A 72,089-nucleotide genomic window follows, 5' to 3' on the forward strand; every position below is an offset into this window, starting at 1 on the left:
GGACTGTGAAACATCAGTCTGCTTTTTTGTGTCAGGCTCACAACGTATACTGTGCCCACTTGCCCAGTGCCACCACTCATATCTTGTTTAATAGTAGTGTAAGTGTACATTAAAAAAACAACAACATTTTGGACTGTGAAACATCAGTCTGCTTTTTTGTGTCAGGCTCACAGCGTATACTGTGCCCACTTGCCCAGTGCCACTGCTCATATCTTGTTTAATAGTAGTGTAAGTGTACATTTAAAAAAAAATAAAACTTTTTTGACTGTGAAACATCAGTCTGCTTTTTTGTGTCAGGCTCACAGCGTATACTGTGCCCACTTGCCCAGTGCCACCACTCATATCTTGTTTAATAGTAGTGTAAGTGTACATTTAAAAAAAACAAAAAACTTTTTGGACTGTGAAACATCAGTCTGCTTTTTTGTGTCAGGCTCACAGCATATACTGTGCCCACTTGCCCAGTGGCACCACTCATATCTTGTTTAATAGTAGTGTAAGTGTACATTTAAAAAAAAAAAAACTTTTTGGACTGTTAAACACCAGTCTGCTTTTTTGTGTCAGGCTCACAGCGTATACTGTGCCCACTTGCCCAGTGCCACCACTCATATCTTGTTTAATAGTAGTGTAAGTGTACATTTAAAAAAAAAAAACTTTTTGACTTTGAAACATCAGTCTGCTTTTTTGTGTCAGGCTCACAGTGTATACTGTGCCCACTTGCCCAGTGCCACCACTCATATCTTGTTTAATAGCAGTGTAAGTGTACATTTTAAAAAAAACAACTTTTTGGACTGTGAAACATCAGTCTGCTTTTTTGTGTCAGGCTCACAGCGTATACTGTGCCCACTTGCCCAGTGGCACCACTAATATCTTGTTTAATAGTAGTGTAAGTGTACATTTAAAAAAAAAAAAACTTTTTGGACTGTGAAACATCAGTCTGCTTTTTTGTGTCAGGCTCACAGCGTATACTGTGCCCACTTGCCCAGTGCCACCACTCATATCTTGTTTAATAGTAGTGTAAGTGTACATTTAAAAAAAAAAAAAACTTTTTGGACTGTGAAACATCAGTCTGCTTTTTTGTGTCAGGCTCACAGCGTATACTGTGCCCACTTGCCCAGTGCCCCCACTCATATCTTGTTTAATAGTAGTGTAAGTGTACATTTAAAAAAAAAAAACTTTTTGGACTGTGAAACATCAGTCTTCTTTTTTGTGTCAGGCTCACAGCGTATACTGTGCCCACTTGCCTTGTGCCACCACTCATATCTTGTTTAATAGTAATGTAAGTGTACATTTAAAAAAAAAAAACTTTTTGGACTGTGAAACATCAGTCTGCTTTTTTGTGTCAGGCTCACAGCGTATACTGTGCCCACTTGCCCAGTGCCACCACTCATATCTTGTTTAATAGTAGTGTAAGTGTACATTTAAAATAAAAAACTTTTTGGACTGTGAAACATCAGTCTGCTTTTTTGTGTCAGGCTCACAGCGTATACTGTGCCCACTTGCCCAGTGCCACCACTCATATCTTGTTTAATAGTAGTGTAAGTGTACATTTTAAAAAAAAACTTTTTGGACTGTGAAACATCAGTCTGCTTTTTTTTGTGTCAGGCTCACAGCGTATAGTGTGCCCACTTGCCCAGTGGCACCATTCATATCTTGTTAAATAGTAGTGTAAGTGTACATTTAAAAACAGAAACCTTTTTGGACTGTGAAACATCAGTCTGCTTTTTTGTGTCAGGCTCACAGCGTATACTGTGCCCACTTGCCCACTGCCACCACTCATATCTTGTTTAATAGTAGTGTAAGTGTACATTTAACACAAAAAAAAACTTTTTGGACTGTGAAACATCAGTCTGCTTTTTTGTGTCAGGCTCACAGCGTATACTGTTCCCACTTGCCCAGTGCCACCACTCATTTCTTGTTTAATAGTAGTGTAAGTGTACATTTAAAAAAAAATAAACTTTTTGGACTGTGAAACATCAGTCTGCTTTTTTGTGTCAGGCTCACAGCGTATACTGTGCCCACTTGCCCAGTGCCACCACTCATATCTTGTTTAATAGCAGTGTAAGTGTACATTTTAAAAAAAAAAACTTTTTGGACTGTGAAACATCAGTCTGCTTTTTTGTGTCAGGCTCACAGCGTATACTGTGCCCACTTGCCCAGTGGCACCACTAATATCTTGTTTAATAGTAGTGTAAGTGTACATTTAAAAAAAAAAAAAAACTTTTTGGACTGTGAAACATCAGTCTGCTTTTTTGTGTCAGGCTCACAGCGTATACTGTGCCCACTTGCCCAGTGCCACCACTCATATCTTGTTTAATAGTAGTGTAAGTGTACATTTAAAAAAAAAAAACTTTTTGGACTGTGAAACATCAGTCTGCTTTTTTGTGTCAGGCTCACAGCGTATACTGTGCCCACTTGCCCAGTGGCACCACTCATATCTTGTTTAATAGTAGTGTAAGTGTACATTTAAAAAAACAAAAAACATTTTGGACTGTGAAACATCAGTCTGCTTTTTTGTGTCAGGCTCACAGCGTATAATGTGCCCACTTGCCCAGTGCCACCGCTCATATCTTGTTTAATAGTAGTGTAAGTGTACATTTAAAAAAAAATAAAAACTTTTTTGACTGTGAAACATCAGTCTGCTTTTTTGTGTCAGGCTCACAGCGTATACTGTGCCCACTTGCCCAGTTCCACCACTTATATCTTGTTTAATAGTAGTGTAAGTGTACATTTAAAAAAAACAAAAAACTTTTTGACTGTGAAACATCAGTCTGCTTTTTTGTGTCAGGCTCACAGCATATACTGTGCCCACTTGCCCAGTGGCACCACTCATATCTTGTTTAATAGTAGTGTAAGTGTACATTTAAAAAAAAAAAAAAACTTTTTGGACTGTTAAACATCAGTCTACTTTTTTGTGTCAGGCTCACAGCGTATACTGTGCCCACTTGCCCAGTGCCACCACTCATATCTTGTTTAATAGTAGTGTAAGTGTACATTAAAAAAAAAAAGTATTTGACTGTGAAACATCAGTCTGCTTTTTTGTGTCAGGCTCACAGCGTATACTGTGCCCACTTGCCCAGTGCCACCACTCATATCTTGTTTAATAGCAGTGTAAGTGTACATTTAAAAAAAAAAAACTTTTTGGACTGTGAAACACCAGTCTGCTTTTTTGTGTCAGGCTCACAGCGTATACTGTGCCCACTTGCCCAGTGGCACCACTAATATCTTGTTTAATAGTAGTGTAAGTGTACATTTAAAAAAAAAAAAAAAAAAACTTTTTGGACTGTGAAACATCAGTCTGCTTTTTTGTGTCAGGCTCACAGCGTATACTGTGCCCACTTGCCCAGTGCCACCACTCATATCTTGTTTAATAGTAGTGTAAGTGTACATTTAAAAAAAAAAAACTTTTTGGACTGTGAAACATCAGTCTGCTTTTTTGTGTCAGGCTCACAGCGTATACTGTGCCCACTTGCCCAGTGCCCCCACTCATATCTTGTTTAATAGCAGTGTAAGTGTACATTTAAAAAAAAAAAAACTTTTTGGACTGTGAAACATCAGTCTTCTTTTTTGTGTCAGGCTCACAGCGTATACTGTGCCCACTTGCCTTGTGCCACCACTCATATCTTGTTTAATAGTAGTGTAAGTGTACATTTAAAAAAAAAAATCTTTTTGGACTGTGAAACATCAGTCTGCTTTTTTGTGTCAGGCTCACAGCGTATACTGTGCCCACTTGCCCAGTGGCACCACTCATATCTTGTTTAATAGTAGTGTAAGTGTACATTTAAAAAAAAAAAAACTTTTTGACTGTGAAACATCAGTCTGCTTTTTTGTGTCAGGCTCACAGCGTATACTGTGCCCACTTGCCCAGTGCCACCACTCATATCTTGTTTAATAGCAGTGTAAGTGTACATTTAAAAAAAAAAAAACTTTTTGGACTGTGAAACATCAGTCTGCTTTTTTGTGTCAGGCTCACAGCGTATACTGTGCCCATTTGCCCAGTGGCACCACTAATATCTTGTTTAATAGTAGTGTAAGTGTACATTTAAAAAAAAAAAAAACTTTTTGGACTGTGAAACATCAGTCTGCTTTTTTGTGTCAGGCTCACAGCGTATACTGTGCCCACTTGCCCAGTGCCACCACTCATATCTTGTTTAATAGTAGTGTAAGTGTACATTAAAAAAAAAAAAACATTTTGGACTGTGAAAAATCAGTCTGCTTTTTTGTGTCAGGCTCACAGCGTATACTGTGCCCACTTGCCCAGTGCCACTGCTCATATCTTGTTTAATAGTAGTGTAAGTGTACATTTAAAAAAAAATAAAAACTTTTTTGACTGTGAAACATCAGTCTGCTTTTTTGTGTCAGGCTCACAGCGTATACTGTGCCCACTTGCCCAGTGCCACCACTCATATCTTGTTTAATAGTAGTGTAAGTGTACATTTAAAAAAAACAAAAAACTTTTTGGACTGTGAAACATCAGTCTGCTTTTTTGTGTCAGGCTCACAGCATATACTGTGCCCACTTGCCCAGTGGCACCACTCATATCTTGTTTAATAGTAGTGTAAGTGTACATTTAAAAAAAAAAAAACTTTTTGGACTGTTAAACACCAGTCTGCTTTTTTGTGTCAGGCTCACAGCGTATACTGTGCCCACTTGCCCAGTGCCACCACTCATATCTTGTTTAATAGTAGTGTAAGTGTACATTTAAAAAAAAAAAACTTTTTGACTTTGAAACATCAGTCTGCTTTTTTGTGTCAGGCTCACAGTGTATACTGTGCCCACTTGCCCAGTGCCACCACTCATATCTTGTTTAATAGCAGTGTAAGTGTACATTTTAAAAAAAACAACTTTTTGGACTGTGAAACATCAGTCTGCTTTTTTGTGTCAGGCTCACAGCGTATACTGTGCCCACTTGCCCAGTGGCACCACTAATATCTTGTTTAATAGTAGTGTAAGTGTACATTTAAAAAAAACAAAAACTTTTTGGACTGTGAAACATCAGTCTGCTTTTTTGTGTCAGGCTCACAGCGTATACTGTGCCCACTTGCCCAGTGCCACCACTCATATCTTGTTTAATAGTAGTGTAAGTGTACATTTAAAAAAAAAAAAACTTTTTGGTCTGTGAAACATCAGTCTGCTTTTTTGTGTCAGGCTCACAGCGTATACTGTGCCCACTTGCCCAGTGCCCCCACTCATATCTTGTTTAATAGTAGTGTAAGTGTACATTTAAAAAAAAAAAACTTTTTGGACTGTGAAACATCAGTCTTCTTTTTTGTGTCAGGCTCACAGCGTATACTGTGCCCACTTGCCTTGTGCCACCACTCATATCTTGTTTAATAGTAATGTAAGTGTACATTTAAAAAAAAAAAACTTTTTGGACTGTGAAACATCAGTCTGCTTTTTTGTGTCAGGCTCACAGCGTATACTGTGCCCACTTGCCCAGTGCCACCACTCATATCTTGTTTAATAGTAGTGTAAGTGTACATTTAAAATAAAAAACTTTTTGGACTGTGAAACATCAGTCTGCTTTTTTGTGTCAGGCTCACAGCGTATACTGTGCCCACTTGCCCAGTGCCACCACTCATATCTTGTTTAATAGTAGTGTAAGTGTACATTTAAAAAAAAAACTTTTTGGACTGTGAAACATCAGTCTGCTTTTTTTTGTGCCAGGCTCACAGCGTATAGTGTGCCCACTTGCCCAGTGGCACCATTCATATCTTGTTAAATAGTAGTGTAAGTGTACATTTAAAAACAGAAACCTTTTTGGACTGTGAAACATCAGTCTGCTTTTTTGTGTCAGGCTCACAGCGTATACTGTGCCCACTTGCCCACTGCCACCACTCATATCTTGTTTAATAGTAGTGTAAGTGTACATTTAACACAAAAAAAAAACTTTTTGGACTGTGAAACATCAGTCTGCTTTTTTGTGTCAGGCTCACAGCGTATACTGTGCCCACTTGCCCAGTGCCACCACTCATTTCTTGTTTAATAGTAGTGTAAGTGTACATTTAAAAAAACAAAAACTTTTTTGACTGTGAAACATCAGTCTGCTTTTTTGTGTCAGGCTCACAGCGTATACTGTGCCCACTTGCCCAGTGCCACCACTCATATCTTGTTTAATAGTAGTGTAAGTGTACATTTAAAAAAAAAAAACTTTTTAGACTGTGAAACATCAGTCTGCTTTTTTGTGTCAGGCTCACAGCATATACTGTGCCCACTTGCCCAGTGCCACCACTCATATCTTGTTTAATAGTAGTGTAAGTGTACATTTAAAAAAAAAAAAAACTTTTTGGACTGTTAAACATCAGTCTGTTTTTTTGTGTCAGGCTCACAATGTATACTGTGCCCACTTGCCCAGTGCCACCACTCATATCTTGTTTAATAGTAGTGTACGTGTACATTTAAAAAAAAAAACTTTTTGACTGTGAAACATCAGTCTGCTTTTTTGTGTCAGGCTCACAGCGTATACTGTGCCCACTTGCCCAGTGCCACCACTCATATCTTGTTTAATAGCAGTGTAAGTGTACATTTAAAAAAAAAAAAAACTTTTTGGACTGTGAAACATCAGTCTGCTTTTTTGTGTCAGGCTCACAGCGTATACTGTGCCCACTTGCCTTGTGCCACCACTCATATCTTGTTTAATAGTAGTGTAAGTGTACATTTAAAAAAAAAAAAACTTTTTAGACTGTGAAACATCAGTCTGCTTTTTTGTGTCAGGCTCACAGCGTATACTGTGCCCACTTGCCCAGTGGCACCACTCATATCTTGTTTAATAGTAGTGTAAGTGTACATTTAAAAAAACAAAAAACATTTTGGACTGTGAAACATCAGTCTGCTTTTTTGTGTCAGGCTCACAGCGTATAATGTGCCCACTTGCCCAGTGCCACCGCTCATATCTTGTTTAATAGTAGTGTAAGTGTACATTTAAAAAAAAAAAAAAAACTTTTTTGACTGTGAAACATCAGTCTGCTTTTTTGTGTCAGGCTCACAGCGTATACTGTGCCCACTTGCCCAGTGCCACCACTCATATCTTGTTTAATAGTAGTGTAAGTGTACATTTAAAAAAAACAAAAAACTTTTTGGACTGTGAAACATCAGTCTGCTTTTTTGTGTCAGGCTCACAGCATATACTGTGCCCACTTGCCCAGTGGCACCACTCATATCTTGTTTAATAGTAGTGTAAGTGTACATTTAAAAAAAAAAAAAACTTTTTGGACTGTTAAACATCAGTCTGCTTTTTTGTGTCAGGCTCACAGCGTATACTGTGCCCACTTGCCCAGTGCCACCACTCATATCTTGTTTAATAGTAGTGTAAGTGTACATTTAAAAAAAAAAACTTTTTGACTGTGAAACATCAGTCTGCTTTTTTGTGTCAGGCTCACAGCGTATACTGTGCCCACTTGCCCAGTGCCACCACTCATATCTTGTTTAATAGCAGTGTAAGTGTACATTTTAAAAAAAACAACTTTTTGGACTGTGAAACATCAGTCTGCTTTTTTGTGTCAGGCTCACAGCGTATACTGTGCCCACTTGCCCAGTGGCACCACTAATATCTTGTTTAATAGTAGTGTAAGTGTACATTTAAAAAAAAAAAAAACTTTTTGGACTGTGAAACATCAGTCTGCTTTTTTGTGTCAGGCTCACAGCGTATACTGTGCCCACTTGCCCAGTGCCACCACTCATATCTTGTTTAATAGTAGTGTAAGTGTACATTTAAAAAAAAAAAACTTTTTGGACTGTGAAACATCAGTCTGCTTTTTTGTGTCAGGCTCACAGCGTATACTGTGCCCACTTGCCCATTGCCCCCACTCATATCTTGTTTAATAGTAGTGTAAGTGTACATTTAAAAAAAAAAAAACTTTTTGGACTGTGAGACATCAGTCTTCTTTTTTGTGTCAGGCTCACAGCGTATACTGTGCCCACTTGCCTTGTGCCACCACTCATATCTTGTTTAATAGTAGTGTAAGTGTACATTTAAAAAAAAAAAAACTTTTTGGACTGTGAAACATCAGTCTGCTTTTTTGTGTCAGGCTCACAGCGTATACTGTGCCCACTTGCCCAGTGCCACCACTCATATCTTGTTTAATTGTAGTGTAAGTGTACATTTAAAAAAAAAAAAACTTTTTGGACTGTGAAACATCAGTCTGCTTTTTGTGTCAGGCTCACAGCGTATACTGTGCCCACTTGCCCAGTGCCACCACTCATATCTTGTTTAATAGTAGTGTAAGTGTACATTTAAAAAAAAAAAATTTTTGACTGTGAAACATCAGTCTGCTTTTTTGTGTCAGGCTCACAGCGTATACTGTGCCCACTTGCCCAGTGCCACCACTCATATCTTGTTTAATAGCAGTGTAAGTGTACATTTTAAAAAAAACAACTTTTTGGACTGTGAAACATCAGTCTGCTTTTTTGTGTCAGGCTCACAGCGTATACTGTGCCCATTTGCCCAGTGGCACCACTAATATCTTGTTTAATAGTAGTGTAAGTGTACATTTAAAAAAAAAAAAAACTTTTTGGACTGTGAAACATCAGTCTGCTTTTTTGTGTCAGGCTCACAGCGTATACTGTGCCCACTTGCCCAGTGCCACCACTCATATCTTGTTTAATAGTAGTGTAAGTGTACATTTTAAAAAAAAAAACTTTTTGGACTGTGAAACATCAGTCTGCTTTTTTGTGTCAGGCTCACAGCGTATACTGTGCCCACTTGCCCAGTGCCACCGCTCATATCTTGTTTAATAGTAGTGTAAGTGTACATTTAAAAAAAAATAAAAACTTTTTTGACTGTGAAACATCAGTCTGCTTTTTGTGTCAGGCTCACAGCGTATACTGTGCCCACTTGCCCAGTGCCACCACTCATATCTTGTTTAATAGTAGTGTAAGTGTACATTTAAAAAAAAAAAACTTTTTGACTTTGAAACATCAGTCTGCTTTTTGTGTCAGGCTCACAGCGTATACTGTGCCCACTTGCCCAGTGCCACCACTCATATCTTGTTTAATAGCAGTGTAAGTGTACATTTTAAAAAAAACAACTTTTTGGACTGTGAAACATCAGTCTGCTTTTTTGTGTCAGGCTCACAGCGTATACTGTGCCCACTTGCCCAGTGGCACCACTAATATCTTGTTTTACAGTAGTGTAAGTGTACATTTAAAAAAAAAAAAAAAACTTTTTGGACTTTGGACTTTGGACTTTATGATTAATCTCTGCTTTTATGTCTGCCTGGAGTTTCAGATATCAGTGAACTACGAATGAATTAACCCCTTAATGACCACAGCACTTTTCCATTTTCTGGCCGTTTGGGACCAAGGCTATTTTTACATTTTTGCGGTGTTTGTGTTTAGCTGTAATTTTCCTCTTACTCATTTACTGTACCCACATATATTATATACCGTTTTTCTCGCCATTAAATGGACTTTCCAAAGATACCATTATTTTCATCATATCTTATAATTTACTTTAAAAAAAATTATAAAATATGAGAAAAAAATGGAAAAAAACACACTTTTTCTAACTTTGACCCCCAAAATCTGTTATACATCTGCAACCACCAAAAAACACCCATGCTAAATAGTTTCTAAATTTTGTCCTGAGTTTAGAAATACCCAATGTTTACACGTTCTTTGCTTTTTTTGTAAGTTATAGGGCCATAAATACAAGTAGCACTTTGCTATTTCCAAACCATTTTTTTTTCAAGATTAGCGCTAGTTACATTAGAACACTAATATCTTTCAGGAATCCCTGAATATCTATTGACATGTATATATTTTTTTTTAGTAAACATCCCAAAGTATTGATCTAGGCCAATTTTGGTATATTTCATGCCACCATTTCACCGCCAAATGCGATCAAATACAAAAAATCGTTCACTTTTTCACAAATTTTTTCACAAACTTTTGGTTTCTCACTGAAATTATTTACAAACAGCTTGTGCAATTATGGCATAAATGATTGTAAATTTTTCTTTGGGATCCCCTTTGTTCAGAAATAGCAGACATATATGGCTTTGGTGTTGCTTTTTGGTAATTAGAAGGATGCTAAATGCCACTGTGCACCACACGGGTATTATGCCCAGCAGTAAAGGGGTTAATTAGGGAGCATGTAGGGAGCTTTTTGGGGTAATTTTAGCTTTAGTGTAGTGTAGTAGACAACCCCAAGTAATGATCTAGGCCCATTTTGGTATATTTCATGCCACCATTTCACCGCCAATTGCGATCAAATTAAAAAAAAAGTTAAATTTTTCACAATTTTAGGTTTCTCACTGAAATCATTTACAAACAGCTTGTGCAATTATGGCACAAATTGTTGTAAATGCTTCTCTGGGATACCCTTTGTTCAGAAATAGCAGACATATATGGCTTTGGCGTTGCTTTTTGGTACTTAGAAGGCCGCTAAATGCCGCTGCGCATCACACGTGTATTATAGCTAGCAGTGAAGGGGTTAATTAGGAAGTTTGTAGGGAGCTTGCAGGGTTAATTTTAGCTTTAGTGTAGAGATCAGCCTCCCACCTGACACATCAGACCCCCTGATCCCTCCCAAACAGCTCCCTTCCCTCCCCCACCCCACAATTGTCCCCGCCATCTTAAGTACTGGCAGCAACTCTGCCAGTACTAAAATAAAATATATATTTAGGCTTTTTGGGGGGGTTTTTAAGCATATTTACAAATGCTGCTGTGTAGGAGCCCCCCTTAGCCCCCAACCTGGCTGATCCCCCACCAAACAGCTGTCTAACCCTCCCCCTCTGCCTTAATGGCCGCCATCTTGGGTACTGGCAGCTGTCTGCCAGTACCCAGTTTATAAAAAAAAATAGTTGCTTTATTATTTATTATTATTATTATCCCCCATTTTCTGTAGTGTAGCTCCCCTACCCACCAAAGAACAAACCCCCACCCCCTCCTAGATACCTTTGACTGGGTTTGTTTTAAAAATAAAAAGCTTTACACAAACTTTTACCACAGTCTTTTCTGTAGTGTAGCGGTTCCCACCCGCTCCCGCCCCGTGCACGCGCCCGCCTGCCGCCCGACGTGCACACGCGCGCGCCTGTGCGCGCCCCCATCGCCCCCGCCCCCGATCCCGCCCCCCTCTACATTACGCGGCCCATCGATGGCCGCCCACCCGCCTCCCAAGTCAGCTCCCACCCACCAACGTTACCGGCCACCGATGTCCGGTGCAGAGAGGGCCACAGAGTGGCTCTCTCTGCACCGGATGGCCATTTAAGGTTATTGCAGGATGCCTCCATATCAAGGCATCACTGCAATAACCGGAAAGCAGCTGGAAGCAAGCAGGATCGCTTCCAGCTGCTTTCCACACCGAGGACGTGCAGGGTACGTTCTCAGGCATTAACTGCCTTTTTTCTGAGGACGTACCCTGCACGTCCTCGGTCGTTAAGGGGTTAATATACATGAAAATAGAAAGAGTTTTAGAGGCTTGATAAAAGTACAATAATCTTAAATATGACTATCAGAAAGTCTGGTCAAACGACATTGTATTAATGTTAATTTTTATCAATGTTTTTGTCTTCTTAATGTATTAATAGAAACCTGGATCTATATTTTCTATTTTGTAATGTATGTTATCTTACAGGTATCGAATTTAGTCAGTAAAACTAATTTTTGGAATAATAACTTGGAAAAAAGTTAATGAATGCATTTATGATTAATGTCTGCTTTTGATATTTGACTGGAGTTTCAGATATCACTAAACTGTATAAAGTGATAAAAAATGAACATGTGAAGATTTTTATAGGTTTGATAAAAGTACAATCAACTTAAATATGGCTATCAAAAAGTCTTGTCAAACTAACTTGTATTAATATTAATTTTTTAACCATGTTTTGGTCTTCTTAATGTTTTTTTAATTTAAGGATATTATTCTAACCTTATCAGGCTTTCATGAAAGTTTCCTCAAAAGGTTATTTTTTCATAATCATATTTCAGGAAAACACACGGGGCTTGCAGTTTATATCTTCCTTTACAAAGTGTAGTATGTACTCTTAAATGTTTAAGAGATAGCGTTGGCTAATTTTACAAATTGACATGAGTAATAGCTATCAATTATTAGACTTTTGAAAAGCCACACATTTTTATAAGTCCCATTTGAATGGCGTTTCCTACATTTTAAGGTATAAACAAAGGGGACACCCGGATTTGAACCAGGGACCTCTCGATCTGCAGTCGAATGCTCTACCACTGAGCTATATCCCCACAGAAACCTATGCCATAGTTTTCTTTTTGTGATGTTGGTTATATCAAAGGTACAGAATTTAATCAGAAAAACTAATTTATGTAATAATGATAATTTGGGAAATTGTTTTTGAATGTATTTATGATTAATCTCTGCTTTTATGTCTGACTGGAGTTTCAGATATCAGTGAACTACGTATGAATTAATATACATGAAAATAGAAAGAGTTTTAGAGGCTTGATAAAAGTACAATAATCTTAAATATGACTATCAGAAAGTCTGGTCAAACGACATTGTATTAATGTTAATTTTTTGTCAATGTTTTTGTCTTCTTAATGTATTAATAGAAACCTGGATCTATGTTTTCTATTTTGTAATGTATGTTATCTTAAAGGTATCGAATTTAGTCAGTAAAACTAATTTTTGGAATAATAACTTGGAAAAAAGTTAATGAATGCATTTATGATTAATGTCTGCTTTTGATATTTGACTGGAGTTTCAGATATCAATAAACTGTATAAAGTGATAAAAAATGAACATGTGAAGATTTTTATTGGTTTGATAAAAGTACAATCAACTTAAATATGGCTATCAAAAAGTCTTGTCAAACTAACTTGTATTAATATAAGAGGCTGCAGATTAACAGAGGCTGAGTCTAGAATTTCGAATTTAGAAGATCAGGGCCACATTTCAGCAGAGATTATTAAAAAACAAGATTCTAAAATCAGAAATATGCAGCTTCGCCTGGAGGATCTTGAGGATCGCTCCCGGCGTAATAATATTAGATTAGTTGGCCTACCAGAAGTCGCAGAATTTGATGACCTCTTAAAATTTACGTCTACTACACTACCCCTGGCGCTAGGGATGCCCCCCCAATCAGTTCCACTTATAATTGAACGGGCGCATAGACTGGGCCCTTAGAAAGACCTCGTAGATGGAGCTTTAAAAAATAGAGTTTGTTTATTTAAACTCCTAAAATATCAAGACAAGATTGAGCTTATGAGACTGTTTAAAACAGCAGAACCCCTTTTTTTTGGTAATAGCAGAATACTAATGTTTCAAGATTTTTCCTCTGAGACTTCGGCGAGGAGGAGAACTATGGCCCCGCATTGTACACAACTTATAAATAAAGGGATAAAAGCACGGATGATCTATCCTGCTCGAATCATAGTTGAAAATCGAGGTACTAGACGCTCATTTGACGAGGTCTCAGAGGTAAAAAAATACATAGAATCCCTGTGAGCAGAGGCTAGATGCGGTTTGGTACTCAAATAAGATGTTAGATGAATAATATTTTTGAAGGTGTGATAATGTTCAAGCTAAACTTAATGTCAATTTTTATGATTAGCTCATTTGTTATTTGTTATATGTATTTGGTGTTTTGTTGCTTCTTTTCTCTTTTTTCCTTTTTTTTTTTTTTTTTTTTTTCTCTCCCTCTCTCCTTCTCCTCTCCCTTCCTCCTGGCCCCCCCCCTTTTGTCTCATTGCATTTTTTTTTTAAAGGTATTTTATATGGCCATTCCGGTCAGCTCTCTTTTTCTTGATAGATTGATGCTGAATGGGTGAGGGACTCAAAGTACTCTCTTGGAATATAGGAGGAATAACTTCCCCTATTAAGCGTAAATTAGTTATTAAAAAATTAGCTACCCATAAACCGGATATAGTTCTCCTACAGGAGACACATCTCAGTCAACAAGAAGCAGCGAAACTGAAAATAAAGTGGGTAGGGGAAGTTATTTCAACAGCAAGCCGAGCTAGAAAATGTGGGTTAGCTATCCTTCTTCATAAGGATCTCGATTATAAAATAATTAAAGTAGAAGTGGACGAAGCGGCTAGGTATATCCTTCTTCAAATTCATCTAAAAAACGTCAAACTGGTGATTTTTAATGTATACGCCCCAAATAATTTTTCCAGAGAATTCTGGGAAAATATAAAGCTAAAACTATTTCCTTATGTCTCTGAGAACGTAATTCTTGGGGGAGATTTTAATGCAACTCTTTGTCCTACTCTAGATAGATTCTCAAAAAAAAATATTGCAGTCCATAATAGATATGCGAAATTTTTAAAACAATGGTGCTCAAGGTTAAAATTAGTAGATGTTTGGCGGCTAAAAAATCCTGACAAGCTGCTATATTCTTGTGAGTCTTTAGCACATGGAACATTTTCAAGAATAGACTTCTTTTTAATTTCAGAAACATTAGCCTTACAAGAAATAGAGGCCGAAATAGGAGAAATTAGTATATCAGATCATGCCATCATCTCATTATCTTTTATAGCAGGTAACAAAGAAAGGATCAAAACACTTAGATTTATCTTTCCTCGCTATTTATGTAATAACCCTAAATTTGTTAATTTTATGAAAGCCTCTTGGCAGCGCTATTATGCTGAAAACTCAAGTTACTCTCACAAGATTGAAATCTGTTGGGAAGCTTTTAAAGCTGTATTACGAGGTGAAATCCAGGTTTTTGTAAGTATAGGTAAGAAGAAGAGCAGAATAAGAGAAACTCAAATTTTAAATCAGGTTAGGAATGCTTTCACAATGTATTGTGCAAATCCTACAGTGGGGAATTGGGGGAAATATAGAGATAAGAGAAAGGAAAGAGATCTCTTCTTGAAACAAAAATTAGTAGAGGAAGAAACTAAAATAAATCTTCACTTTAAAGGTATTCATGGGTACTCGGCCAAATTTTTGGCCAAACTTACTAAAAGTAGAAAAAAGAAAAATCTTATATTGGCAATCCAAACGGATAAAGGTAGAGTTACAGAAACTAAGGAGATCTTAGAAATTTTCTATACTTATTACCAACAGCTCTACTCCGATACTGCAATAAACAATGTCAATCATAACAATTTTTGGGATATGATAAAGGCCCCTAAAATATCTAATGAGGATTTGTTAGTGATAAATGCCCCGATTTCAATACAAGAAATCAGAAAAGCTATAGATAATTTAAAAATGAACAAAGCAGCGGGTCCTGATGGATTCCCCGCTGAATTCTATAAATGTATGAGTGAAGAGGTATCAGTGATACTAGAAAAACTTTTCAATTCTTATTTTTGTACAATGAATCCTATATCCAATTATTTCTCTGCGGCGAATATTTCTCTCATTCTAAAGAAAGGTAAAAACCCGGAAGATCTGGCTTCCTACAGACCAATTTCTGTCTTAAATATAGATTATAAAATATTAATGGCAATTATTGCGGGAAGAATCTCTAAATGTTTACATAATATTATCCATCCAGATCAAACTGGATTTATGATAGACAGAAATCCAACAAAAAATATACGTAAAGTAATTAATCTGTTGGATTACGCGTGGAATGTAGATCAGGGTAGGAAGAAACCGGTCTGGCAAGATGCGGCTATTCTTTCCCTGGATGCCATTAAAGCCTTTGATTCAATTATTTGGGAATATTTATTCAGAACATTAGAGCAATTTGGGTTTAAGGGAGAATTTTTACACTTCATTCATAGAATTTATTATAATCCAATATCTTTTTTACTTATTAATGGGACCTTGTCATCCAAAATAACTTTACAAAGGGGCACTAGGCAGGGGTGTCCGTTGTCCCCCTTGCTTTTTAATATTGCATTAGAACCTCTAGCAATTCGGTTCAGGGAAGTGTTAATGGGATGCCAGTTTGGTATACATTCCCTGAAAATCTTGTTGTATGCGGATGACGTGTTATTATTTTTAGCCAATGTTCAGCAGTCTATCTTATTAGTGTTACAAACTCTGAAACTTTTCAGTTCATTCTCTGGGTATAAGATAAACTTAGAGAAGAGTGAATTATTGTGCCTTAATGATAGAATGATAGTAACTCCTAGTATTCCCTTTAAACAGGTCGATGCTATTAAATATCTAGGCCTGGTTCTGCACAGGAATCCTAGTTGCTGGTATAAAGCTAATTTTGAACCACTGTTCCAAAAGATTGCTGATGACTTACAACTATGGGTTGCATTCCCACTGTCTTTGACAGCACGCGTTAGGCTAATTAAATCTATCATTTTCCCACGTTTGTTATACCCGCTTCAGAATTTACCGTTGCTTATCTTAAATAAGGATCTTAAGCGAATTAACTCCTTATTTACTAAATTTATTTGGAATAATAAAAAATCACGATTGGCCTTAGGGAGACTTATGCAAACTCCTGGAGGGGCTGGTTTAGCGTTACCTGATCTTAAACTCTACAATCTGGCGGCGCTGGTTAAGATAGCAATGGATTGGATTGCTGGCTCCAATATCGTTTCTTCTGAAGAGATAGAATCATTTGTAATTGCACCATTTTCATTAAAAGCGATCTTGCACTGCAAAGTACAGAAATTGCCGCAGAATATTAGCTGCCTTATCTCTATAAAGAATGTAGTATATGCATGGCAAAAAACCTGTGCAATTTTAGATCTGGATTATTCTTTTTCTGATTTCTTACCTATTGTAAGTAACCCGAGTTTTCTTCCAGGGATACATCAAAAAGTATTTAGAGACTGGGCAGAAAAAGGTTTACTTTATGTGAAACAATTTCTTGACGAAAATTATCATATAGTACCTGCTGAAGATATTTTCAGTAATTACAATATACCTAGATCCAATTTATTCGCGTATTTTCAAATCCGTCATTTTATTTTAGATCAGAAGTGGCGGCCTACATCCACAATAGTTTGGCCCGATATTAAACTTTGTATACAAAAATTCACTACAGGTGATGCCTCGATCTCTCTGTTGTATGATATCATGCTGAATAAGCAGAGTCTGCCCATTAGGGATAATCTAGGTAAATTTTGGTCTGCAAAAATTCCCGTGATAGATTTTGAAAATATTTCTCAAAGCTTTAATTTGCTGCAGAAATGCAAAGTACCAATGGCCTGGAAAGAATCACATATGAAGCTGATTAATGACTTCTATATTTCACCATGGAAGATGAAAAAGTTTTACCCTTTATCAGTCAATATCTGCCCACGTTGCGCATATTATAAGGCAGATATACTCCATATGTTTTGGTCTTGCCCTATGGTCAGACAATTATGGCTGAAGATAATTTATTGGTTTAATAAATTATACAAAGTTACAATATTGCTAGCAGTAGAGGATATTTTCTTTCTATACCCTTTCAATGATGATTTTAATAGGAACACCATAGAAAGCTTAAATACAGTTATATTAGCAGTTAGATTCTGTATACTTAAAAATTGGAAAAGTAAGCGTTTATTAGGACTAGCTGAGGTCTTTAAAATATTTCAGGAGCAGATTGTCTTTGAATCTTTCCATCTCCATGATGCCTCTGAGAAAAGAATTAAGAAGTTCTTATGGAAATGGTCACCGGTTATATTAACCTATCCAAGTGTAATTCAAAAAATGATTCTCTCCCCCTTTCTAGCATCAGTAAGTTTTGCAGAATTGACTCTATTAAATGTTTTTCCACATAATTGGATTAAGTAGCCTGGATGGGTCAATATGGAGATATGGAGGGACAGTTGGAGGGGGGGAGAGGAGGAGAGGATTGTCCCTTTTTTTCCCCTCTTTTTTTTTTTTTTTTTTTTCCTCGCTCTCTCTTTCTTTTCTGTCTATATTTATGTGTATATTTATATGATTTGGTTATGTGTTGAATCTGTAAACAAGGTGATGTAAAAACCCTTTAAAAGTTCAGCAGTGTATATTAATAATGACAAATCTTGAGCAGGGTATTAGGTATTGATGATCATTTTATATATTGAAGTAATTATTTCCTCATGTGATCATTTTCTTTTTTGTCTTTCTGTATGCAGCGCTGCTTTGTTTTGTTTTGTTATGTTATTTTTCTTGATCTATGCCCTGCGTGGTATAAAGATTTGTAATGTGATTTGCTTTTGTTTGATATACGCTGTTGGTTATCTATAAATAAAAGTTTAAAAAAAAAAAAAAAAAAAGTACAATCAACTTAAATATGGCTATCAAAAAGTCTTGTCAAACTAACTTGTATTAATATTAATTTTTTAACCATGTTTTGGTCTTCTTAATGTTTTTTTTAATTTAAGGATATTATTCTAACCTTATCAGGCTTTAATGAAAGTTTCCTCAAAAGGTTATTTTTTCATAATCATATTTCAGGAAAACACACGGGGCTTGCATTTTATATCTTCCTTTACAAAGTGTAGTATGTACTCTTAATTGTTTAAGAGATAGCGTTGGCTAATTTTACAAATTGACGTAAGTAATAGCTATAAATTATTAGACTTTTAAAAAACCACACATTTTTATGTCCCATTTGAATAGCGTTCCCTACATTTTAAGGTATAAACAAAGGGGACACACGGATTTGAACCAGGGACCTCTCGATCTGCAGTCGAATGCTCTACCACTGAGCTATATCCCCACAGAAACCTATGCCATAGTTTTCTTTTTGTGATGTTGGTTATCTCAAAGGTACAGAATTTAGTCAGAAAAACTAATTTATGTAATAATGATAACTTGGGAAATTGTTTTTGAATGTATTTATGATTAATCTCTGCTTTTATGTCTGCCTGGAGTTTCAGATATCAGTGAACTACGTATGAATTAATATACATGAAAATAGAAAGAGTTTTAGAGGCTTGATAAAAGTACAATAATCTTAAATATGACTATCAGAAAGTCTGGTCAAACGACATTGTATTAATGTTAATTTTTTGTCAATGTTTTTGTCTTCTTAATGTATTAATAGAAACCTGGATCTATATTTTCTATTTTGTAATGTATGTTATCTTAAAGGTATCGAATTTAGTCAGTAAAACTAATTTTTGGAATAATAACTTTGAAAAAAGTTAATGAATGCATTTATGATTAATGTCTGCTTTTATATTTGACTGGAGTTTCAGATATCAATAAACTGTATAAAGTGATAAAAAATGAACGTGTGAAGATTTTTATAGGTTTGATAAAAGTACAATCAACTTAAATATGGCTATCAAAAAGTCTTGTCAAACTAACTTGTATTAATATTAATTTTTTAACCATGTTTTGGTCTTCTTAATGTTTTTTTAATTTAAGGATATTATTCTAACCTTATCAGGCTTTCATGAAAGTTTCCTCAAAAGGTTATTTTTTCATAATCATATTTCAGGAAAACACACGGGGCTTGCAGTTTATATCTTCCTTTACAAAGTGTAGTATGTACTCTTAAATGTTTAAGAGATAGCGTTGGCTAATTTTACAAATTACAAATTGACTTTTGAAAAGCCACACATTTTTATGTCCCATTTGAATGGCGTTCCCTACATTTTAAGGTATAAAAAAAGGGGACACCCAGACTGAGCTATATGCCCACAGAAACCTATGCCATAGTTTTCTTTTTGTGATGTTGGTTATCTCAAAGGTACAGAATTTAGTCAGAAAAACTAATTTATGTAATAATGATAATTTGGAAAATTGTTTTTGAATGTATTTATGATTAATCTCTGCTTTTATGTCTGACTGGAGTTTCAGATATCAGTGAACTACGTATGAATTAATATACATGAAAATAGAAAGAGTTTTAGAGGCTTGATAAAAGCCTTTTTGTGATGTTGGTTATCTCAAAGGTACAGAATTTAGTCAGAAAAACTAATTTATGTAATAATGATAATTTGGGAAATTGTTTTTGAATGTATTTATGATTAATCTCTGCTTTTATGTCTGACTGGAGTTTCAAGTATCAGTGAACTACGTATGAATTAATATACATGAAAATAGAAAGAGTTTTAGAGGCTTGATAAAAGTACAATAATCTTAAATATGACTATCAGAAAGTCTGGTCAAACGACATTGTATTATGTTCTTAATGTATTAATAGAAACCTGGTTCTATATTTTCTATTTTGTAATGTATGTTATCTTAAAGGTATCGAATTTAGTCAGTAAAACTAATTTTGGAATAATAACTTGGAAAAAAGTTAATGAATGCATTTATGATTAATGTCTGCTTTTGATATTTGACTGGAGTTTCAGATATCAATAAACTGTATAAAGTGATAAAAAATGAACATGTGAAGATTTTTATTGATTTCATAAAAGAACAATCAACTTAAATATGGCTATCAAAAAGTCTTGTCAAACTAACTTGTATTAATATAAATTTTTTAACCATGTTTTGGTCTTCTTAATGTTTTTTTAATTTAAGGATATTATTCTAACCTTATCAGGCTTTCATGAAAGTTTCCTCAAAAGGTTATTTTTTCATAATCATATTTCAGGAAAACACACAGGGCTTGCAGTTTATATATTCCTTTACAAAGTGTAGTGTGTACTCTTAATTGTTTAAGAGATAGCGTTGGCTAATTTTACAAATTGACATGAGTAATAGCTATCAATTATTAGACTTTTGAAAAGCCACACATTTTTATGTCCCATTTGAATGGCGTTCCCTACATTTTAAGGTATAAACAAAGGGGACATCTGGATTTAAACCAGGGACCTCTCGATCTGCAGTTGAATGCTCTACCACTGAGCTATATCCCCACAGAAACCTATGCCATAGTTTTCTTTTTGTGATGTTGGTTATCTCAAAGGTACAGAATTTAGTCAGAAAAACTAATTTATGTAATAATGATAATTTGGGAAATTGTTTTTGAATGTATTTATGATTAATCTCTGCTTTTATGTCTGCCTGGAGTTTCAGATATCAGTGAACTACGTATGAATTATATCTTCCTTTACAAAGTGTAGTATGTACTCTTAATTGTTTAAGAGAGAGCGTTGGCTAATTTTACAAATTGACATGAGTAATAGCTATCAATTATTAGACTTTTGAAAAGCCACACATTTTTATGTCCCATTTGAATGGCGTTCCCTACATTTTAAGAAATAAACCAAGAGGACACCCGGATTTGAACCGGGGACCTCTCGATCTGCAGTCGAATGCTCTACCACTGAGCTATATCCCCAAAGACACCTATGCCATAGTTTTCTTTTTGTGATGTTGGTTATCTCAAAGGTACAGAATTTAATCAGAAAAACTAATTTATGTAATAATGATAATTTGGGAAATTGTTTTTGAATGTATTTATGATTAATCTCTGCTTTTATGTCTGCCTGGAGTTTCAGATATCAGTGAACTACGTATGAATTAATATACATGAAAATAGAAAGAGTTTTAGAGGCTTGATAAAAGTGCAATAATCTTAAATATGACTATCAGAAAGTCTGGTCAAACGACATTGTATTAATGTTAATTTTTTGTCAATGTTTTTGTCTTCTTAATGTATTAATAGAAACGTGGATCTATATTTTCTATTTTGTAATGTATGTTATCTTAAAGGTATAGAATTTAGTCAGTGAAACTAATTTTTGGAATAATAACTTGGAAAAAAGTTAATGAATGCATTTATGATTAATGTCTGCTTTTGATATTTGACTGGAGTTTCAGATATCAATAAACTGTATAAAGTGATAAAAAATGAACATGTGAAGATTTTTATAGGTTTGATAAAAGTACAATCAACTTAAATATGGCTATCAAAAAGTCTTGTCAAACTAACTTGTATTAATATTAATTTTTTAACCATGTTTTGGTCTTCTTAATGTTTTTTTAATTTAAGGATATTATTCTAACCTTATCAGGCTTTCTTGAAAGTTTCCTCAAAAGGTTATTTTTTCATAATCATATTTCAGGAAAACACACGGGGCTTGCAGTTTATATCTTCCTTTACAAAGTGTAGTATGTACTCTTAATTGTTTAAGAGATAGCGTTGGCTGATTTTACAAATTGACATGAGTAATAGCTATCAATTAATAGACATTTGAAAAGCCACACATTTTTATGTCCCATATGAATGGCGTTCCCTACATTTTAAGGTATAAACAAAGGGGACACACGGATTTGAACCAGGGACCTCTCGATCTGCAGTCGAATGCTCTACCACTGAGCTATATCCCCACATAAACCTATGCCATAGTTTTCTTTTTGTGATGTTGGTTATCTCAAAGGTACAGAATTTAGTCAGAAAAACTAATTTATGTAATAATGATAATTTGGGAAATTGTTTTTGAATGTATTTATGATTAATCTCTGCTTTTATGTCTGCCTGGAGTTTCAGATATCAGTGAACTACGTATGAATTAATATACATGAAAATAGAAAGAGTTTTAGAGGCTTGATAAAAGTGCAATAATCTTAAATATGACTATCAGAAAGTCTGGTCAAACGACATTGTATTAATGTTAATTTTTTGTCAATGTTTTTGTCTTCTTAATGTATTAATAGAAACGTGGATCTATATTTTCTATTTTGTAATGTATGTTATCTTAAAGGTATCGAATTTAGTCAGTGAAACTAATTTTTGGAATAATAACTTGGAAAAAAGTTAATGAATGCATTTATGATTAATGTCTGCTTTTGATATTTGACTGGAGTTTCAGATATCAATAAACTGTATAAAGTGATAAAAAATGAACATGTGAAGATTTTTATAGGTTTGATAAAAGTACAATCAACTTAAATATGGCTATCAAAAAGTCTTGTCAAACTAACTTGTATTAATATTAATTTTTTAACCATGTTTTGGTCTTCTTAATGTTTTTTTAATTTAAGGATATTATTCTAACCTTATCAGGCTTTCTTGAAAGTTTCCTCAAAAGGTTATTTTTTCATAATCATATTTCAGGAAAACACACGGGGCTTGCAGTTTATATCTTCCTTTACAAAGTGTAGTATGTACTCTTAATTGTTTAAGAGATAGCGTTGGCTGATTTTACAAATTGACATGAGTAATAGCTATCAATTATTAGACTTTTGAAAAGCCACACATTTTTATGTCCCATTTGAATGGCGTTCCCTACATTTTAAGGTATAAACAAAGGGGACACACGGATTTGAACCAGGGACCTCTCGATCTGCAGTCGAATGCTCTACCACTGAGCTATATCCCCACATAAACCTATGCCATAGTTTTCTTTTTGTGATGTTGGTTATCTCAAAGGTACAGAATTTAGTCAGAAAAACTAATTTATGTAATAATGATAATTTGGGAAATTGTTTTTGAATGTATTTATGATTAATCTCTGCTTTTATGGTCTGCCTGGAGTTTCAGATATCAGTGAACTACGTATGAATTAATATACATGAAAATAGAAAGAGTTTTAGAGGCTTGATAAAAGTACAATAATCTTAAATATGACTATCAGAAAGTCTGGTCAAACGACATTGTATTAATGTTAATTTTTTTGTCAATGTTTTTGTCTTCTTAATGTATTAATAGAAACCTGGATCTATATTTTCTATTTTGTAATGTATGTTATCTTAAAGGTATCGAATTTAGTCAGTAAAACTAACTTTTGGAATAATAACTTGGAAAAAAGTTAATGAATGCATTTATGATTAATGTCTGCTTTTGATATTTGACTGGAGTTTCAGATATCAATAAACTGTATAAAGTGATAAAAAATGAACATGTGAAGATTTTTATAGGTTTGATAAAAGTACAATCAACTTAAATATGGCTATCAAAAAGTCTTGTCAAACTAACTTGTATTAATATTAATTTTTTAACCATGTTTTGGTCTTCTTAATGTTTTTTTAATTTAAGGATATTATTCTAACCTTATCAGGCTTTCTTGAAAGTTTCCTCAAAAGGTTATTTTTTCATAATCATATTTCAGGAAAACACACGGGGCTTGCAGTTTATATCTTCCTTTACAAAGTGTAGTATGTACTCTTAATTGTTTAAGAGATAGCGTTGGCTAATTTTAAAAATTGACATGAGTAATAGCTATCAATTATTAGACTTTTGAAAAGCCACACATTTTTATGTCCCATTTGAATGGCGTTCCCTACATTTTAAGGTATAAACAAAGGGGACACCCGGATTTGAACCAGGGACCTCTCGATCTGCAGTCGAATGCTCTACCACTGAGCTATATCCCCACAGAAACCTATGCCATAGTTTTCTTTTTGTGATGTTGGTTATCTCAAAGGTACAGAATTTAGTCAGAAAAACTAATTTATGTAATAATGATAATTTGGGAAATTGTTTTTGAATGTATTTATGATTAATCTCTGCTTTTATGTCTGCCTGGAGTTTCAGATATCAGTGAACTACATATGAATTAATATACATGAAAATAGAAAGAGTTTTAGAGGCTTGATAAAAGTACAATAATCTTAAATATGACTATCAGAAAGTCTGGTCAAACGACATTGTATTAATGTTAATTTTTTGTCAATGTTTTTGTCTTCTTAATGTATTAATAGAAACCTGGATCTATATTTTCTATTTTGTAATGTATGTTATCTTAAAGGTATCGAATTTAGTCAGTAAAACTAATTTTTGGAATAATAACTTGGAAAAAAGTTAATGAATGCATTTATGATTAATGTCTGCTTTTGATATTTGACTGGAGTTTCAGATATCACTAAACTGTATAAAGTGATAAAAAATGAACATGTGAAGATTTTTATATGTTTGATAAAAGTACAATCAACTTAAATATGGCTATCAAAAAGTCTTGTCAAACTAACTTGTATTAATATTAATTTTTTAACCATGTTTTGGTCTTCTTAATGTTTTTTTAATTTAAGGATATTATTCTAACCTTATCAGGCTTTCTTGAAAGTTTCCTCAAAAGGTTATTTTTTCATAATCATATTTCAGGAAAACACATGGGGCTTGCAGTTTATATCTTCCTTTACAAAGTGTAGTATGTACTCTTAATTGTTTAAGAGATAGAGTTGGCTAATTTTACAAATTGACATGAGTAATAGCTATCAATTATTAGACTTTTGAAAAGCCACACATTTTTATGTCCCATTTGAATGGCGTTCCCTACATTTTAAGGTATAAACAAAGGGGACACCCGAATTTGAACCAGGGACCTCTCGATCTGCAGTCGAATGCTCTACCACTGAGCTATATCCCCACAGAAACCTATGCCATAGTTTTCTTTTTGTGATGTTGGTTATCTCAAAGGTACAGAATTTAGTCAGAAAAACTAATTTATGTAATAATGATAATTTGGGAAATTGTTTTTGAATGTATTTATGATTAATCTCTGCTTTTATGTCTGCCTGGAGTTTCAGATATCAGTGAACTACGTATGAATTAATATACATGAAAATAGAAAGAGTTTTAGAGGCTTGATAAAAGTACAATAATCTTAAATATGACTATCAGAAAGTCTGGTCAAACGACATTGTATTAATGTTAATTTTTTGTCAATGTTTTTGTCTTCTTAATGTATTAATAGAAACCTGGATCTATATTTTCTATTTTGTAATGTATGTTATCTTACAGGTATCGAATTTAGTCAGTAAAACTAATTTTTGGAATAATAACTTGGAAAAAAGTTAATGAATGCATTTATGATTAATGTCTGCTTTTGATATTTGACTGGAGTTTCAGATATCAATAAACTGTATAAAGTGATAAAAAATGAACATGTGAAGATTTTTATAGGTTTGATAAAAGTACAATCAACTTAAATATGGCTATCAAAAAGTCTTGTCAAACTAACTTGTATTAATATTAATTTTTTAACCATGTTTTGGTCTTCTTAATGTTTTTTTAATTTAAGGATATTATTCTAACCTTATCAGGCTTTCTTGAAAGTTTCCTCAAAAGGTTATTTTTTCATAATCATATTTCAGGAAAACACACGGGGCTTGCAGTTTATATCTTCCTTTACAAAGTGTAGTATGTACTCTTAATTGTTTAAGAGATAGCGTTGGCTAATTTTACAAATTGACATGAGTAATAGCTATCAATTATTAGACTTTTGAAAAGCCACACATTTTTATGTCCCATTTGAATGGCGTTCCCTACATTTTAAGGTATAAACAAAGGGGACACCCGGATTTGAACCAGGGACCTCTCGATCTGCAGTCGAATGCTCTACCACTGAGCTATATCCCCACAGAAACCTATGCCATAGTTTTCTTTTTGTGATGTTGGTTATCTCAAAGGTACAGAATTTAGTCAGAAAAACTAATTTATGTAATAATGATAATTTGGGAAATTGTTTTTGAATGTATTTATGATTAATCTCTGCTTTTATGTCTGCCTGGAGTTTCAGATATCAGTGAACTACGTATGAATTAATATACATGAAAATAGAAAGAGTTTTAGAGGCTTGATAAAAGTACAATAATCTTAAATATGACTATCAGAAAGTCTGGTCAAACGACATTGTATTAATGTTAATTTTTTGTCAATGTTTTTGTCTTCTTAATGTATTAATAGAAACCTGGATCTATATTTTCTATTTTGTAATGTATGTTATCTTAAAGGTATCGAATTTAGTCAGTAAAACTAATTTTTGGAATAATAACTTGGAAAAAAGTTAATGAATGCATTTATGATTAATGTCTGCTTTTGATATTTGACTGGAGTTTCAGATATCAATAAACTGTATAAAGTGATAAAAAATGAACATGTGAAGATTTTTATAGGTTTGATAAAAGTACAATCAACTTAAATATGGCTATCAAAAAGTCTTGTCAAACTAACTTGTATTAATATTAATTTTTTAACCATGTTTTGGTCTTCTTAATGTTTTTTTAATTTAAGGATATTATTCTAACCTTATCAGGCTTTCTTGAAAGTTTCCTCAAAAGGTTATTTTTTCATAATCATATTTCAGGAAAACACACGGGGCTTGCAGTTTATATCTTCCTTTACAAAGTGTAGTATGTACTCTTAATTGTTTAAGAGATAGCGTTGGCTAATTTTACAAATTGACATGAGTAATAGCTATCAATTATTAGACTTTTGAAAAGCCACACATTTTTATGTCCCATTTGAATGGCGTTCCCTACATTTTAAGGTATAAACAAAGGGGACACCCGGATTTGAACCAGGGACCTCTCGATCTGCAGTCGAATGCTCTACCACTGAGCTATATCCCCACAGAAACCTATGCCATAGTTTTCTTTTTGTGATGTTGGTTATCTCAAAGTTACAGAATTTAGTCAGAAAAACTAATTTATGTAATAATGATAATTTGGGAAATTGTTTTTGAATGTATTTATGATTAATCTCTGCTTTTATGTCTGCCTGGAGTTTCAGATATCAGTGAACTACGTATGAATTAATATACATGAAAATAGAAAGAGTTTTAGAGGCTTGATAAAAGTACAATAATCTTAAATATGACTATCAGAAAGTCTGGTCAAACGACATTGTATTAATGTTAATTTTTTGTCAATGTTTTTGTCTTCTTAATGTATTAATAGAAACCTGGATCTATATTTTCTATTTTGTAATGTATGTTATCTTAAAGGTATCGAATTTAGTCAGTAAAACTAATTTTTGGAATAATAACTTGGAAAAAAGTTAATGAATGCATTTATGATTAATGTCTGCTTTTGATATTTGACTGGAGTTTCAGATATCAATAAACTGTATAAAGTGATAAAAAATGAACATGTGAAGATTTTTATAGGTTTGATAAAAGTACAATCAACTTAAATATGGCTATCAAAAAGTCTTGTCAAACTAACTTGTATTAATATTAATTTTTTAACCATGTTTTGGTCTTCTTAATGTTTTTTTAATTTAAGGATATTATTCTAACCTTATCAGGCTTTCTTGAAAGTTTCCTCAAAAGGTTATTTTTTCATAATCATATTTCAGGAAAACACACGGGGCTTGCAGTTTATATCTTCCTTTACAAAGTGTAGTATGTACTCTTAATTGTTTAAGAGATAGCGTTGGCTAATTTTACAAATTGACATGAGTAATAGCTATCAATTATTAGACTTTTGAAAAGCCACACATTTTTATGTCCCATTTGAATGGCGTTCCCTACATTTTAAGGTATAAACAAAGGGGACACCCGGATTTGAACCAGGGACCTCTCGATCTGCAGTCGAATGCTCTACCACTGAGCTATATCCCCACAGAAACCTATGCCATAGTTTTCTTTTTGTGATGTTGGTTATCTCAAAGGTACAGAATTTAGTCAGAAAAACTAATTTATGTAATAATGATAATTTGGGAAATTGTTTTTGAATGTATTTATGATTAATCTCTGCTTTTATGTCTGCCTGGAGTTTCAGATATCAGTGAACTACGTATGAATTAATATACATGAAAATAGAAAGAGTTTTAGAGGCTTGATAAAAGTACAATAATCTTAAATATGACTATCAGAAAGTCTGGTCAAACGACATTGTATTAATGTTAATTTTTTGTCAATGTTTTTGTCTTCTTAATGTATTAATAGAAACCTGGATCTATATTTTCTATTTTGTAATGTATGTTATCTTAAAGGTATTGAATTTAGTCAGTAAAACTAATTTTTGGAATAATAACTTGGAAAAAAGTTAATGAATGCATTTATGATTAATGTCTGCTTTTGATATTTGACTGGAGTTTCAGATATCAATAAACTGTATAAAGTGATAAAAAATGAACATGTGAAGATTTTTATAGGTTTGATAAAAGTACAATCAACTTAAATATGGCTATCAAAAAGTCTTGTCAAACTAACTTGTATTAATATTAATTTTTTAACCATGTTTTGGTCTTCTTAATGTTTTTTTAATTTAAGGATATTATTCTAACCTTATCAGGCTTTCTTGAAAGTTTTGACAAAAGGTTATTTTTTCATAATCATATTTCAGGAAAACACACGGGGCTTGCAGTTTATATCTTCCTTTACAAAGTGTAGTATGTACTCTTAATTGTTTAAGAGATAGCGTTGGCTAATTTTACAAATTGACATGAGTAATAGCTATCAATTATTAGACTTTTGAAAAGCCACACATTTTTATGTCCCATTTGAATGGCGTTCCCTACATTTTAAGGTATAAACAAAGGGGACACCCGGATTTGAACCAGGGACCTCTCGATCTGCAGTCGAATGCTCTACCACTGAGCTATATCCCCACAGAAACCTATGCCATCGTTTTCTTTTTGTGATGTTGGTTATCTCAAAGGTACAGAATTTAATCAGAAAAACTAATTTATGTAATAATGATAATTTGGGAAATTGTTTTTGAATGTATTTATGATTAATCTCTGCTTTTATGTCTGCCTGGAGTTTCAGATATCAGTGAACTACGTATGAATTAATATACATGAAAATAGAAAGAGTTTTAGAGGCTTGATAAAAGTACAATAATCTTAAATATGACTATCAGAAAGTCTGGTCAAACGACATTGTATTAATGTTAATTTTTTGTCAATGTTTTTGTCTTCTTAATGTATTAATAGAAACCTGTATCTATATTTTCTATTTTGTAATGTATGTTATCTTAAAGGTATCGAATTTAGTCAGTAAAACTAATTTTTGGAATAATAACTTGGAAAAAAGTTAATGAATGCATTTATGATTAATGTCTGCTTTTGATATTTGATTGGAGTTTCAGATATCAATAAACTGTATAAAGTGATAAAAAATGAACATGTGAAGATTTTTATAGGTTTGATAAAAGTACAATCAACTTAAATATGGCTATCAAAAAGTCTTGTCAAACTAACTTGTATTAATATAAATTTTTTAACCATGTTTTGGTCTTCTTAATGTTTTTTTAATTTAAGGATATTATTCTAACCTTATCAGGCTTTCTTGAAAGTTTCGACAAAAGGTTATTTTTTCATAATCATATTTCAGGAAAACACACGGGGCTTGCAGTTTATATCTTCCTTTACAAAGTGTAGTATGTACTCTTAATTGTTTAAGAGATAGCGTTGGCTAATTTTACAAATTGACATGAGTAATAGCTATCAATTATTAGACTTTTGAAAAGCCACACATTTTTATGTCCCATTTGAATGGCGTTCCCTACATTTTAAGGTATAAACAAAGGGGACACCCGGATTTGAACCAGGGACCTCTCGATCTGCAGTCGAATGCTCTACCACTGAGCTATATCCCCACAGAAACCTATGCCATAGTTTTCTTTTTGTGATGTTGGTTATCTCAAAGGTACAGAATTTAATCAGAAAAACTAATTTATGTAATAATGATAATTTGGGAAATTGTTTTTGAATGTATTTATGATTAATCTCTGCTTTTATGTCTGCCTGGAGTTTCAGATATCAGTGAACTACGTATGAATTAATATACATGAAAATAGAAAGAGTTTTAGAGGCTTGATAAAAGTACAATAATCTTAAATATGACTATCAGAAAGTCTGGTCAAACGACATTGTATTAATGTTAATTTTTTGTCAATGTTTTTGTCTTCTTAATGTATTAATAGAAACCTGGATCTATATTTTCTATTTTGTAATGTATGTTATCTTAAAGGTATCGAATTTAGTCAGTAAAACTAATTTTTGGAATAATAACTTGGAAAAAAGTTAATGAATGCATTTATGATTAATGTCTGCTTTTGATATTTGACTGGAGTTTCAGATATCAATAAACTGTATAAAGTGATAAAAAATGAACATGTGAAGATTTTTATAGGTTTGATAAAAGTACAATCAACTTAAATATGGCTATCAAAAAGTCTTGTCAAACTAACTTGTATTAATATTAATTTTTTAACCATGTTTTGGTCTTCTTAATGTTTTTTTAATTTAAGGATATTATTCTAACCTTATCAGGCTTTCTTGAAAGTTTCCTCAAAAGGTTATTTTTTCATAATCATATTTCAGGAAAACACACGGGGCTTGCAGTTTATATCTTCCTTTACAAAGTGTAGTATGTACTCTTAATTGTTTAAGAGATAGCGTTGGCTAATTTTACAAATTGACATGAGTAATAGCTATCAATTATTAGACTTTTGAAAAGCCACACATTTTTATGTCCCATTTGAATGGCGTTCACTACATTTTAAGGTATAAACAAAGGGGACACCCGGATTTGAACCAGGGACCTCTCGATCTGCAGTCGAATGCTCTACCACTGAGCTATATCCCCACAGAAACCTATGCCATAGTTTTCTTTTTGTGATGTTGGTTATCTCAAAGGTACAGAATTTAGTCAGAAAAACTAATTTATGTAATAATGATAATTTGGGAAATTGTTTTTGAATGTATTTATGATTAATCTCTGCTTTTATGTCTGCCTGGAGTTTCAGATATCAGTGAACTACGTATGAATTAATATACATGAAAATAGAAAGAGTTTTAGAGGCTTGATAAAAGTACAATAATCTTAAATATGACTATCAGAAAGTCTGGTCAAACGACATTGTATTAATGTTAATTTTTTGTCAATGTTTTTGTCTTCTTAATGTATTAATAGAAACCTGGATCTATATTTTCTATTTTGTAATGTATGTTATCTTAAAGGTATCGAATTTAGTCAGTAAAACTAATTTTTGGAATAATAACTTGGAAAAAAGTTAATGAATGCATTTATGATTAATGTCTGCTTTTGATATTTGACTGGAGTTTCAGATATCAATAAACTGTATAAAGTGATAAAAAATGAACATGTGAAGATTTTTATAGGTTTGATAAAAGTACAATCAACTTAAATATGGCTATCAAAAAGTCTTGTCAAACTAACTTGTATTAATATTAATTTTTTAACCATGTTTTGGTCTTCTTAATGTTTTTTTAATTTAAGGATATTATTCTAACCTTATCAGGCTTTCTTGAAAGTTTCCTCAAAAGGTTATTTTTTCATAATCATATTTCAGGAAAACACACGGGGCTTGCAGTTTATATCTTCCTTTACAAAGTGTAGTATGTACTCTTAATTGTTTAAGAGATAGCGTTGGCTAATTTTACAAATTGACATGAGTAATAGCTATCAATTATTAGACTTTTGAAAAGCCACACATTTTTATGTCCCATTTGAATGGCGTTCCCTACATTTTAAGGTATAAACAAAGGGGACACCCGGATTTGAACCAGGGACCTCTCGATCTGCAGTCGAATGCTCTACCACTGAGCTATATCCCCACAGAAACCTATGCCATAGTTTTCTTTTTGTGATGTTGGTTATCTCAAAGGTACAGAATTTAATCAGAAAAACTAATTTATGTAATAATGATAATTTGGTAAATTGTTTTTGAATGTATTTATGATTAATCTCTGCTTTTATGTCTGCCTGGAGTTTCAGATATCAGTGAACTACGTATGAATTAATATACATGAAAATAGAAAGAGTTTTAGAGGCTTGATAAAAGTACAATAATCTTAAATATGACTATCAGAAAGTCTGGTCAAACGACATTGTATTAATGTTAATTTTTTGTCAATGTTTTTGTCTTCTTAATGTATTAATAGAAACCTGGATCTATATTTTCTATTTTGTAATGTATGTTATCTTAAAGGTATCGAATTTAGTCAGTAAAACTAATTTTTGGAATAATAACTTGGAAAAAAGTTAATGAATGCATTTATGATTAATGTCTGCTTTTGATATTTGATTGGAGTTTCAGATATCAATAAACTGTATAAAGTGATAAAAAATGAACATGTGAAGATTTTTATAGGTTTGATAAAAGTACAATCAACTTAAATATGGCTATCAAAAAGTCTTGTCAAACTAACTTGTATTAATATTAATTTTTTAACCATGTTTTGGTCTTCTTAATGTTTTTTTAATTTAAGGATATTATTCTAACCTTATCAGGCTTTCTTGAAAGTTTCCTCAAAAGGTTATTTTTTCATAATCATATTTCAGGAAAACACACGGGGCTTGCAGTTTATATCTTCCTTTACAAAGTGTAGTATGTACTCTTAATTGTTTAAGAGATAGCGTTGGCTAATTTTACAAATTGACATGAGTAATAGCTATCAATTATTAGACTTTTGAAAAGCCACACATTTTTATGTCCCATTTGAATGGCGTTCCCTACATTTTAAGGTATAAACAAAGGGGACACCCGGATTTGAACCAGGGATCTCTCGATCTGAAGTCAAATGCTCTACCACTGAGCTATATCCCCACAGAAAGAGTTGTAAACAAAGGGGACACCCGGATTTGAACCAGGGACCTCTCGATCTGCAGTCGAATGCTCTACCACTGAGCTATATCCCCACAGAAACCTATGCCATAGTTTTCTTTTTGTGATGTTGGTTATCTCAAAGGTACAGAATTTAGTCAGAAAAACTAATTTATGTAATAATGATAATTTGGGAAATTGTTTTTGAATGTATTTATGATTAATCTCTGCTTTTATGTCTGCCTGGAGTTTCAGATATCAGTGAACTACGTATGAATTAATATACATGAAAATAGAAAGAGTTTTAGAGGCTTGATAAAAGTACAATAATCTTAAATATGACTATCAGAAAGTCTGGTCAAACGACATTGTATTAATGTTAATTTTTTGTCAATGTTTTTGTCTTCTTAATGTATTAATAGAAACCTGGATCTATATTTTCTATTTTGTAATGTATGTTATCTTAAAGGTATCGAATTTAGTCAGTAAAACTAATTTTTGGAATAATAACTTGGAAAAAAGTTAATGAATGCATTTATGATTAATGTCTGCTTTTGATATTTGACTGGAGTTTCAGATATCAATAAACTGTATAAAGTGATAAAAAATGAACATGTGAAGATTTTTATAGGTTTGATAAAAGTACAATCAACTTAAATATGGCTATCAAAAAGTCTTGTCAAACTAACTTGTATTAATATTAATTTTTTAACCATGTTTTGGTCTTCTTAATGTTTTTTTAATTTAAGGATATTATTCTAACCTTATCAGGCTTTCTTGAAAGTTTCCTCAAAAGGTTATTTTTTCATAATCATATTTCAGGAAAACACACGGGGCTTGCAGTTTATATCTTCCTTTACAAAGTGTAGTATGTACTCTTAATTGTTTAAGAGATAGCGTTGGCTAATTTTACAAATTGACATGAGTAATAGCTATCAATTATTAGACTTTTGAAAAGCCACACATTTTTATGTCCCATTTGAATGGCGTTCCCTACATTTTAAGGTATAAACAAAGGGGACACCCGGATTTGAACCAGGGACCTCTCGATCTGCAGTCGAATGCTCTACCACTGAGCTATATCCCCACAGAAACCTATGCCATAGTTTTCTTTTTGTGATGTTGGTTATCTCAAAGGTACAGAATTTAATCAGAAAAACTAATTTATGTAATAATGATAATTTGGGAAATTGTTTTTGAATGTATTTATGATTAATCTCTGCTTTTATGTCTGCCTGGAGTTTCAGATATCAGTGAACTACGTATGAATTAATATACATGAAAATAGAAAGAGTTTTAGAGGCTTGATAAAAGTACAATAATCTTAAATATGACTATCAGAAAGTCTGGTCAAACGACATTGTATTAATGTTAATTTTTTGTCAATGTTTTTGTCTTCTTAATGTATTAATAGAAACCTGGATCTATATTTTCTATTTTGTAATGTATGTTATCTTAAAGGTATCGAATTTAGTCAGTAAAACTAATTTTTGGAATAATATCTTGGAAAAAAGTTAATGAATGCATTTATGATTAATGTCTGTTTTTGATATTTGACTGGAGTTTCAGATATCAATAAACTGTATAAAGTGATAAAAAATGAACATGTGAAGATTTTTATAGGTTTGATAAAAGTACAATCAACTTAAATATGGCTATCAAAAAGTCTTGTCAAACTAACTTGTATTAATATTAATTTTTTAACTATGTTTTGGTCTTCTTAATGTTTTTTTAATTTAAGGATATTATTCTAACCTTATCAGGCTTTCTTGAAAGTTTCCTCAAAAGGTTATTTTTTCATAATCATATTTCAGGAAAACACACGGGGCTTGCAGTTTATATCTTCCTTTACAAAGTGTAGTATGTACTCTTAATTGTTTAAGAGATAGCGTTGGCTAATTTTACAAATTGACATGAGTAATAGCTATCAATTATTAGACTTTTGAAAAGCCACACATTTTTATGTCCCATTTGAATGGCGTTCCCTACATTTTAAGGTATAAACAAAGGGGACACCAGGATTTGAACCAGGGACCTCTCGATCTGCAGTCGAATGCTCTACCACTGAGCTATATCCCCACAGAAACCTATGCCATAGTTTTCTTTTTGTGATGTTGGTTATCTCAAAGGTACAGAATTTAGTCAGAAAAACTAATTTATGTAATAATGATAATTTGGGAAATTGTTTTTGAATGTATTTATGATTAATCTCTGCTTTTATGTCTGCCTGGAGTTTCAGATATCAGTGAACTACGTATGAATTAATATACATGAAAATAGAAAGAGTTTTAGAGGCTTGATAAAAGTACAATAATCTTAAATATGACTATCAGAAAGTCTGGTCAAACGACATTGTATTAATGTTAATTTTTTGTCAATGTTTTTGTCTTCTTAATGTATTAATAGAAACCTGGATCTATATTTTCTATTTTGTAATGTATGTTATCTTAAAGGTATCGAATTTAGTCAGTAAAACTAATTTTTGGAATAATAACTTGGAAAAAAGTTAATGAATGCATTTATGATTAATGTCTGCTTTTGATATTTGATTGGAGTTTCAGATATCAATAAACTGTATAAAGTGATAAAAAATGAACATGTGAAGATTTTTATAGGTTTGATAAAAGTACAATCAACTTAAATATGGCTATCAAAAAGTCTTGTCAAACTAACTTGTATTAATATTAATTTTTTAACCATGTTTTGGTCTTCTTAATGTTTTTTTAATTTAAGGATATTATTCTAACCTTATCAGGCTTTCTTGAAAGTTTCCTCAAAAGGTTATTTTTTCATAATCATATTTCAGGAAAACACACGGGGCTTGCAGTTTATATCTTCCTTTACAAAGTGTAGTATGTACTCTTAATTGTTTAAGAGATAGCGTTGGCTAATTTTACAAATTGACATGAGTAATAGCTATCAATTATTAGACTTTTGAAAAGCCACACATTTTTATGTCCCATTTGAATGGCGTTCCCTACATTTTAAGGTATAAACAAAGGGGACACCCGGATTTGAACCAGGGACCTCTCGATCTGCAGTCGAATGCTCTACCACTGAGCTATATCCCCACAGAAACCTATGCCATAGTTTTCTTTTTGTGATGTTGGTTATCTCAAAGGTACAGAATTTAGTCAGAAAAACTAATTTATGTAATAATGATAATTTGGGAAATTGTTTTTGAATGTATTTATGATTAATCTCTGCTTTTATGTCTGCCTGGAGTTTCAGATATCAGTGAACTACGTATGAATTAATATACATGAAAATAGAAAGAGTTTTAGAGGCTTGATAAAAGTACAATAATCTTAAATATGACTATCAGAAAGTCTGGTCAAACGACATTGTATTAATGTTAATTTTTTGTCAATGTTTTTGTCTTCTTAATGTATTAATAGAAACCTGGATCTATATTTTCTATTTTGTAATGTATGTTATCTTAAAGGTATCGAATTTAGTCAGTAAAACTAATTTTTGGAATAATAACTTGGAAAAAAGTTAATGAATGCATTTATGATTAATGTCTGCTTTTGATATTTGACTGGAGTTTCAGATATCAATAAACTGTATAAAGTGATAAAAAATGAACATGTGAAGATTTTTATAGGTTTGATAAAAGTACAATCAACTTAAATATGGCTATCAAAAAGTCTTGTCAAACTAACTTGTATTAATATTAATTTTTTAACCATGTTTTGGTCTTCTTAATGTTTTTTTAGTTTAAGGATATTATTCTAACCTTATCAGGCTTTCATGAAAGTTTCCTCAAAAGGTTATTTTTTCATAATCATATTTCAGGAAAACACACGGGGCTTGCAGTTTATATTTTCCTTTACAAAGTGTAGTATGTACTCTTAATTGTTTAAGAGATAGCGTTGGCTAATTTTACAAATTGACATGAGTAATAGCTATCAATTATTAGACTTTTGAAAAGCCACACATTTTTATGTCCCATTTGAATGGCGTTCCCTACATTTTAAGGTATAAACAAAGGGGACACCCGGATTTGAACCAGGGACCTCTCGATCTGCAGTCGAATGCTCTACCACTGAGCTATATCCCCACAGAAACCTATGCCATAGTTTTCTTTTTGTGATGTTGGTTATCTCAAAGGTACAGAATTTAGTCAGAAAAACTAATTTATGTAATAATGATAATTTGGGAAATTGTTTTTGAATGTATTTATGATTTATCTCTGCTTTTATATCTGCCTGGAGTTTCAGATATCAGTGAACTACGTATGAATTAATATACATGAAAATAGAAAGAGTTTTAGAGGCTTGATAAAAGTACAATAATCTTAAATATGACTATCAGAAAGTCTGGTCAAACGACATTGTATTAATGTTAATTTTTTGTCAATGTTTTTGTCTTCTTAATGTATTAATAGAAACCTGGATCTATATTTTCTATTTTGTAATGTATGTTATCTTAAAGGTATCGAATTTAGTCAGTAAAACTAATTTTTGGAATAATAACTTGGAAAAAAGTTAATGAATGCATTTATGATTAATGTCTGCTTTTGATATTTGATTGGAGTTTCAGATATCAATAAACTGTATAAAGTGATAAAAAATGAACATGTGAAGATTTTTATAGGTTTGATAAAAGTACAATCAACTTAAATATGGCTATCAAAAAGTCTTGTCAAACTAACTTGTATTAATATTAATTTTTTAACCATGTTTTGGTCTTCTTAATGTTTTTTTAATTTAAGGATATTATTCTAACCTTATCAGGCTTTCTTGAAAGTTTCCTCAAAAGGTTATTTTTTCATAATCATATTTCAGGAAAACACACGGGGCTTGCAGTTTATATCTTCCTTTACAAAGTGTAGTATGTACTCTTAATTGTTTAAGAGATAGCGTTGGCTAATTTTACAAATTGACATGAGTAATAGCTATCAATTATTAGACTTTTGAAAAGCCACACATTTTTATGTCCCATTTGAATGGCGTTCCCTACATTTTAAGGTATAAACAAAGGGGACACCAGGATTTGAACCAGGGACCTCTCGATCTGCAGTCGAATGCTCTACCACTGAGCTATATCCCCACAGAAACCTAGGCCATCGTTTTCTTTTTGTGATGTTGGTTATCTCAAAGGTACAGAATTTAATCAGAAAAACTAATTTATGTAATAATGATAATTTGGGAAATTGTTTTTGAATGTATTTATGATTAATCTCTGCTTTTATGTCTGCCTGGAGTTTCAGATATCAGTGAACTACGTATGAATTAATATACATGAAAATAGAAAGAGTTTTAGAGGCTTGATAAAAGTACAATAATCTTAAATATGACTATCAGAAAGTCTGGTCAAACGACATTGTATTAATGTTAATTTTTTGTCAATGTTTTTGTCTTCTTAATGTATTAATAGAAACCTGGATCTATATTTTCTATTTTGTAATGTATGTTATCTTAAAGGTATCGAATTTAGTCAGTAAAACTAATTTTTGGAATAATAACTTGGAAAAAAGTTAATGAATGCATTTATGATTAATGTCTGCTTTTGATATTTGATTGGAGTTTCAGATATCAATAAACTGTATAAAGTGATAAAAAATGAACATGTGAAGATTTTTATAGGTTTGATAAAAGTACAATCAACTTAAATATGGCTATCAAAAAGTCTTGTCAAACTAACTTGTATTAATATAAATTTTTTAACTATGTTTTGGTCTTCTTAATGTTTTTTTAATTTAAGGATATTATTCTAACCTTATCAGGCTTTCTTGAAAGTTTCCTCAAAAGGTTATTTTTTCATAATCATATTTCAGGAAAACACACGGGGCTTGCAGTTTATATCTTCCTTTACAAAGTGTAGTATGTACTCTTAATTGTTTAAGAGATAGCGTTGGCTAATTTTACAAATTGACATGAGTAATAGCTATCAATTATTAGACTTTTGAAAAGCCACACATTTTTATGTCCCATTTGAATGGCGTTCCCTACATTTTAAGGTATAAACAAAGGGGACACCCGGATTTGAACCAGGGACCTCTCGATCTGCAGTCGAATGCTCTACCACTGAGCTATATCCCCACAGAAACCTATGCCATAGTTTTCTTTTTGTGATGTTGGTTATCTCAAAGGTACAGAATTTAATCAGAAAAACTAATTTATGTAATAATGATAATTTGGGAAATTGTTTTTGAATGTATTTATGATTAATCTCTGCTTTTATGTCTGCCTGGAGTTTCAGATATCAGTGAACTACGTATGAATTAATATACATGAAAATAGAAAGAGTTTTAGAGGCTTGATAAAAGTACAATAATCTTAAATATGACTATCAGAAAGTCTGGTCAAACGACATTGTATTAATGTTAATTTTTTGTCAATGTTTTTTTCTTCTTAATGTATTAATAGAAACCTGGATCTATATTTTCTATTTTGTAATGTATGTTATCTTAAAGGTATTGAATTTAGTCAGTAAAACTAATTTTTGGAATAATAACTTGGAAAAAAGTTAATGAATGCATTTATGATTAATGTCTGCTTTTGATATTTGACTGGAGTTTCAGATATCAATAAACTGTATAAAGTGATAAAAAATGAACATGTGAAGATTTTTATAGGTTTGATAAAAGTACAATCAACTTAAATATGGCTATCAAAAAGTCTTGTCAAACTAACTTGTATTAATAATCATTTTTTAACAATGTTTTGGTCTTCTTAATGTTTTTTTAATTTAAGGATATTATTCAAACCTTATCAGGCTTTCTTGAAAGTTTCCTCAAAAGCTAGGTAGTAACTATTTAGTAACTATTCTACCTAGTTAAAATAAATACAAACTTGCCTGTAAAATAAAAATAAACCTTAAGATAGCTACAATGTAACTATTAGTTATATTGTAGCTAGCTTAGGGTTTATTTTACAGTTAAATATTTAGTTTTAAATAGGAAATATTTAGGTAATAATATTAATATTTATTTAGATTTATTATAATTATATTTAAGTTAGGGGGTGTTAGGGTTAGGGTTAGACTTAGGTTTAGGGGTTAATACATTTAGTATAGTTGTGGCGACGTTGGGGGCGGCAGATTATGGGTCAATAAATGTAGGTAGGTGGCAGCGATGTTAGGGACGGCAGATTAGGGGTTAATAATATTTAACTAATGTTTGAGAGGCGGGAGTGTGGCAGTTTAGGGGTTAATATGTTTATTATAGTGACAGTGACGTTGGGAGCGGCAGATTAGGGATGAATAAATGTAGTTAGGTTGCGATGACATTGGGGGAGGGAGATTAGGGGTTAATAAATATAATATAGGTGTCTGTGATGTTGGGTGCAGCAGATTAAGGGTTAATAAGTATAATGTAGGTGGCGGCGATGTCCGGAGCGGTAGATTAGTGGTTAATAAATATAATGTAGGTGGCGACAATGTCGGGGGCGGCAGATTAGGGGTTAATAAGTGTAAGATTAGGGGTGTTTAGACTCGGGGTTCATGTTATGGTGTTAGGTGTAAACATAACTTTAGTTTCCCAATAGAAATCAATGGTGCGGCGTTACTGAGTTTTACGCTGCTTTTTTGCAGGTGTTAGACCTTTTCTCAGCCGGCTCTCCCCGTTGATTCCCATGGGGAAATCGTGCACGTGCAGCGCTGGTATTGGAGTGCGGTAAGGAGCACAATTTTGCTCAACGCTCACTTCTTGCCTTTTAACGCCGGGTTTGTAAAAACCTGTAATACCAGCGCTGCAGGTAAGTGAGCGGTGAGAAACAACTGCTCGTTAGCACCGCATAGCTCCTAACGCAAAACTCGTAATCTGGCCGTTAGTTTGAGTTTCAAATAAGTAGGAGATTTTCTTCTGAAAAATTTAAAAGTTAGTTCCATTTTTCTTCCCTTTGCATCATGTGACAGCAATCAGCCAAGTCCAAATAAAAGTCTATGGGCCAGATTACAAGTGGAGCCGTATTTAACGCTTCCGCTCGCGCACTAACCCCCGCAAGAAGTAAGCTTTTTGTGCGCGTCGGGTAGCTCTCATATTTCAAACTGAAAGTAAAACGTTTTTGCTTGTGCACTAACCTGACATGCGTAAAAAGCCGAAGTTAGAATAACACATTAAGTTATTCCCCCATAGATGTCAATGGAGCAAAACAACACCCTACTCAGGTGACAACCAGATCGCAGACTCTCTAGTGTGCAAACCTGACATTAAAATATGAATATTTCACATTCAATGTTCTTCATATAGAAGAATATGTTCTATTTATTCATAAATATATATTTCTACATATATGTGATGGTATTTGGTTCAAAATATTTCTATACCTATATAGATAGATTATTATATATAGGTATAGCTATATACAGATATGTATAGAAATATCTATTTAAAAATACATGACATTTTCCCCTATGTGAAGAACATTGAAATGTGAAATATTTACAGTAAATACACTGTATAACAATTTATTAAATATGAATATTGCATAAATACACTTTTTCATGTTTCAACTACATAACTGCGAATATGTCTATATGTGTGTACATACGTATTTATGTCTTTATATGTGTATATTTGTCTGTAAATACATATATACATATAAATACATATGTATACATATATAGACAAAAACAGTATCTCACAAAAGTGAGTACACCCCTCAAATTTTTGTAAATACTTTGCTATATCTTTTCATGTGACAACACTGAAGAAATGACACTTTGCTACAATGTAAAGTAGTGAGTGTACAGCCTGTATAACAGTGTACTTTTGCTGTCCCCTCAAAATAACTCATCACACAGCCATTAATGTCTAAACCGTTGGCAACAAAAGTGAGTACACCCCTAAGTGGAAATGTCCAAATTGGGTCCAATTAGTCATTTTCCCTCCCCAGTGTCATGTGACTCATTAGGGTTACAAGGTCTCAGGTGTGAATAGGGAGCAGGTGTGTTAAATTTGGTGTTATCGCTCTCACACTCTCTCATACTGGTCACTGGAAGTTCAACATGGCACCTCATGGCAAAGAACTCTCTGAGGATCTGAAAAAAAGAAATGTTGCTCTACATAAATATGAGCTAGGCTATAAGAAGATTGCCAAGACCCTGAAACTGAGCTGCAGCACGGTCGGCAAGACCATACAGCGGTTTCACAGGACAGGTTCCACTCAGAACAGGCCTCGCCATCATTGACTAAAGAAGTTGAGTGCACGTGCTCAGTGTCATATCTAGAGGCTGTCTTTGAGAAATAGATGTATGAGTGCTGCCAGCATTGCTGCAGAGGTTGAAGGGGTGGGGAGTCAGCCTGTCAGTGCTCAGGCCATAAGCCGCACACTGCATCGAATTGGTCTGCATGGCTGTCGTCCCAGATGTAAGCCTCTTCTAAAGATGATGCACAAGAAAGCCAGCAAACAGTTTGCTGAAGACAAGCAGACAAAGGCAGTCCAAATGGTACAGCACAATGGTTGATAGGTGGTGCAAGCTGTAGGGGTACCACACAAAGCCCCTGTAACAATGTAGCACAGTCCAAAGGATATTATTCTAACCTTATCAGGCTTTCTTGAAAGTTTCCTCAAAAGGTTATTTTTTCATAATCATATTTCAGGAAAACACACGGGGCTTGCAGTTTATATCTTCCTTTACAAAGTGTAGTATGTACTCTTAATTGTTTAAGAGATAGCGTTGGCTAATTTTACAAATTGACATGAGTAATAGCTATCAATTGTTAGACTTTTGAAAAGCCACACATTTTTATAAGTCCCATTTGAATAGCGTTCCCTAAATTTTCAGGTATAAACAAAGGGGACACCTGGATTTGAACCAGGGACCGCTCAATCTGCAGTCAAATGCTCTACCACTTAGCTATACCCACACAGAAACCTATGCCATAGTTTTCTTTTTGTGATGTTGGTTATCGTTGGCTAATTTTACAAATTGACATGAGTAATTGCTATCAATTATTAGACTTTTGAAAACCCACACATTTTTATAAGTCCCATTTGAATGCCGTTCCCTAAATTTTAAGGTATAAACAAAGGGGACAACCGGATTTGAACCAGGGACCTCTCGATCTGCAGTCGAATGCTCTACCACTGAGCTAAATCTCCACAGAAAGCTATGCCATAGTTTTCATTTTGTGATGTTGGTTATCTCAAAGGTACAGAATTTAGTCAGAAAAACTAATTTATGTAATAATGATAATTTGGTACAGAATTTTTTTAAGTCCCATTTGAATGGCGTTCCCTAAATTTTAAGGTATAAACAAAAGGGACACCCAAACTATGCCATAGTTTTCATTTTGTGATGTTGGTTATCTGCAAGGTACAGAATTTAGTCAGAAAAACTAATTTATGTAATAATGATACTTTGGGAAAATGTTTTTGAATGTATTTATGATTAATCTCTGCTTTTGATGTCTGACTGGAGTTTCAGATATCAATGAACTACGTATGAATTAATATACATGAAAATAGGAAGAGTTTTAGAGGCTTGGTAAAAGTACAATCAACTTAAATATGACTATCAGAAAGTCTGGTCAAATGACATTGTATTAATGTTAACTTTTCAGTAAATTCAGTCAATTTTTCAGCTGATTGGAACAGCCAATAGAATGCGAGCTCAATCCTATTGGCTGATTGTATCAGCCAATAGGATTGAACTTCAATCCTATTGGCTGATTGTATCAGCCAATAGGATTTTTTCTACCTTAATTCCGATTGGCTGATAGAATTCTATCAGCCAATCGGAATCTAAGGGACACCATCTTGGATGACGTCATTTAAAGGAACCGTCATTCAGTAAGAAGACTCCGGATGAAGAGGATGCTCCGCGTCGGATGTCTTGAAGATGGACCCACTCTGCGTCGGATGGATGAAGATAGAATATGCTGTCTGGATGAAGACTTCTGCCCGTCTGGAGGACCACTTCACCCGGCTTGGATGAAGACTTCTCCCGGCTTCATTGAGGACATCGGCCCGGTTGGATAAAGACTTCTGTCGCTTCCTTGAGGATGGATGTCCGGTCTTCAGAACAGTAAGTCGATCTTCAGGGGGTTAGTGTTAGGTTTTTTAAGGGTGTATTGGGTGGGTTTTATTTTTAAGATAGGGCTTTGGGCCGCAAAAGAGCTAACTGCCCTTTTAAGGGCAATGCCCATCCAAATGCCCTTTTCAGGGCAATGGGGAGCTTAGGTTTTCTTTAGTTAGGGTTTTATTTGGGGGTTGGTTGTGTGGGTGGTGGGTTTTACTGTTCGGGGGGTTGTTTGTATTTTTTTTTACAGGTAAAATAGCTGATTACTTTGGGGCAATGCCACGCAAAAGACCCTTTTAAGGGCTATTGATAGTTAGGCTAAGGTATTTTTTTATTTTGGGGGGGCTTTTTTATTTTGATAGGGCTATTAGATTAGGTGTAATTAGTTTAAATATCTTGTAATTTGTTTATTATTTTCTGTAATTTAGTTGGGGGGTTGTACTTTAGCTAATTGTATTTAATTTATTTAATTGTATTTAATTTAGGTCATTTATTTAATTGTAGTGTAGTGTTAGGTGTTAGTGTAACTTAGGTTAGGTTTTATTTTACAGGTACTTTTGTATTTATTTTAGCTAGGTAGTAACTATTTAGAAACTATTCTACCTAGTTAAAATAAATACAAACTTGCCTGTAAAATAAAAATAAACCCTAAGATAGCTACAATGTAACTATTAGTTATATTGTAGCTAGTTTAGGGTTTATTTTACAGTTAAGTATTTAGTTTTAAATAGGAATTATTTAGGTAATAATATTAATATTTATTTAGATTTATTGTAATTATATTTAAGTTAGGGGGTGTTAGGGTTAGGGTTAGACTTAGGTTTAGGGGTTAATACATTTAGTATAGTGGCGGCGACGTTGGGGGCGGCAGATTAGGGGTTAATAAATGTAGGTAGGTGGCAGCGATGTTAGGGATGGCAGATTAGGGGTTAATAATATTTAACTAATGTTTGCGAGGCGGGAGTACGGCAGTTTAGGGGTTAATATGTTTATTATAGTGACGGTGACGTTGGGGGCGGCAGATTAGGGATTAATAAATGTAGGTAGGTTGCGGTGACACTGGGGGAGGGAGATTAGGGGTTAATAAATATAATGTAGGTGTCGGTGATGTTGGGGGCAGCAGATTAAGGGTTAATAAGTATAATGTAGGTGGCGGCGATGTCCGGAGCAGTAGATTAGGGGTTAATAAGTATAATGTATGTGGCGACAATGTCGGGGGCGGCAGATTAGGGGTTAATAAGTGTAAGATTAGGGGTGTTTAGACTCGGGGTTCATGTTAGGGTGTTAGGTGTAAACATAACTTTAGTTTCCAAATAGGCATCAATGGGGCTGCGTTACTGAGTTTTACGCTGCTTTTTTGCAGGTGTTAGACCTTTTCTCAGCCGGCTCTCCCCGTTGATTCCTATGGGGAAATCATGCACAAGCACGTACGACCAGCTCACCGCTGACTTAAGCAGCGCTGGTATTGGAGTGAAGTAAGGAGCACAATTTTGCTCAACGCTCACTTCTTGCCTTTTAACGCCGGGTTTGTAAAAACCTGTAATACCAGCGCTGCAGGTAAGTGAGCGGTAAGAAAAAAATGCTCGTTAGCACCACATAGCTACTAACGCAAAACTCGTAATCTGGCCATTAGTTTGAGTTTCAAATAAGTAGTAGAATTTCTTCTGAAAAATTTAAAAGTTAGTTCAATTTTTCTTCCCTTTGCATCATGTGACAGCTATCAGCCAAGTCCAAATAAAAGTCTATGGGCCAGATTACAAGTGGAGCAGTATTTAATGCTTCCGCTTGCGCACTAACCCCTGCAAGAAGTAAGCTTTTTGTGCGCGTCGGGTAGCTCTCATATTTCAAACTGAAAGTAAAAAGTTTTTGCTTGTGCACTAACCTGACGTGCGTAAAAAGCCGAAGTTAGAATAACACATTAACTTATTCCCCCATAGAAGCCAATGGAGCAAAAAAACACCCTACTCAGGTGACAACCAGATCGCAGACTCTCTAGTGTGCAAACCTGACATTAAAATATGAATATTTCACATTCCAATGTTCTTCACATAGAAGAATATGTTCTATTTATTCATAAATATATATTTCTACATATATGTGATGGTATTTTGGTTCAAAATTTTTCTATACCTATATAGATAGATTATAATATATAGGTATAGCTATATACAGATATGTATAGAAATATCTATTTAAAAATACATGACATTTTCCCCTATGTGAAGAACATTGAAATGTGAAATATTTACAGTAAATACACTGTATAACAATTTATTAAATATGAATATTGCATAAATACACTTTTTCATGTTTCAACTACTTAACTGCGAATATGTCTATATGTGTGTACATACGTATTTATGTCTTTATATGTGTATATTTGTCTGTAAATACATATATACATATAAATACATATGTATACATATATAGACATAAACAGTATCTCACAAAAGTGAGTACACCCCTCAAATTTTTGTAAATAATTTGTTATATCTTTTCATGTGACAACACTGAAGAAATGACACTTTGCTACAATGTAAAGTAGTGAGTGTACAGCCTGTATAACAGTGTACATTTGCTGTCCCCTCAAAATAACTCAACACACAGCCATTAATGTCTAAACCGTTGGCAACAAAAGTGAGTACACCCCTAAGTGGAAATTTCCAAATTGGGTCCAATTAGCCATTTTCCCTCCCCGGTGTCATGTGACTCATTAGGGTTACAAGGTCTCAGGTGTGAATGGGGGGCCGGTGTGTTAAATTTGGTGTTATCGCTCTCACACTCTCTCATACTGGTCACTGGAAGTTCAACATGGCACCTCATGGCAAAGAACTCTCTGAGGATCTGAAAAAAAAGAAATGTTGCTCTACATAAATATGAGCTAGGCTATAAGAAGATTGCCAAGACCCTAAAACTGAGCTGCAGCACGGTCGGCAAGACCATACAGCGGTTTCACAGGACAGGTTCCACTCAGAACAGGCCTCGCCATCATTGACCAAAGAAGTTGAGTGCACGTGCTCAGTGTCATATCTAGAGGCTGTCTTTGAGAAATAGATGTATGAGTGCTGCCAGCATTGCTGCAGAGGTTGAAGGGGTGGGGAGTTAGCCTGTCAGTGCTCAGACCATACGCCGCATGCTGCATCAAATTGGTCTGCATGGCTGTCGTCCCAGAACTAAGCCTCTTCTAAAGATGATGCACAAGAAAGACAGCAAACAGTTTGCTGAAGACAAGCAGACAAAGGCAGTCCAAATGGTACAGCACAATGGTTGATATGTGATGCAAGCTGTAGGGGTACCACACAAAGCCCCTGTAACAATGTAGCACAGTCCAAAGGAAACCGCAGCACTCACCAATTATGCAAAAACTTCCATCTTTTTGGGGACACTCAAAGAGAAAAAGACAACGTTTCGGACCACCTTAATATAGGGGATGGGGGTTAAAAAACCACACCTACCAATTAACTTTTTAACTGTGAAAACACAAATACTATTGCAGTGTAACCTGACTTAAAGAGGATGCGCCATCTAGTGACAAGCACATAAAAATACATATACATAAAATCGATTATACATAGTTGCAAATAGCAACAGTAAAGAATATCAGATACAAAATATCATTGTTACATGTCCTTTAAAAAAATTCAAAGAAAAACAGAAAGGTCATATTCTTTATTCATTCCAATAGTAAACAAAGTTTCCAGTTTATTAATCAAAAATACCTCTTTCTGTTTTAAAAACAGCTCTCTATCTCCTCCCCTCCTTGGTGTATTAATGTGATCAATAATTTGAAACCTAAGTTGGCATATGCTGTGACCTGCCTGAATAAAATGTTCTGCTACTGGATTTTTTAGCTTACTATTCCTAATGTCAGACCTATGTTCACATATTCTCTCCCGGACCATCCTAGTGGTCTCTCTGATATAGCTCCGCCCACATGGGCATTTGATCATATATATGGCATAAGTAGTATTACATGTAAATAAACCCCTAATGCTATATTTCTTGCCTGTGCGGGGATGGTAGAAATATTTACCTTTTACCATGCTATTGCATCTCGCACAGCCTAAACATGGATAGCACCCCATATTTTTATATCTGCTATTTGCAACTATTTATAATTGATTTTATGTATATGTATTTTTATGTGCTTGTCACTAGATGGCGCATCCTCTTTCAGTCAGGTTACACTGCAATAGTATTTGTGTTTTCACAGTTAAAAAGTTAATTTGTTGGTGTGGTTTTTTAACCCCCATCCCCTATATTAAGGTGTGTTACCTGCATTTATATAGTGACATGACTAAGGACTAGAGGTCCGAAACGTTGTCTTTTTCTCTTTGAGTATCCCAATAAAGATGGAAGTTTTTGCATAATTGGTGAGTGCTGTTGTTTCCTTTGGACTGTGCTACATTGTTACAGGGGCTTTGTGTGGTACCCCTACAGCTTGCACCACCTATCAACCATTGTGCTGTAGCATTTGGACTGCATTTGTATTTTTCACCACACTGGTAATTTGCACTTGGATGTAATGGATACGGTAACTGATATAGTTACGAATTATGGAGATACTAATTCAAAGATGTTTGCCTACACTGAGATGGAGGCTGCACGTATTACCACCCTTGCCCGTGGTTCCCGAGATTTCCTGAAAATATTACCAGCAGAGGTTTCCACTAAACAACAAAGTGTCTAGAAAGAAACTTGCCTGGGAATTGCACAGGGTGGGACGTATCCCCCGCGGCTTACGGATGAATGTGCGACTGACTCTTATGCTTTACAATTCAGAATACTGTGAGAAATTCGAACATATCTTGAACAAATGTTCGTTTGATCTGATGGTTCTAACTGTCGATTGTTTACAGAAAGAGATCAACACACAGCAGTCTGAACTGTTAAAGTTGGAGACAGAGTTGAAGGCAAGTATAAAGACTGACGAATTAAGCAAATTGTTGGAAACAACAAATAAGGCTGTGACCGAACTTCGTTCTGTGCTGGTAGCACGTAAACATACCAAGTTCCTATGCAATGAGGAGGATTAATCACTGGGGACAGTGTACCGCTGGAGATCCGAACACACCGGAGGTGACGTCAGAGGAGCTTCCGGTTTTCATAGATGGAGATACAACAGACGCCGGTATGGCGGAACATCTAATACACATCAAGATCTGGGGTCCTCCACGGTGGACTCAGAGACAGACACAAGGTCAGACGTGGGAGACACAGGCACGTCACCACGCACGAGCAACCGGAACAGACGGGGAGCAAGGGTGAACCATTGGAAAACCATTGTGCTGTACCATTTGGACTGCATTTGTATTTTTCACCACACTGGTAATTTGCACTTGGATGTAATGGATACGGTAACTGATATAGTTACGAATTATGGAGATACTAATTCAAAGATGTTTGCCTACACTGAGATGGAGGCTGCATGTATTACCACCCTTGCCCGTGGTTCCCGAGATTTCCTGAAAAAATTTACCAGCAGAGGTTTCCACTAAACAATTTGACAAAGTGTCTAGAAAGAAACTTGCCTGGGAATTGCACTCCACTAAATTAGCCAAATACTACAGGGTGGGACAAATCCCCCGCGGCTTATGGATGAATGTGCGACCGACTCTTATGCTTAACAATTCAGAATACTGAGAGAAATTCGAACATATCTTGAACAAATGTTCGTTTGATCTGATGGTTCTAACTGTCGATTGATTACAGAAAGAGATCAACACACAGCAGTCTGAACTGATAAAGTTGGAGACAGAGTTGAAGGCAAGTATAAAGACTGAAGAATTAAGCAAATTGTTGGAAACAACAAATAAGGCTGTGACCGAACTTCGTTCTGTGCTGGAAGCACGTAAACGTACCAAGTTCCTACGCGACAAGGAGGATTATTCACTGGGGACAGTGTACCGCTGGAGATCCGAACACACTGGAGGTGATGTCAGAGCAGTGACGTGCATTCATAGGAGACAGGTGAGGCAGTGCCTCCCCTGGCCAATGTGGGTATTGCAGCCTTTTTAATAACAATAAAAAAAAATTAAATAATTTTTTTTCCCAATTTAATTTTTTTTTCCATCAAAAGGTGACTTTATTGACTTTTAATGTTTAAAAAAAAAAAGTGTACAATACATTCATATTGCGCAAGAAAGTAGAGGCCAGCTATACTTCCATTGCGCAATATGAATCTATTGTGTTGTATGGGCCACTAGAGACTGCCACCAGTGGTGAATTAGAGCTAATGCAGTCTCTCTTGCGGCCCATACTGCTCCCACCGGAGGCTTGTCTCTCCAAACCTCGGGAGCCCTCAGCCCTGCCTGGCTGCCCCTCAGCCAATCAGACATGAGCATGTCTGAGTCTCAGTGGGCTGAGTCTGACTACTGCCGGGCGGGAAACTGTGAGGTGCGCAATCAGAGACTGGAGGAGGAGAGTCTCAGACTCTCAGTCAGCCCGTGACCCGGCGTCAGGAGGAGTCCTCAGGGCAGGCTGAGCTCAGTTAGAGTCAGTGGACTGGACTCAGGAGAGGAGCGGACAGATCATCTGTCAGACAGTGCCTGCATTGTCCAGAATGGATTCCAGTCATCAGACTGTCATCGGACATCAGCTTGCCTCGGTCGGGTGTCAGAGAGACTGGAAGAGGAGAGTCTCAGTCAGCCCATGAGTGACTCGGCGTCAGGAGGAGTCAGGGCAGGCTGAGCTCAGTCAGAGTCAGACAGTGGTGGACTCAGGAGCGGAGCAGTCAGCAGCAGTGCATGGGGGCTCAAGCGGCAGGCATTGCATTTTGCACTACCCCTGGCCGCGGCGAATCTAATTTAATTTATAAAGTAGCTGTAGTAGTCTAATACATTCAAGTGTTTGGCCCTCATTTGTTCTTGAACTTGTATATGTGAAAATAAAAAAAAATAGATTTGCTCACTAAAATAATTGCACCTACTGCGTCTGCAAGAGATTTGCTTCTCCTACAGGAAAAATATTATAATAGATTTTTTATTCATGAAAGACATGAATCAATTATTTTTTCAAAGTCTATGTTCCTAATAAATAAAATACGTTTGATGCATATTAAAGGGATTATCACCCGACATTTAGACTCAGGGGTTCACAATGGTCCTGCTTGGAACCAAATGAATAACTACATCTTTAAGGTTTTCTGGAATAGCTAACTTGTAGAAAAATGTCTGATCAGATTAACAAAGGTCATCAGGTAGGTCAGTTTCATTTTTGTCAGTTTCATTCCAGATATACATATTTTTATTACCAGCTGTTTAAACAGCTGGTAATAAAAATATATATATATCTGGAATGAAACTGACAAAAATTAAACTGGCCTACCTGATGACCTTTGTTAATCTGATCAGACATTTTTCTACAAGTTAGCTATCAGCTGGTAATAAAAATATATATATATCTGGAATGAAACTGACAAAAATTAAACTGACCTACCTGATGACCTTTGTTAATCTGATCAGACATTTTTCTACAAGTTAGCTATTCCAGAAAAATTTAAATATGTAGTTATTCACTTGGTTCCAAGCAGGACAGGACCATTGTGAGCCCCTGAGTCTAAATGTCGGGTGATAATTCTCTTTAATATGCATCAAACGTTATACAGTATTTTATTTATTAGGAACATAGACTTTGAAAAAATAATTGATTCATGAATAAAAATCTATTATAATATTTTCCTGTAGGAGAAGCAAATCTCTTGCAGTAGGTGAAATTATTTTAGTGAACAAATCTATTTTTATTTTTTTATGTGGATAGTGTGAATTTTGGGTTACACAAAGCATCATTCTACACTCCCCTTGCCTGTTGTTTCTACACATTGTATGGATCTTAGGAAATACTGGACTATGTAATTCTATTCACAGAATGGGCAGTGGACATTATTATAACTTTGTAAGTTAAATATACACATATATACAGTATATGTGCATATTAACTTTAATGAGTGTGAGAGAGAGTGTGAGAGAGAGAGAGAGAGAGAGAGAGAGAGAGTGAGAGAGAGTGTGAGAGAGAGTGTGAGAGAGAGAGTGTGAGAGAGAGAGAGTGTGAGAGAGAGAGAGAGTGTGTGTGTGTGTGAGAAAGTGAGAGCGAGTGTTTATGTATGTGTATATATATATATATACAGGGAGTGCAGAATTATTAGGCAAGTTGTATTTTTGAGGATTAATTTTATTATTGAACAACAACCATGTTCTCAATGAACCCAAAAAACTCATTAATATCAAAGCTGAATAGTTTTGGAAGTAGTTTTTAGTTTGTTTTTAGTTATAGCTATTTTAGGGGGATATCTGTGTGTGCAGGTGACTATTACTGTGCATAATTATTAGGCAACTTAACAAAAAACAAATATATACCCATTTCAATTATTTATTTTTACCAGTGAAACCAATATAACATCTCAACATTCACAAATATACATTTCTGACATTCAAAAACAAAACAAAAACAAATCAGTGACCAATATAGCCACCTTTCTTTGCAAGGATACTCAAAAGCCTGCCATCCATGGATTCTGTCAGTGTTTTGATCTGTTCATCATCAACATTGCGTGCAGCAGCAACCACAGCCTTCCAGACACTGTTCAGAGAGGTGTACTGTTTTCCCTCCTTGTAAATCTCACATTTGATGATGGACCACAGGTTCTCAATGGGGTTCAGATCAGGTGAACAAGGAGGCCATGTCATTAGATTTTCTTCTTTTATACCCTTTCTTGCCAGCCACGCTGTGGAGTACTTGGACGCGTGTGATGGAGCATTGTCCTGCATGAAAATCATGTTTTTCTTGAAGGATGCAGACTTCTTCCTGTACCACTGCTTGAAGAAGGTGTCTTCCAGAAACTGGCAGTAGGACTGGGAGTTGAGCTTGACTCCATCCTCAACCCGAAAAGGCCCCACAAGCTCATCTTTGATGATGCCAGCCCAAACCAGTACTCCACCTCCACCTTGCTGGCGTCTGAGTCGGACTGGAGCTCTCTGCCCTTTACCAATCCAGCCACGGGCCCATCCATCTGGCCCATCAAGACTCACTCTCATTTCATCAGTCCATAAAACCTTAGAAAAATCAGTCTTGAGATATTTCTTGGCCCAGTCTTGACGTTTCAGCTTGTGTGTCTTGTTCAGTGGTGGTCGTCTTTCAGCCTTTCTTACCTTGGCCATGTCTCTGAGTATTGCACACCTTGTGCATTTGGGCACTCCAGTGATGTTGCAGCTCTGAAATATGGCCAAACTGGTGGCAAGTGGCATCTTGGCAGCTGCACGCTTGACTTTTCTCAGTTCATGGGCAGTTATTTTGCGCCTTGGTTTTTCCACACGCTTCTTGCGACCCTGTTGACTATTTTGAATGAAACGCTTGATTGTTCGATGATCACGCTTCAGAAGCTTTGCAATTTTAAGAGTGCTGCATCCCTCTGCAAGATATCTCACTATTTTTTACTTTTCTGAGCCTGTCAAGTCCTTCTTTTGACCCATTTTGCCAAAGGAAAGGAAGTTGCTTAATAATTATGCACACCTGATATAGGGTGTTGATGTCATTAGACCACACCCCTTCTCATTACAGAGATGCACATCACCTAATATGTTTAATTGGTAGTAGGCTTTCGAGCCTATACAGCTTGGAGTAAGACAACATGCATAAAGAAGATGATGTGGTCAAAATACTCATTTGCCTAATAATTCTGCACTCCCTGTATATATACATATGTGTGTGTGTGTGTGTATTTCCTGGGCGTATCATTGCCAGTGCCTCACCAGCCTCTGACCTCACTGCACGTCACTGTGTCAGAGGAGCTTCCGGTTTTCGCAGACGGAGACAACAGACGCCGGTTTGGAGGAACATCTAATACAAGTCAAGATCTGGGGTCCTCGACGGGGGACTTGGAGACAGACACAAGGTCAGACGTGGGGGCAAGAGACGCAGGCATGGCACCATGCACGAGCAACCGGAACAGACGAGGAGAAAGGGTGAATCATTAGTTTTAAATTTATCACAGGTACAGATTACAGAGACTGAATCATCACTGTTACAATGTGGACTTTCTTTTTGCCCTTTTTCTAAATGTGATTTTTTTGAAATAGAGAAAGATCTGTTTAAGTTTTTTAGATCGCTCAAGTTGAAATCTATGTTTTCCAATGACTGCTATATTGATAAACCTGTGAATTATGAAGTTGAGTCGAGTAAGTTACATCTTACAAAATTTGGGTTTTAAACGTAAGAGTAAATACATGCCATCAAATTATGACCATAGTATCGATATTTTTTCTAAATTGGTATTAGATGATATTAAAAATTTACAGAACAAAGTACAAAAAAATAAAAAAATAAAAATAAATATGTAGATACTTTTTTTTAAAATGTTTTATTTTTATTTGAAGTTTGACATGTAGACAAAATATCGCCATAATAATATACATTGTACAAACATGACACATAACCACCACTAGAAATAAAGTTCTTTTGAAAGTCTCTCATTGCTTCTGTGGCATCTGTGATACAAACATATATCATATTCATACAAAACACTTTGTTTCAATCAATCTAAATTTCTAGGTATATAACTGCTGTCAAGAATCAAAAATAACATAAAAAAAGTAACATTAACAATAATATTTCAATATTGTAAAAAACATAGGATTGCCCAGGGGTTTGCATTGGCTCTCTTCTCAAATATTTCAACATAGTGCAGCACACTATATGTATATAAATATAAACAAAGTATAAATATAGGCATAATTCTAGTTCAGTTTAGCTATAAACATAATTGGTACGTGTACCCGCTGTATTCCCCAGTGTATAAGAGGACCAAGGGGCACAATTAACCAACTTCGAAACATAGAAACGCTACTGATCATCCTCTCACTAATTCTGAATTGTAGCATATTTATATTGCTCCCAAAGAAATACGATATCATGATACATATTTATCCTATTAGTAGAGAAGTATAAATATCTCTCCATTTTAATAGTAAAGTCAACTTGCTTTCTCCAATTTGTTATTGTTGGTATACTTGAGGATTTCCATAGTTTGAGGATCAGCTTTTTAGCCGCATTTATCATAATTTGGGTTAAACTACGTCTTAATCGACATGTAACACTAGAGAGATTGTTGAAAAAAACCAGAGAGGGGGAAAAAATCTAACGTGATTCCCGTAGCTTTACCTATATCTGTATATATGTCCTTCCAAAATGGACTCAAGTAAGTACATTCCAACCAGATATGGAACATAGTTCCCTCTTGACCACACCCTCTCCATCACCTATTACTCGCATTCTTAAACATATATTTTAACCTATTGGGAGTTAGATACCACCTCATTTGTATTTTCATGTTAGTTTCCAAAAATGAAGATGAGTGTTAGGATTTCTCTGTGAAATAGGACTATCGTTTCCACTGCTTGGGGGATATCTGTATATTGATCTCTCTCTCCCATTTCTGCACATAAGTAGGTCTAAGCGGTAAGTGTAGTTCCATAAGGAACTTATAAATTGTAGAAATTATACCATTCATTATGGGTACCTGACCCAAACAAAGTGTTTCAAATGCCGTCAATGGACGTAGAAAATCTTTCTTACATTTATGTGTAAATATATAATGTTTAATCTGATGATAGGTGCACTAATTATTAAAATAATCATATCCCTGATCTTGTAGGACCTGTCTACCTAACATTTTACCTTCTTGTATAGTATTATAAACTGGGATTCGATCTTTCAGATCTCCAACTTCTTTAGACACCTTCCCAGACTCAGATCTACGGTCTCCAAATTCTCTATTATATAATAATGTTGTCAATGGGGAGTGTGGCGTGGAGATCTTGGGGAATTTGTATCTATACTGTGTCCAAGTAGACCATGTCTCTTTAAAGATTGTGTATGCTCTACCTGTATTCAGTAATGTTGTGGAGACCCAAGGGGCCCAACATATCCCACTCATATGAGGTATATTTAATAATTGCCCCTCCAATTGAATACATTTTTTACAAGAATGCTTTTTCTGTCTACACCAGTCCAGAATTCTACCCAAAGATATAGCAGTCTTATACCAATATAAATTGGGGACCCCCAGACCTCCCTTCTCTCTAGGGGTATATAGTACATTTTCAGATAATCTAGGCAGCTTTCCCTGCCATATGTAGGAGTTCAATATTTTCTGCAATTTATGGATATCTTTATTTACACCTCCAATAGGTAAGGCCTGAATAAGATATAGCGCTTTTGGCAGCAAAGTCATTTTTGCAGCTGCAATTCTACCTAACCACGATATATTTTGCTTTGGCATCCATTGTGATGTTAAGGAATGGAATTCAGTAACAAGTTTCCCATAGTTAAGTTTAAGTAATTTATCCTCATCTGAGGTTAAATGTATACCTAGGTATTTTAATGACACAAAATTAACTCTAAACGGGCTATTAATCTGAAAATAATTCAGGGTGTCTATTGGGACATTAATAGGGTATAATTCTGATTTGGTTGGGTTAACCAAAAAGCTAGATACATCTTTATATTTTAACAGTTCCTCCTGGGACCATTTTAGAGATTCCACCGGGTTAGATAAAGTCATTAGGGCATCATCCACAAACATAGCTAGCTTATAAGATTTATCTCTAATCTCTATTCCTCTTATATTCGGGTTGTCCCTTAGTTTAGCAGCTAATGGTTCTAGAGAAAGTACAAATAATAATGGGGATAGTGGGCACCCCTGTCTTGTCCCATTGCGTATCTCACAGGCATCCAACAGCAGACAGTTAACCCTTACTTGAGCTGTTGGGTTGGAGTATAAAGCTAAAATGTGGGAAATAAATTTAGAGGGGAATCCAAATTTGATTAATGTAGAGTGTAAGAAAGTCCAATCTAGCCTGTCGAATGCCTTTTCCGCATCTGTTGAGAGAAAGACAGCTGGGGTTTTGGTGACTTTAATGTGATCTATCAGGGTGATGACTTTACCTACATTATCCCTGGCTTCTCTATGTTGGACAAATCCCACCTGATCTTCATCAAGCAGTGTAGGTAGCAGAGCATTCATCCTAGTAGCTAATATTTTTGCGTATAATTTGATATCTGCGTTAAGCAGAGAAATAGGTCTATAGTTAGCTGGAGTCGTGGACGGTTTGCCTGGCTTCGGAATAACCAAGATATGTGCCTTCAGCATAGTTTCAGGGAACCCACCCATATCAGTAATATAATTAAATAACAATGTGAGATGTGAACTGGGTTGGGACTTTAATGTTTTATAGTAGAGGGTAGTGAAACCATCTGGTCCCATAGCTTTATTCGATTTAATATCTGAAATTGCAGACTGAACGTCCTCCACACTTATAGGCAGCTCTAATAACTGTGCCTCTTCAGGCGTTATCTTGGGAAGATCTATATCTTTTAAGTATTGGTCACAATTTGTCCTGTGTGTCTCAGAGGGCCTGTCTAGATGAGTGTTGTAGAGGTTGTGATAATATTTCTGGAATATTTTGGCTATAGCTACTGTATCCTCTACTTCTGAACCTGATCCTGTCCTGAGGGAATGAATATACAATTTATTCTGTTGTTTCCTTAGAGCCCTGGCTAGATATTTACCTGTTTTATTACTTTCTCCGTAAAACTTCTGCTGTAAAAAACAGGAGCTTTCTTTGGGATTCAATTTGTAAGTGGTTATTCAAGAGGTCCCGCTTCTCATTGAGAGATTGTCGTATAGTATCATCTCTAGGGTTGAGTTTAGATAAGTAGTCCAATTCTGAAACCTCCCCTGATAAAGACATATATATTTTCCTATTTTCCCTTTGTTTAGTAGCTTTAGTCTTAATGAATTCACCTCTCATATACGCCTTATGCGCTTCCCATATTATATCTAGCTTAGTTTCTGGGATGTTATTTATAGAAAAATAGGAGTCAATCTGCTTGGTGTATTTCTCCACTGCTTGAGGGTCTAAGAGTAGAGAGTCATCCAATCTCCAACAGAACGGACGTGTCAGTATTGAAGGCCATTGTAAAAAACATTCCACTAAAGAGTGGTCTGACCACGTAGTATGTTTTATATCACATTTTTTAATGTATGAAAGAGCTATGTGGTCCGTTAAAATATAATCTAGACGAGAATAACTCTTGTGTGGGTGTGAGAAAAATGTATAGTCTCGCTTAGAAGGGTGTAGATAGTGCCACGTATCAAAGTGAGTGCTTTGATAGATTTCCATATGGACTTGGAGACTTTGTGTGGAATATTATTAGATAGATTAGAGCTATCTATTGTAGGGACTAAAAGTATATTAAGATCTCCCCCAATAATCAGAGGTCCTTTAGATATGTCTATGATTTTCCGAGTTATCTGTTGAAAAAAATTATCTTGATGTAGATTTGGGGCATACAGGTTAACCAGTGTTACCGGTTTGCCAAACAACAAGCCTACTATACATAAAAACCTACCCTCTCTATCTTTATCAATTTTCAGTGCCTTGAATGGGATAGATCTGTGGATTAAAATACTCACTCCATTAATCTTTTTATGCTGATTTACACTGTGAAAGTGTTGAGCATATTGCGTAGTAAAATATTTTGGCGTGCAATTTAATTTAAAATGAGTTTCCTGTAATATGAGGATCTTACCACCCCTCTTATATAAATCTTGGAGGGCCATTGCTCTTTTATTTGGAACATTAAACCCCTTAACATTTTGGGTAATTATGTGTAGATTTTGTGGTTTACCTTGCATAGTCATCAGGAAATTCTTTCCAACTCGCTGCACTCGGTCGACTGAACTAATCTGGTTGTATCGTTACCATATGCATTCCCTGGGCTTAAGAACAACATTGAAAAAGAAACATATTTACCAACAAAATTACCAACAAAACAGTAATGTGTTGAAATCATTTAGCCTCCAAATCAGAAGCTTTATATAGAAAAAACAACAAGTAGGGGGAAATTGCCCATTGGGGCCAAGTCTACATATATAAAAACAACTATTTTTTGGCAAGAACATGGCTGAACATTCAAACAAACATTCGCCCACCATATTTCTGTTCGCAGTCATATCAACACATTCAGGCATACATAATTCAATCCAAATAAATTAACTCAGACACTTGAATTCACACTTAATATATAAATTCTTAAGCAGACCTGTGAGAAATGTTGCTTCATCAATGCCCCTTTAACTATGAGGACCTGATCTAATCTAGAACTGGCGGTCCTTTAACTAACTACGTAACAACTATATCATTTCCTATAACCGGGAACCCCCTTACTGAATGCATCTAGGCAATACTCAGACTTTTCAGATATAACATAAACCTTATCATACAATACTAGTATTTGCTTCAAGTAATCTCATGTCCTGTGGTTCCAGTATTATGTTGCCTAGTGGCAAACTTATCACTTCTCCGGTTGGACACCTTCTGCCATTCCACCCTCTGAGGGAGTGGGACTGCTTTATTAGATCGAATGTCTAGAGGCATCTTTAAATTTTCACTCATCTCTGGGGGATCCAGTTTGAGTTCTTTACATGCTGAAGGAACATCATCTGGTGATTGGCAAAAGATTTTTCTTCCTTTCCATTGAATCTGCAGATTAAACGGATGACCCCATCTATATGGTATGTTCTGCTGACATAGCTTAGTCGTAAAAGGTCTAAGGTCCCTCCTTTTAAGCAGGGTCCTAGATGACAGATCCTCAAATAGCTGAAAGTTTATACCCTTGAATTTTATTGGATGTTTTTGTCTCGCCTTTTTCATTAACATTTCTTTTATAGGATAGCTGGTTACCTTGACAATTACATCCCTAGGGGGCTGGCCTTCTAAGGATTTAGATCTCAAAGCCCTATGGGTTCTATCCAAAGCAAAAGTGGAATCATCTCCCTCTTCCGCCAGATAGGCAAATAAACTTTGAACATAAGTCTTTAGATCTTGTGGAGACACTTCCTCAGGGATACCCCTTATCCTTATATTATGACGCCTGCTCCTATTCTCCAAGTCATTTACTTTTTTTCTAGTTGCAGGATTGTCAAATCTTGTTGCGATATTCTGTCGGTAAGGTCATTCAATGCTGTATGTTGTTGAGACGAGTCATCTTCCAATTTAGCAACCCTCTGACCTATCTCTGTGAGGTCTTTTTTTATATCCGCTATCTCCTCCCGTATACATTGTTTTACCTGTTGTACCAGAGATGTAAAATCCTTTTAAGAGGGCAAGGAGTCAAGTAAAGCTTTAGGGACAGTGATTGGATGTCCAGAGGTATCAGAATCAGACTCTGATGACATAGACTCTGTTCTCATTCTAGGCTCTACTTCTTGTGCACTTGGAATCTGTGACTGTTCAAGGCTCTTAAAAAACTTGTTAACTGAAGGCACAAAATTCCCTTTTTTTCCCAGGGTTATCTCCCTTAGAGCCCTTTTTGGGTGACATATTGACCAGCTCCTCTACAGAATCAGCTGTAAATCTGACAACTCTTTACCAAGGATCCCTTAACCTCAGCTGTGTTTCAGCTCGCCAGATATCTATAGTCTCTTAGTTTCCTGAGCAAACCAATTTGAACAGTAAAATGTTTTATCCTTCTTGGGTAGCTTTATATCTTATAATACCTTTGCCCATAGAGCATAAGGACAGGCAAATCAGTCACTCAGTTTTATTGAACAGTATTGATCTATGTTTAACCCAGGTAAAGGTTTTGCAAGTATCCAATTAAATATGTCTATAATAACATAACTTCAGCAGTGTGATCTAGCCATTTTAAGTGTCATCCTTACCTGGTATTATATATTTGGTGTATACTTTAGGGCATTCCTTTTACCATAGCACATATAGTAGTCTGAGATGCTTCAAGTTTAGTAGTTGAAATTTTAGGCCTCAGTACCATACTGCTGTATTAACTGGCTGTGACGCACCTTCAGAAATTTTCACTGATGGGCTAGCTTTTGTTTCTGTTGTTTACAATGTGGCTTAAAAATCCCCAACAGACAATCAGATTGCTGTCCCCATATTTCAATGTCACTGGCGTTTATGCTTTCTCGCACTTTTGTATCAGGGGAAAGTTCTACATTATTGACCTGCGGTTTAGTTGTCACAATCATTGTGGTGTGCAACTCTCACCTTTTAAAATGTTATGTAGCGGGTCTCTTCTTTCCAATGACCAGTCTGGTGTCCCTAGCTCCACAGTGGCTGCTAAAATCAATTTCTCCAGATGCAGCGGGAGATCTGTGTGTCGGAGTCTCAGACCGCCAGTTCCGTCTAATGGCGCACTGTAGATATTTTTAAAAAGAGACCTCTTCTTCTTTTTATAGGCTCCGGAACGCTTCCACAAGTATCTGCCTATATTGTTATACCTTCAAGAGGATTACATAGCCGTGCTTCCCTCAAACATAGCAAGAACTTTGTAACTTGGCCCACATTGATTTACGGAGCTCACTCTTGTGCAGCCAACTCTGTTGAGCGCTGGGTCTGCCCCCCCCCAAATATGTAGATACTTATGGCCATAATGGGTGTCTTCTAGATAATGAGTCTATAAAAGCATTAAAAACTTTACAGACAAAAATGTAATTTTAAAATCTGCGGACAAGGGCGGAGCAACAGTTCTCCTTGACAAAGAATATTATGTGAAAGAAATCAAGACTCAATTATTAGATGGCAAGGTTTACCAACGCTTACCATATAACTCTATCTTTAATATTGGAAAGGAGATTAAGAATAAGGTATTATATGCCTTTAAGAATGGTATTATTGGTAAAAAAGGAAATTATGTTTCTTTCCTGTGAACATGCACAAACACCTGTACTGTATACCTTACCTAAGGTTCATAAAAACCTACAGGCCCCTCCGGGACGCCCTATTGTCTCTAGTATGAATTCTGTATGCTCCAATATCTCAATTTATCTAGATCATATTTTAAGACCCTTTGTAGAACTATCCAGCTCTTATATAAAGGATACCAGCAATTTTTTTGTTAAATGAAGATTGCCACTGACAAAAGCATTCTATACACATTAGATGTATCTAGCCTATACACCTCCATAACACATGCATCTGGCATGGGAGCAGTGAAAAAGGTTTTGCAACAATTCAGTACATTTAATAGTTGCCAAATTGACTTTGTTTTGGATCTTCTTGAAATTGTACTTAGATGTAATTACTTCTTATTCCAAGATGAATTTTACATTCAAAAACAGGGTATGGCCATGGGGTCCAATGTCGCCCCAACATACGCAAATATATTTATGAACATCTTTGAAGAGAAATTAGTCTTTGAGAACGAGCCCTTCATTCTATGTGGCGCCACATGGTGGCGCTACATAGATGATATATTTGGTGTGTGGTTGGGCGACATTGGATCACTATGGGATTTTGTTAATCAGCTGAACAGCGCAACTATGCATATTACGTTTTCATTGAAATATAGTGAGGAAAGCATTGAGTTTTTAGATACCAAGGTTTATAAATTAGGTAATAGCTTTGGAACAGATCTTTACACAAAATCCACAGATAAAAAATAGCCTCCTTCACTTTAATAGTTTTCACCCAGAATCACTTAAGAGGTCATTGCCTCGTAGTCAACTCCTTAGAGTAAGGAAAATTGTATCAGATGATACTCTGGTTAGACATAGACTGAACCAGATGGGTGACAAATTTAAAGTGAGGGGTTACCCTATAGGGCTAATTGACAAGGAAATTGAAGAGGCAGCAACATTGCCACGCAACAGCTTGCTTGAGACATCGAAACCTAAGGTTAAGATGAAGTCTAAACAGGATCGGATTGTTTTTGTCACAAAATTCAATGCATTGAGTAATGATATAAACTCTATTCTTAGGAAACATTGGCACATTTTGAGTAAATGTAACCCCTTAGTGACTGAATATCAGTCAGGTTTTACGCCTGCCTATAAGAGAAGTAAAAATCTTAGGGATAGATTAATCAAGGCTGATATAGGCCCTTTGAAAATCAAGGGACAGAAATATATTTCAGAAAAAAAAATATGGGGGGCTATCCATGTTTAGGCTGTGCGAGTTGCAATAGCATGGTAAAAGGTAAATATTTCTACCATTCCCACACTGGCAATAAATATAGCATTGGGGTTTATTTACATGTAATACTACTTATGCCATATATATGATCAAATGCTCATGTGGGCGGAGCTATATCGGAGAGACCACTAGGATGGTCCGAGAGAGAATATGTGAACATAGGTCTGACATTAGGAATAGTAAGCTAAAAAATCCAGTAGCAGAACATTTTATTCAGGCAGGTCACAGCATATGCCAACTTAGGTTTCAAATTATTGATCACATTAGTACACCAAGGAGGGGAGGAGATAGAGAGCTGTTTTTAAACTGGAAACTTTGTTTCCTATTGGAATGAATAAAGAATATGACCTTTCTGTTTTTCTTTGAATTTTTTTAAAGGACATGTAACAATGATATTTTGTATCTGATATTCTGTACTGTTGCTATTTGCAACTATGTATAATCGATTTTATGTATATGTATTTTTATGTGCTTGTCACTAGATGGCGCATCCTCTTTCAGTCAGGTTACACTGCAATAGTATTTGTGTTTTCACAGTTAAAAAGTTAATTGGTAGGTGTGGGTTTTTTAACCCCCATCCCCTATATTAAGGTGTGTTACCTGCATTTATGTATTGACATGACTAAGGATTAGAGGTCCGAAACATTGTCTTTTTCTCTTTGAGTATCCCAATAAAGATGGAAGTTTTTGCATAATTGGTGAGTGCTGCTGTTTCCTTTGGACTGTGTGACAAGCAGACTAAGGACATGGATTAGTGGAACCATGTCCTGTGGTCCGATGAGACCAAGATAAACTTATTTGGTTCAGATGGTGTCAAGCGTGTGTGGCGGCAACCAGGTGAGGAATACAAAGACAAGTGTGTCTTGCCTACAGTCAAGCATGGTGGTGGGAGTGTCATGGTCTTAGCACTGGGGAGCTACAGTTCATTGAGGGATCCATGAATGCCAACATGTATGTGACATACTAAAGCAGAGCATGATTCCCTCCCTTCGGAGACTGGGCCGCAGGGCAGTATTCCAACATGATAATGACCCCAAACACACCTCCAAGACGACCACTGTCTTGCTAAAGATCCTGAAAGTAAAGGTGATGGACTGGCCAAGCATGTCTCCAGACCTAAACCCTATTGAGCATCTGTGGGGCATCCTCAAATGAAAGGTGGGGGAGTGCAAGGTCTCTAACATCTACCAGCTCTGTGATGTCATCATGTAGGAGTGGAAGAGGACTCCAGTGGCAACCTGTGAAGCTCTGGTGAACTCCATGCCCAAGAGGGTTAGCGCAGTGCTGGAAAATAATGGTGGCCACATAAAATATTGACACTTTGGGCCCAATTTGGACATTTCCACTTAGGGGTGTACTGACTTTGTTGCCAACGGTTTACACACTAATAGCTCTGTGTTGAGTTATTTTGAAGGGACAGCAAATTTACACTGTTATACAGGCTGTACACTCACTACTTTACATTGTAGCAAAGTGTAATTTCTTCAGTGTTGTCACATGAAAAGATATAATAAAATATTTACAAAAATGTGAGGGGTGTACTCACTTTTGTGAGATACTGTACACACATATACATATTTAGATATGTGTATGTATGTATCCCTATGTTAAAGTCCTTTGACTGCCTTTTTTTTCCGAACACCTGAGATCATATCTTTGAGCCCTTATAACTTGTATACAATAATTTTTTTAAATATTTTTTTTTTGTTTAATCTTTTATTTGTATCAGAATTTCACATTACAACAAAAACAAAACTTCAGCAATGCATAAACTCCTGTAAACACAGTTTGATGTTAAACAAGCTCTTTAACAATTTTATAAATTCCCTATGTATAAGGTCCACATAAAGGTTGTCTCACCTCCACAAGGAATGATCATATAGGTAAACAAACATAGTAATTTCTTGCCACCTCCCCTCAGCCCCACATGTGAAAGCACATTAAATAAGAATTAAAAGTCATTTAGACAAAGGGTCAAGGTCGATGTAGGCCTGTCTAAGTAGAAGCTCTAGACATGCTGTTTTCTGTTCAATCCTATCATCACTCTTGCCCCAATTTAGAACAGGTGTAGGTAATGGAGTGTATATACTATTATGTATAAGAGAGTGCTGTATATTCTTTGTGAGAAAAGAGGTGTACACGAGCCATATCTCAAGACGAGCTTGTAACGTGACTCAGTAATTATACAAGTCTGGTCACTGTTAAAGAGGAGCCTCAAATCTACCTGGGGTGATAGTAGGATTCCCAAAAGAACATCATTTCGGCATAAAATTCCAATTTACCTATTGTGTAATAGAAATATCTCTACAGGGATAAGTTCATCTCCATTTGCAATTTCCACATCAGTAATGTTAGTGTGGATTCAGATTTCCACATTCTAGGGATTATTTGTTTAGCACTACATATGGCCAGCTGAAGAAGTGATGTATGTTGCTTGAATGGGAGTTTAGGGGTAAAATGAAATAAGTATATTAAAGGGTCTAGAGTAATGTCGAAATTCAATAACTTACTCAGTTCGTGATTAATATCTGTCCAAAATTTCAGTATCTTAGGACTCTCCCACCAAATATGGCAAGGTGTACCCTCCTCTGAACAATTTCTCCAACATCTATCCGATGCTTCTGGGAATATATATATATATATTATTTTTTTTTTAAATACATTTTTTATTGAGACATTGAATGGAAATAACAGGAAAGAAAGTATGTCCCAGCACGAGACATATACAAAAATAAATAACTGATACATATCACGTTTGGAAGGTACATAAGAATTAAAACATTAGTGTGCCAATATAGAATTCGTTATAATAGTATCTAGACAATAGGAGCTCAATATTTATATGATAGTAGGAGTCAATGACATGGAAGGTATCTAGATCGAAAACAGAGGGATAACATTTGACATAAATTATAGCACCAGCTTTATGACCTTAAATATGAAGTGCAAACAGTGAAAACAAAACATGTGTGACTGGAACATATAGAAATGAAGTCTCGATTTTATAATACAGATAACGAGTGGTCCCTACTCTCAGATAAGGGGCATTCTATACGCTGAAAGTAGTGAGAGGAAGGGAACTGGCTTCTATCAGGTCTCCCGTAGGCCTGAGTGTATGGGGGGGAGGGGGATGCAGCGGGCAAGAGCCGCTCGTAATGGAGGGGAAAAGGGAGGAGGGGAGGGGGGCGGAGTTAGTTAAATTGTTATGAAAATACACACTACAGGACTATGTAAAATGGAATGGGATTGGATCTCAGGGCTTTTGAGTATATTCCTGGATAACACCTCTGGTTTATTAAGACTAGAGTATGTGTAGGTAAGAATAAATTGCCAGAGAGGATACAAACAGGGGGGGGGGGGGGATATTTCTATAGATTCAAAAAGTTAGGGGCCACTACGTGAACCCCTCTCCTGGGGAGGTGCCAACTATAGGCGATGCGGGTAAAAGGAGTTGGGATATGACCCGCAGGTAATAATCGCCGGCGGGAAAGGAAGGAGAGGGGACAGATAGAGATGAGGGGTGTCCAAGAAAGCTATATCCTGAAAAAGCTAATATCTACAGCTGAATACATTGTTTGACAGTTTGGGTATGAGTGTGTTATAAGCAATACACTTTACTAATCAGGATGAAGTGGTGGAATATAGATAAATAAACAACATTACCCAACATAGGGCGCCTAAATGTATAAGAGAATTAAGTAGTAGCGTACATGGAACAGGCGTGTGAGAGTGTTATTTGGACATTTCAACTATAATGCTTAAATAAGAGATAGCTAGAGACTCAACCGCATAATTTCTATAATGTGATACAACAGGTATCATAAAAAAGACTCATAGTCAGAGGAGATAATATTGAACTAGGCCGCCTGCAGGGATAGTAAGTAAAGAAGAGTCACCTATAATATAAGACATTATCACGCTTGAAAGTAAAATTTAACCACGTACTGTATGACAAATTAGGGCTTTACATATAAGTCTTTAGTAAGGCCATCCGTCAAAAAGAACTGCGGCATGTAATAAGCATGTCTTTGGGCTGTTAAGCGTTGTCTGCTAATATATAAGTGCACCAGCATCTGTTAACAAATTATAGGGTATATGGCTGAATAAAATGTCCAATAGGTCTGTAATATAAATGCATGGCTCTGATGCACATCAGGTAATTTCATTCAGATCTATGTGAACTGCAAAGGCCCCCCTATTCTTGTCCATTAAAGAAATAGATAGAGTAAATATATCTAAATAAACCCTAATATCTCTAGCAGTGTATATTGTTTGACAGTATGTGTATGAGTGTTTTATAGGCTATATACTTTGCTAGTTAGGGAGAGGCTGCGATATATATATATATATATATATATATATATATATATATATATATATATATATATATATATATATATATATATATATATATATATAAAGACATTATTACCTTACATAGGGCACCTAGGGGTTTAGGATAATTAGGTAATAGCACAGATGCACCAGACATATGACAATATTAACTGGACAATGAAACTAAAATGGTTAGATGAGAGATAACCAGGGTATCTGGAAACTTAATCATCTATTTTCTATACTATGATGCAACAGGTATCATATTATCTCAGGCAAAGCGAAAGGACTATCCCAATGTTAGTTCAGGTGAACACAAAACAAGAAAAACAGACAAAACAACAACAACAAAACAAAAAAACAGTACTATTAGCATAGACCTATAGAACAATTAACTCTCTAAGACAGCTCTCCATTCACATCTATAGAGGGAAACATTTGTGAATGTGCAGGTTTACAAAAGGCTGTGACTAGCTCATAAGAAACATAATAAAAATTGGAGTATATTGCTATTAATGACACTCCTGTAAATTTGTTGAGGCTACATAACCTCTTCAGACATAGAGCAAATATTATAAACATAACAAGCAAAACCTGTAAGTACTTGTGAATCGTAGAGGACATAGTATAGATCTCTAGTATTCAGAGTGGTGACTCGTCATCCAGAGGGGAGTTTATTATAAAATGGCAATCTAGATTATTCCTCTGGCAGAACAAGATAAGTGGATTACATTAATACAAAGAGCCCTCCACTAACCAGTCTTATTCTATTGGTCAGGAGAGATTTACCCAACGCCTAACTTGACCAGGCATCGATGGAACCTCCACAGTAGCATCAAGACCAGCTGGGTCCCAACTGACGGTAAGACTGACGATGCCATGTCACTCATATGCGCAAGGGATCTGAGGTAGATTGCGGTATAACGAGATCCAACGACGTCGAGGATGTTGTGAGCCTTCAACCCCCTGGAGCATGCAAAGGCTGAGGGCCCATCTGGGCACAGTCCAAAGTCACAAAGAGCCTGGTACGTGTGGCTATCGGCTAGAGGTCCTGAAGTGTTGCGGCTGGTTTTTAGTAGAGCTGTCGGCATGCCTGCAGGCCGCGCTGTAGTTGGAGGGTATTCTATCTCGGGGCAGGTTATGAGCGTTCGCTCGTCTTCTGTAGAGCCCTCTGTCAGATATACCTCCGCAATGAACTGTGGTGCCCTGTCTCCGTCCACCAGCTCACCCCTATCCAGCTTCCTCAGTACTGGTCCGGTCTCGGTAGAAAGGCTCCTCTTAGTGGCCGTACGTATAGCCTGGGTAGTGAAAACTATGTCGGTCTGAGGCATTAGCAGGGCTGGCGTTGGCACTCCGTTCTTAGGCTGTGCAGGTTCGTCGCAGTCTGTAGGATCGATGGTAGTCGCCATTTTAGGTGCAGGGGTAATCTTTTCTCTGGACTGCTCCCTAAGCGTGAGCTTCAGATTATAGAAATTGTGGTCTAGTTTCTGCATCAATATCTCAAACGATGACTGTATTAGATCCACAAAGTCTGCCATAACTAGAGGAGCAGTATAAAGCCCAAAGTAGAGTTGTAGATAAGCAATTATCCAGCGATCTCTGCTGCCATGTGAGAAGTCAGATAGTTGTTGCTTTGCTAAAGCCTTAAAAGATGTTTAAGACCGTATTTCCATACAGATTGTATAATAGTACTTTCCTCCCCATATAAAATAAGCTCAAGAGTTAAGTTAATGGATGTAGAATCATATTATATTGCTTTGTTATGCTGTTTTGGCAGCAGAGCTGCAGACAAACACGTCTGCTCTCTCTGCTGGGAATATATATTTTAATCTATGAGGGGTAAGATACCAGCGTAGCAGGAATTTATAGTTGGTTTCTAGTAAAGTAGCTGAATGTGCAGATTTGCTGGTGTTTAGAAAAATACCATTCTTCTTCCGAGAGTGTGTAAGGGAGTTCTTTGTGCCAGGAGATAATTGTTGAGGTTTGTTTAAATTCAGGAGGTGTTATTAGGAGTTGGTACAGGGTAGAGACAGCATGTGCTGGAGTCAAGAGTGCAAAGTTTCTCTAGTGGGGTGCGGTCTCTCGTTGTTAGGTGCTTTAGTTTGTGTGTATGTATTAAGTGCTTAAGTTGTAAATATTTAAACCAGTTGGTAAATTGTGTAATTCCCAATTCTATCAATTGTTGTTTAGGTATCAGCCTACCTGTTTCAAGCAATGTGTACAATGGGAGGAGACCGCTCAGACATCCCTTGGGTTGCCAACAATACACACCAAGTTTGGAAGAACTAGTTAGATCATGTTCTAGAGTCATCCAAATTTTTATCATGATTTAAAGGAAGTGTGCACCAATCCACGATCCTCCTCAGAAAGACTGCGGTACGATATCTTAATAAATCCGGGACACCTAAACCTCCATATTTTTTTGATAGATAAAGGGTGGATCTGGATATTCTGGGAGGTCTTTTCCTCCAGATATATGAGTTAATTACATCTTCATCAGAAGCATCAGATCTTCCACTCTGGTCTTCACAAGGAACATTGTTTTTATTTTCTTGTGCGTTTTTTATAGTCTCTGTTTCATCCTTGTCCTAATTAAATTGGCAAAATGTGTTAGCATCATAGCTTTTTCCCCACCTAATGAAAACAATTTTTAGCATGCCCTCCAGTAAAGTCACAAATTAACTTTCATGATTCAGATGGAGAATGTAATTTTTAAATATTATTCAAATGTACTTCTATTATCACATTTGCTTTATTCATTTGGTATCCTTTGCTAAAAAAGTATATCTATGTAGGCTCATAGGAGCTCAGGCGAGTCCATAAGTCTTTAGAACACTATGGCAGCAGTGTTCTGCAATATTGTTTGTAGAAGTGTTATATATTTTGCAAACACTACTGCCATAGAGTGCTAAAGATACATGCACACCCCTGAGCTCCTAGTATTTGAAAAAAAGAAATGCTTCTAGAAGAAGTTAATACCGTTTCAGGGGCATATGTCGTTTGCTACACATGCTCTATGTGCATGTGCTTTAACATCTAACCTGCTCCGTAATCCGACAGGTGTTTCAGGCCAGCTCTCTAAGCAGGTGTGTTTTTTTTTTTATTCAGGTGTACGGGGCATGGACAGCAAATGTACACATGTCCACAAAATATTAGTAAGTTACATGTACATTTCTATTTTGATTATTATTGTTGTTTTATCGGCTGGCTACAAGTAGTGAATAACATTTCTCAACATTATACCATTTATTTATTTTTAAATTGCACAATTTAATTTTCACCCAACTGTAAAACAGCAGAAAACTTCCTGGTGTCTGTCTATTTCTGAAAGATCCCATTTGAGAACAATCTGATCGAAAACGTCCTGATTGGAGACTGTTGACCCACGGAATATGAACCTCTTACAAGATATGGTACATTTATTAAGTTCTGCCCATGTTAAGATACAACCTACTTGCTTTATAGCTAAAGGACACTGTGCTCATTCTTAATGGTAGATGAAAATGAATATACTTTTCGCTTTTCAACAAGGGCCACAATTGAAGAGCCCGAAAAATCGAGTTCCAAAATGATTATTGGTAACCTTGCCTCCTGAAAAGACCAAACTCCTAGCACTATCTGAACTCCCGAAGACCACGCCTCTGCTAGAGAGACCAGCAACTAAGGTTACAATTACTCAAGATGAATGAAGAAAGGATTGCCCAAGGAAAAATAAACAATAGTCTATCCACCAGTAAAGAGAATGTCATACTACAGAGTCTAGAACTATATTCTGATCTAAACAAGTGAAGTTTTCCATCCACTGCTGTAGCATACAAAACTGAAGAAAGTGTAAATGGTCAAAAGAAACTGCGTCTGAGGAAGCTACCATCAGACCCAACCACTTCCATACACTGAACCACTTTTGGATGGACAGAGAACCGAGGACTGGAACATGCCCTCTGTAATTTAAGCTTACGTTGCTCTGTGAGAGATAGGCGCATAGATACTGAATCGATACACACTTCCAGAAAACAAACCTTGTTACTGGGAGACAGAGTTATTTCGAAAATTGATCCTCCAACCATGACTGCAAGGAAGTTGGATTTCCTGGTTCCTGATTTCTGCTACAATTACTGACTACTCTGCTGGATAATCCCTTGGCACTGTGTTTCATTTTTGGACTGATTTCCTGGCAATTGATCTTGCCTAAAACTTTCTTTCCTAAGGACTGACTCAGGTACTTTTGCTTGCTTGTTTCCTGATACTACAAAGTTCCGATTTGCAGTCTATGCAAGTATCCTGTTTGTTTCTACAAAGTTCCAAATTGCAGTCTATGCAAGTATCCTGTTTGTTTCTACAAAGTTCCAAATTGCAGTCTATGCAAGTATTCTGTTTGTTTCTACAAAGTTCCAAATTGCAGTCTATGCAGTTATCATGTTTGTTTCTACAAAGTTCCAAATTGCAGTCTATGCAAGTATCCTGTTTGTTTCTACAAAGTTCCAAATTGCAGTTTATGCAAGTTTCCTGTTTGTTTCTGCAAAGTTCCAATTTGCAGTTTATGCAAGTATCCTGTTTGTTTCTACAAAGTTCCAATTTGCAGTTTATGCAAGTTTCCTGTTTGATACAACTGTGTCCAGTCTACAGCATATGCAATTATCCTGCTTGTTATTACAAGGCTCTGCATTCCTGCGTGTTATTACACATTCCAGTTTTCAGCATATGCAAGTATCCTGTCTGTTATACAAGCTCTGCTTTCCTGCCTGATACTACACAGTTCCAGTTCTACAGCATATGCAAATATCCTGCTTGTTTTTACAAAGCGCTGCTTTCCTGCGTGTTATTACACAGTTCCAGTCTTCAGC

The 72,089-nt window shown here is 35.3% G+C and overlaps 21 non-coding genes across 21 annotated transcripts; all 21 read right to left on the reverse strand.

The window, feature by feature from the left end:
* Positions 1–12,120: 12,120 nt before the first annotated feature.
* TRNAC-GCA (transfer RNA cysteine (anticodon GCA)) lies at positions 12,121–12,192 on the reverse strand. The gene has a single exon. It is a non-coding gene; the product is annotated as a tRNA-Cys (tRNA).
* A 6,260-nt stretch (positions 12,193–18,452) lies between these two features.
* TRNAC-GCA (transfer RNA cysteine (anticodon GCA)) lies at positions 18,453–18,524 on the reverse strand. Its single transcript has one exon. It is a non-coding gene; the product is annotated as a tRNA-Cys (tRNA).
* Positions 18,525–20,975: 2,451 nt separating this feature from the next.
* On the reverse strand, positions 20,976–21,047 carry TRNAC-GCA (transfer RNA cysteine (anticodon GCA)). The gene has a single exon. It is a non-coding gene; the product is annotated as a tRNA-Cys (tRNA).
* A 920-nt stretch (positions 21,048–21,967) lies between these two features.
* On the reverse strand, positions 21,968–22,039 carry TRNAC-GCA (transfer RNA cysteine (anticodon GCA)). The gene has a single exon. It is a non-coding gene; the product is annotated as a tRNA-Cys (tRNA).
* A 920-nt stretch (positions 22,040–22,959) lies between these two features.
* On the reverse strand, positions 22,960–23,031 carry TRNAC-GCA (transfer RNA cysteine (anticodon GCA)). The gene has a single exon. It is a non-coding gene; the product is annotated as a tRNA-Cys (tRNA).
* A 922-nt stretch (positions 23,032–23,953) lies between these two features.
* TRNAC-GCA (transfer RNA cysteine (anticodon GCA)) lies at positions 23,954–24,025 on the reverse strand. The gene has a single exon. It is a non-coding gene; the product is annotated as a tRNA-Cys (tRNA).
* A 920-nt stretch (positions 24,026–24,945) lies between these two features.
* On the reverse strand, positions 24,946–25,017 carry TRNAC-GCA (transfer RNA cysteine (anticodon GCA)). The gene has a single exon. It is a non-coding gene; the product is annotated as a tRNA-Cys (tRNA).
* Positions 25,018–25,937: 920 nt separating this feature from the next.
* On the reverse strand, positions 25,938–26,009 carry TRNAC-GCA (transfer RNA cysteine (anticodon GCA)). The gene has a single exon. It is a non-coding gene; the product is annotated as a tRNA-Cys (tRNA).
* A 920-nt stretch (positions 26,010–26,929) lies between these two features.
* Positions 26,930–27,001, reverse strand: TRNAC-GCA (transfer RNA cysteine (anticodon GCA)). The gene has a single exon. It is a non-coding gene; the product is annotated as a tRNA-Cys (tRNA).
* Positions 27,002–27,921: 920 nt separating this feature from the next.
* Positions 27,922–27,993, reverse strand: TRNAC-GCA (transfer RNA cysteine (anticodon GCA)). Its single transcript has one exon. It is a non-coding gene; the product is annotated as a tRNA-Cys (tRNA).
* Positions 27,994–28,913: 920 nt separating this feature from the next.
* TRNAC-GCA (transfer RNA cysteine (anticodon GCA)) lies at positions 28,914–28,985 on the reverse strand. Its single transcript has one exon. It is a non-coding gene; the product is annotated as a tRNA-Cys (tRNA).
* A 920-nt stretch (positions 28,986–29,905) lies between these two features.
* On the reverse strand, positions 29,906–29,977 carry TRNAC-GCA (transfer RNA cysteine (anticodon GCA)). The gene has a single exon. It is a non-coding gene; the product is annotated as a tRNA-Cys (tRNA).
* Positions 29,978–30,897: 920 nt separating this feature from the next.
* On the reverse strand, positions 30,898–30,969 carry TRNAC-GCA (transfer RNA cysteine (anticodon GCA)). The gene has a single exon. It is a non-coding gene; the product is annotated as a tRNA-Cys (tRNA).
* A 920-nt stretch (positions 30,970–31,889) lies between these two features.
* Positions 31,890–31,961, reverse strand: TRNAC-GCA (transfer RNA cysteine (anticodon GCA)). The gene has a single exon. It is a non-coding gene; the product is annotated as a tRNA-Cys (tRNA).
* A 1,012-nt stretch (positions 31,962–32,973) lies between these two features.
* TRNAC-GCA (transfer RNA cysteine (anticodon GCA)) lies at positions 32,974–33,045 on the reverse strand. The gene has a single exon. It is a non-coding gene; the product is annotated as a tRNA-Cys (tRNA).
* A 920-nt stretch (positions 33,046–33,965) lies between these two features.
* Positions 33,966–34,037, reverse strand: TRNAC-GCA (transfer RNA cysteine (anticodon GCA)). The gene has a single exon. It is a non-coding gene; the product is annotated as a tRNA-Cys (tRNA).
* A 920-nt stretch (positions 34,038–34,957) lies between these two features.
* Positions 34,958–35,029, reverse strand: TRNAC-GCA (transfer RNA cysteine (anticodon GCA)). Its single transcript has one exon. It is a non-coding gene; the product is annotated as a tRNA-Cys (tRNA).
* Positions 35,030–35,949: 920 nt separating this feature from the next.
* TRNAC-GCA (transfer RNA cysteine (anticodon GCA)) lies at positions 35,950–36,021 on the reverse strand. The gene has a single exon. It is a non-coding gene; the product is annotated as a tRNA-Cys (tRNA).
* A 920-nt stretch (positions 36,022–36,941) lies between these two features.
* On the reverse strand, positions 36,942–37,013 carry TRNAC-GCA (transfer RNA cysteine (anticodon GCA)). The gene has a single exon. It is a non-coding gene; the product is annotated as a tRNA-Cys (tRNA).
* Positions 37,014–37,933: 920 nt separating this feature from the next.
* TRNAC-GCA (transfer RNA cysteine (anticodon GCA)) lies at positions 37,934–38,005 on the reverse strand. Its single transcript has one exon. It is a non-coding gene; the product is annotated as a tRNA-Cys (tRNA).
* Positions 38,006–38,925: 920 nt separating this feature from the next.
* TRNAC-GCA (transfer RNA cysteine (anticodon GCA)) lies at positions 38,926–38,997 on the reverse strand. The gene has a single exon. It is a non-coding gene; the product is annotated as a tRNA-Cys (tRNA).
* Between the last annotated feature and the right edge of the window lie 33,092 nt (positions 38,998–72,089).

The sequence above is a fragment of the Bombina bombina genome, chromosome 4 (genome assembly GCF_027579735.1).
Source record: "Bombina bombina isolate aBomBom1 chromosome 4, aBomBom1.pri, whole genome shotgun sequence".
In the NCBI taxonomy this organism is placed as follows: Eukaryota; Metazoa; Chordata; class Amphibia; order Anura; family Bombinatoridae; genus Bombina; species Bombina bombina.